The sequence below is a fragment of the Artemia sp. Qi Xiang Cuo genome, chromosome 4, assembly GCF_049724085.1.
Source record: "Artemia sp. Qi Xiang Cuo chromosome 4, ASM4972408v1, whole genome shotgun sequence".
NCBI lineage: Eukaryota > Metazoa > Arthropoda > Branchiopoda > Anostraca > Artemiidae > Artemia > Artemia sp. Qi Xiang Cuo.
In genome coordinates, this window is record NC_142797.1 from 9,445,526 (window position 1) to 9,505,520 (window position 59,995).

A 59,995-nucleotide genomic window follows, 5' to 3' on the forward strand; every position below is an offset into this window, starting at 1 on the left:
GGGGGGGGGGGATTTTCCAGGGTTGGGGGAACTTGATACTTGAGAAAAATTTCCATTGAAGATTTTTTTTTAGGGAGGATTTTTTATGGACAGGGGGGGGGGCAAAATTTGAAAAACGACCATAAATTAAATGAAAATGAAACAAGTTTCCTCAACTGAAAGTAAGAAGCAACATTAAAACTTAAAACAAGAAGAAATTACTCCGAATATGAGGGGTCCTTCTCCTCCTCAATCCCTCGCTCTTTACTCCAAAGTTTTACTTTTTGGCCCAATCCTTTAAGAAAAACTCCTGAAACATACGACCGTTTGGTAGGAATAAGAAGCTTTCTTGAAGTACTACAAACTTCGGTGTGAAGATCGAGGGATTGAGGGGAAACACCCCTCGTAAATGGAATAATTTCTGTTCATTTTAAATTTTAGTGTTTCTCCTTACTTTCAGTTGGAAAAAGTTTTATTTTATTTTATACATTTAAAAGGATAGTTTCTCTATACTTTTCAATAGAACAGATTTAAAAGGAAGAAAACAGTGAGGAAAATAACATCTTACTAAAACGTCTTTCTAGATGTCTAGAAACATCTTTCTAAAATTAATGAATTGCAACAAATATTTTAAGCAGAGAAATGTTGCAACAAATAAGTTTGATGCACCGCCCTCCGATTACCCTAAAAAGCTAGAATATCATTTGCGCTTTACTGTAAACTAAACAAGTAGTTTTAAACTAATAAAACCAATTTGATTGTCGCAAATACACTGGTTTACAAAAAAAAACTGGATGTTTGTCCGTGACTCCGAAAGTTGTCGTCTATTCATCCTAGCCATTTTTGCTTGGGTATTTATTTGAGTTTGTGGCTTCGTAATGAATTATCAGATGTAAAATTAGATACGTATGCATTATTAGACCATCTATCATATGCACGAATCAATTTTAAGAAGGAATGGAGATAGATGGCCGAAGATTGTACTTTTTGGCCATTCTTCTGAGGCCAAATGAAAAGCAGATCGCTTCCAAATGGGCTGTGAAAAGAACAATGATTTAGAGGAAATCGGAACTTCAAGGGAGGGTATATAGTATGAAGCTTTGAAGAGATTGGGGAGAGGAGGGGTGTGCGCAGCTGTGTCGGCCTCAGTTGGCTCGGTTTCCCGAGAAGTTTTTGTCTAATTCTAAAGCCAGCTTAGCGAAATCGTGTCAAGGCAAATTCCAGAACTAGCAATATTAATGGTGGTTCCTTCTGCAGGTGCAGGCCGTTCAGAGGGTTGATGGTGCCCAGGGCAAAATTAATCACAGCGCCCCTCCTCCTGACTCAAATTTAATTAAAAAAAGCCCCAGATGCGCCCCCCCCCTCATCTGGGGCATCCCCATGGCAGCTTGCCCTAGTTACCCCACTTTTGAACGACCCTGCTGCGATGACTTGGTATTAATATTTGCTATTTTGTTTCAGCTACTCGTTATTCTACACTTACGGATATTAAAATTAAATTAAGAACTCCTTTTGCTAAAATTGTCCCAATCGTGGTCGATATTCCTGGAAGGCTTGAGCGAGATTTTATTTAAAAGTGCAAGATATGCGCTTTTTTATATTCGCTATTACAAGTGTAGAATACACTAGACTACAACTAGTTGTAGAATACAACTAGAAATAAAACTAGACTCAGCAAAACGAAACTAGAAATAACTATAACTAAAATCCAAACTAGACTCGGCAAAAAAAAACTGGAAATAACTAGGACTAGAAATAAAAAAAAGACTCCGCAAAACAAAACTAGAAATAACTAGACCTAGAATTAAAACTAGACTCGACGAAACAAAACTAGACACTAAAAACTAGAAACTAAAACCCAAAAGTTCTATTCAACTTTTTCGCTCTCCCCCCAAAAATAATTAACAGAACATACACTTGGCCTTTGATGAAGGTATAATTTATTCTATATTTTTGTTCTTTGATTACATTATGGTTTTATAATTCTGGGGTATCTTCCTTTGTGCCTCTCCTTCTCTATGTTGGCTCCTTTACTCTTTTTCTTGCTAGTTGTTTTCTTTTTTCCTTTAAATGCATGACGAAATGTATTAAATAACAGGTAGTATTTGCTTCTAGCCTTGCTCTTTGCGTCCGTTTCTGCTTTGATTCCGTCTTCATCTGTTTATTTTGTATATGATTGTCCTTTTCGTCCAATAGTCTAGGGCTAAACGGAAAGCCCTCTTTAAACCCCTCCTGGGAGGGGTGTAAAGAGGGAGGCTTTGAATAGATCGAGATGGAGGAGGAACGTTTGTAGCTGTGTTGACCTCAGGGGGCTTGGTGCTTTTGTGATTTGTTAGTAGTAGTAGTAGTAGTAGTAGCATCAAATAAACAAAACCTTATCTTACATACCCCACTTTATCCCTAGAATCTAATGCTGGGTCCTTGAACGTATATGATTTTATTAAGTCAAATACTACATAAGAAACAACACAATTAATACTAAGTACTGAAAAGCTAGAGGCCATAGCTCAAAGTTTATAAAGCCTTATGTTAATATTATATTCATGGGTTTAGAAGCCAACTTGGCGAACTCTACAAACAGTGGAGGAAATTGAAAAAGAAAATTCATTGCTACTTTTTCGTTGAATACGTCAATCATCAAGGGGGGGGGGGGAAGTTTCAATAATATTTTGTATTTACTTAAGCACCTTAATATTAATAATATTTTAGAACGGACTTGGTAAGTACTTTGACACTAAAACCCTGCCCTGCAAATGCAAAAGATTGTCAGACATGTTTTTGAAAGGCTCAAATGTGATGGATTTCAGAAAGTAAGTGGCGTCTGGAATAAAATAATACCAACCGAAGGAATCAATTTTAATGTATACTTCCCCCCGGTACGAGGGGACATTCATGTCTATCCATTTCATTTTATACATATAGGCTACATTTCAAAGCTACACTATTAGACAGCAGCTCAATATAGTTTCTGTCCTAATTGAGAAACTGGTCACAAAGGTAAACTAGCTAATTCTCCTTAGAATAATTAAAAGCCATTAATGCCGTAGCTTAAACAAATTCTCTTCATTTCGTCATCGCTATCTGAATTAAAATATGGTCAATCGATACCATACTGATAGGATTTTGTCGCCTCAGATCTCAAGACCATTGCTTTGGTGTGAAAGTAAGACGTATGCAGGGATATTACCATGTCTTCAGTGTGAGTGCTCTCCCATCCAACAGTAGGCCTATACCTCCATTTTTGGTATTCAGACGTTCGTATTGTCGTTTATAACCAAAGGAAATAAATAGGGCATATCTATGTAGGGAGGTATCCATAATTTTTTTTCAGAGGGGGGGGGGGTACAAAACAGTTTCATCGTGGGGTGGAGGGTCTGTTACTAAAAAAACTTTAAAAAACGGATCGAAGATTCGTTTATATTCATTTTTGATACGTTTTTACGAGTCGAAAAATACATTTTGGAGGGGGATCAAAATACCTACCCCTCTGGATACCTTGCATCTATGCAATGGAGTAACCATTTCTTTCAGAAAACCAAGAACATGCTAGCAAACAAAAAAAAAGTAAGATCCTATCAGCTTTTGGGGTGCAAGGAGGGGTTGCGCTTTACTTTTGGATCTTTACCTAGTGAGAAACACTGAGACGGAAAAAAATATACCAACCCAAGTCACCCGTCTCCCTGTAAATAAGAAATGGCTGGATTGTCCATTGGCAACATTTTAAAAAGAAAGTCCCAATAAGCTGGTGTAGGAGTCATCGGAATTTGTGAATATGCCTTAAAACTGTCGCAGATATGAATAATGAAAATGCTTTTTTCAAAATGCTTGGGTTTTCTTCACTCCGAATCGGACAGTGCTTTCCGAACAGCTCTCTTAAAAAATACAAGGATTCGACATTTGATTTATTACAAGATTAAATAAAAAAAACTATTTTTTTTCAACTGAAAGTAAGAAGCAACATTAAAACTTAAAAAGAACAGAAATTATTACGTCTATAAAGGGGGTTGCCTCCTCCTCAACACCTCACTCTTTACACTAAAGTTTTCAGTGCTTCTAAAAAAGCATCTTATTGTTCGAATTAAATGGTCTTTGTGCTTCAGGAGTCATTATTAAAGAATTGGGACAAAATTTAAACTTTAGCGTAATGATCGAGGTGTTGAGGAGGGGGCAACCCCCTCCTCAAAGGGGTTTATATACGTAATAATTTCTGTTCGTTTTAAGTTTTAATGTTGATTCTTACTTTCAGTTGAAAAAACTTGTTTTTTTTATTTCATTCCTGATCGTTTTTTTTAATAATGTCAGGAATCTCCCCCCCCTCCATGGAAAAACTCCCTCTCCACGGGTATTTCTTCTAGGTAATCCGATCCCCGGCAGAAACTTATCTCGAGAAGATACACTTAGCCTCACCGGGCATAAGAATGAGACGCACAAAACAAAGCAAGACATACAAAAAGAATTCTGGCAAATTCCCCCGGTGTATAATTTCCCCTGACAAGTTCACTCCCTGGAAACTTCCCTCCTCGTGAAAAATACCCCCGTGGAAAAACCCACAGCAGAAAATTCCTCCCCCCCTCCAGTCGAAAATGTATGCATACATCTCAATAGCAAATACTATGCGCAAACAATCGGCAAATTTCATAACCTATAGACCTTTCCCCTGGGGTTGTGGGGAGCATGATATAGCTATAAGTGTGATTGTTGGGCCTTTCAGCTATGATGAGCAAAATGGCTATATCAAAATTTTGATCGGACAAGCTTAGGAAAAAGGGGCGGGGAGGGGGCCTAGTTGCCCTCCAATTTTTTGGTCACTTAAAAGGGGCACTAGAACTTTTAATTTCAGTTCGAATTTGCCCTCTCCCCATATTATAGGACCGCTGGGTCAATACGATCACCCCTGGGGAAAAAACGCACTTTGCTCTTTCTTCTGGCAAAAAAAATACAAAATTCCACATTTTTGAAGATAGGAGCTTGAAACCTGTACAGTAGGGTTCTTTGATACGCTGAATCTGATGGTGTGGTTTTCATTGAGATAACTTGACTTTTAGGGGCTTGTCCCCCCTTTTTGAAAATCACGAAAAATTTCTCAGGTTCGTAACTTTTGATGGGTAAGACTAAACAATGAAATTTATGTATTTGAAATTAGCATAAAAAGCCGATTCTTTTGATATATTTATTAGCATGAAAATTCCGTTTTTAGAATTTCGGTTACTATTGAGCTGGGTCGCTCCTTACTTACAGTTCGTTACCACGAACTGTTTGACAATGGAAAATCGGCACTCATTTAGTGCCCATTTCCATGTTAAAATACATTTTCCGGATTCATGAGAGGAAAAACTTCGGTAATGGAACTGCTCATTATTTATTAAGGGTAAGTCAGTGGAAGCGTAGTCCCATCTAAAATAATTGCAGCAGGCTTTTTTCTGTCTGGGTTTTGCATGATGTCATATCTTCCTCGGGTATTTAAAATCGTTGTTCTGTTCATCTTAAGAATAAACATTGTACTCCTAGAATCCCCCTGCAATTTTCCAAAAATCAAAACTTGCGATAGCTTAGCAGCGCCTGCAATTTATGTCTGTATTGGCTACAGCCTTGGGGTTAGAATAAAGCCCTTGCTCTAGCAGCTAAAAGTAAAACTTTTAGTGCCCATCATTCTATTTCCGGAGTTCGGAAATACGGTTACCGAACATACAAACTGGTCCAAGCGCTGGCTTCTTATTTTAGACCCATTAATATCAGAGAAATGAACTCAAGAACTGCTATTATTTTTACCTCAAAAATGGTGTAGCTGCACCAAGGCTCTGGAGAGAACTAAAGTACAAAGAACAAAATCAGTTTAATATTTTCAAATTTATTTTCTGTTTTAATTAAAAAATTGTATTTAATAAATAAAACAGTTTAATAATACAATCTTTTTTAGATAGTGCATAGACAATGTGACACAAGATCACTAAAAGTGGTGAGTTGGTGATTTCTTCATTAACGAAATTAATTTAGTTACTGAACGAAGTAAACGAAACTGTGCTGCTAGTCAGTAAAATAATTGAGTCAATCGATTTCTAACTCGGAGTGTTCCGATTTTAGACAAATAACGATCTCACTAGGTAAAATGATCAAACAGACAGCTAAAACTCGTTGCTTCAGTGGCTGGAGTCCGTTGAAGTTTGAATCTTATCAACTTGGTGGAAGTGATGAAAGACTTGAGATCCAAGCCATGGCTAATTAGGGTAAAGTCATGATAGATAATCTCTGTGAGAGGCAAAGCTGGCAACTTTTTCAGAGTTCTGTGATTTGTAACTCGGAGCGCTCTGGTTTTACACAAATAACGATCTCAGTAGGTAAAAATGATTAGACAGCTAATATTCGTTGCTCCAGTGGCTGGAGTCCATTGATGTTTGAATCTGATCAACTTGCTGGAAGCGATGAAAGTCTTGACAGCCATGGCTAATTAGGGTAAAGCCATGACAGATAGTCTCTGTGAGAGGCAAAGCTGGCAAGTTTTTCAGAGTTCTGTGATTTGTAACTCGGAGCGCTCTGGTTTTAGACAAATAACGATCTCAGTAGGTAAAAATGGTCAGACAGCTAAAATTCATTGCTCCAGTGGCTGGAGTCCGTTGATGTTTCAATCTGATCAACTTGCTGGAAGTGATGAAAGACTTGAGAGCCAAGCCATGGCTAATTAGGGTAAAGCCATGACAGATAGTCTCTGTGAGAGGCAAAGCTGGCAAGTTTTTCAGAGTTCTGTGATTTGTAACTCGGAGCGCTCTGGTTTTACACAAATAACGATCTCAGTAGGTAAAAATGGTTAGACAGCTAATATTCGTTGCTCCAGTGGCTGGAGTCCATTGATGTTTGAATATGAACAACTTGCTGGAAGTGATGAAAGACTTGAGAGCCAAGCCATGGCTAATTAGGGTAAAGCCATGACAGATAGACTCTGTGAGAGGCAAATCTGGCAAGTTTTTCAGAGTTCTGTTATTTGTAACTCTGAGCGCTCTGGTTTTAGACAAATAATGATCTCAATAGGTAAAAACGATCAGACAGCTAAAATTCGTTGCTCCAGTGGCTGGAGTCCGTTGAAGTTTGAATCTTATCGACTTGGTGGAAGTGATGAAAGACGTTAGAGCAAAGCCATGGCGAATTAGGGTAAAGCCATGACAGATAGTCTCTGTGAGAGGCAAAGCTGGCAATTTTTCAGAGTTCTGTGATTTGTAACTCGGAGCGCTCTGGTTTTAGACAAATAACGATCTCAGTAGGTAAAAATGATCAGACATCTAAAATTTGTTGCTCCAGTGGCTGGATCCCGTTGATGTTTCAATCTGATCAACTTGCTGGAAGTGATGAAAGACTTGAGAGCCAAGCCATGGCTAATTAGGGTAAAGCCATGATAGATAATCTCTGCGAGAGGCAAAGCTGGCGTAACTTTTTCAGAGTTCTGTGATTTGTAACTCGGAGCGCTCTGGTTTTAGACAAATAACGATCTCAGTAGGTAAAAATGGTCAGACAGCTAAAATTCATTGCTCCAGTGGCTGGAGTCCGTTGATGTTTCAATCTGATCAACTTGCTGGAAGTGATGAAAGACTTGAGAGCCAAGCCATGGCTAATTAGGGTAAAGCCATGAAAGATAGTCTCTGTGAGAGGCAAAGCTGGCAAGTTTTTCAGAGTTCTGTGATTTGTAACTCGGAGCGCTCTGGTTTTACACAAATAACGATCTCAGTAGGTAAAAATGATCAGACAGCTAAAACTCGTTGCTTCAGTGGCTGGAGTCCATTGATGTTTCAATCTGAACAACTTGCTGGAAGTGATGAAAGACTTGAGAGCCAAGCCATGGCTAATTAGGGTAAAGCCATGACAGATAGTCTCTGTGAGAGGCAAAGCTGGCAAGTTTTTCAGAGTTCTGTTATTTGTAACTCTGAGCGCTCTGGTTTTAGACAAATAATGATCTCAATAGGTAAAAACGATCAGACAGCTAAAATTCGTTGCTCCAGTGGCTGGAGTCCGTTGAAGTTTGAATCTTGTCAACTTGGTGGAAGTGATGAAAGACTTGAGAGCCAAGCCATGGCTAATTAGGGTAAAGCCATGACAGATAGTTTCTGTGAGAGGCAAAGCTGGCAAGTTTTTCAGAGTTCTGTGATTTGCAACTCGGAGCTTTCTGATTTTAGATAAATAACGATCATAGTGGGTAAAAAATGATCAAACTGACAGCTAAAATTCGTTGCTCACCCTCTCCTACAAATACATATATCTATATGACACCTCTGCACACAGCTGAGGTAAATGTTACGAGGTAATCAATGAGGTAATCAATGGTACGTTTAGGAATTGAAACTTAATTATTCAATTTTATTAAATGAATAGTTAGTTTCGTTCCAATAATTTGCCTCAGGTATGAAAATCAATTCTAAGGGTATTTCAATTGTTCATGAGGGTCAGGAAAAAGGAGCTAATGTGATTTAGTCCGAACTGTCATGCTCAACATTAGCAAAGTCAGGTGAGCGCTTCAGAGACAAATCTGGCAAAGTGCTCTCTTTTAGGTTTTATTGTCAAAGCGCTTAAATAAATCTTAAATTAATACAAAGATATTCTCTATAAATGAGGATTAAAATTAAAAACATACACACACTAAATAATTTTCTCAGAAGACAATTTACTTCATGGACGGGTTTATATCGGCCTCTGGACGGTTCAATTAATGCTTGAAACTATTACAAAGGGTATTTTTGCGCTCAATCACGATATGGTACATTTAAAAGTAAGTAACTTCCTCGCCGTTCCATTCACTACAAGCGGCTGGAGCGTCATCATCGTAACTAACATCTGCCAAACTTTTTACTGCAGCGGTGACAAGCTCTGGTGAAGAAAGCCTTAGCACCTCTCCAGCTGCAGACGGACTACTTGTAATAACCTTAGCGTCTGTGTCTTCGTCAGTAAATCTTACAACTGTTCTATAATTAGGACGCGTTTCAGTCCTTGAAGACTCGCTGCTTGTACTCTTTCCACTGACGTGCCGTATTCTATTTTCTTGGAGATTTCTTAGAACAGAGTTGAGCTCTGTTATTCCAGGTGAGGATGGTCTACCGTCACTCCTGATCAAGGTATGTTTTTGACCAAAGTTCAGGTTTTCTGTACTGGAGGACGAGCTTAGACTCAAGCCACTAAGACGTTTTTCACGTTTGTGCTCGATTTCTCCAATCACATGGCGATATTCTTCACTTCCAGGAGACGCAGGTCCGGAAAGAGACTTCTTATCCTCCTGAAAAAAAAACATAATGGGATTTAACTGTTTTGTTTCAAAAACGAGTGGGGACAGTTCAAAAGCAAGTAGTCAAGGTTTATGCTACCTGTGTAAATTTTTTTGTATGTTAATTTTTCGGCAAATTAGGTTTGGGGAAAATTTTTTCTATCATTTTATAACTGGGATTTTAGCATTATGAATATACAAAATTGTAATTTTGCTTTATATTTTTTAGATTCAATAATACGTCGAAGAAGCACAAAAACATGAAATTTCATTCTTTTATAAGCAAGTTTAGATCATTCTCTTAGGAAAAGGCTAAGCAACAACATAATTCAGGCTTGGTGCATTGATAGGCCTAAAAGTAATGAATCTAATGGTGCAATTATCTTGCCTAATTTAATGGTGTAAGTTTCGGAGAATATATCTAATACCAACCATTTTCTAGTGCTGCCAAAATTCTTCAAGCGAGGAATTGGATGTGCTGATGCCTTAACAGTCGTTGCTAATGTCTTGATAGATGCCAAATCTTCTGGAGAAAGCCTTTCTTTGGCAGGACACGACATTAGACGTGGATTCGACTCTCTAATCCGTGCTGCGATGCCTTTGAAGGCCGGTAAACGTGGGTTGAATCTAGCTGTCATTCGTTCTCTCAGGAATCTGTGATCTAGATTACGGATCCGACTGAAGCTACCTCCTAACAAGGGTTTGACCTCCGTTCCGTGCACCTGACTAGTTCCAGTCAAGAAAGGACCGCGTCAAGGAGCAGTCACCTCTTCCGACCTTTTCAATAATTGTGTCCTTGATGCACAAGATCAATGTCCATCTTCACTGATTCTGTCATCTGCTAACTTGTCTTTGGTATGTTACGCGGACGACATCCTGAATCTTAGCCGAACCCTTTAGCGGGAAATTGATATCTTCGAAATCCTTGAAGCCGAATATCTTAAAGTTGGACTTCAGTTCAACTCCTCAAAATCGGAAATGGTCCTATTCAATTGGAAAACTAATTTTTGTGTTCCTACCATTGCCCTTGGTTTTAGCTCTGTCCAGCCAATGTATCACCTCGTGTATCTAGGTTTACCTATAGGTTCGTCTATCCTGCACACCCGAAAACTTCTCCTCGAACAGCTTAAACGACGAATTTCAGCGTCTTACGCTTCAGTTTTATCGTGCAAACTCCGATTCAACCGGCTGCTTCTAGCAAGCTTGTATAACGCCATCGCTCTTCCTCACATTTTATGTGAGGAATTTTATCAACACGAATGGTCCCACCTGCTCATTCAGTGAATCAGTGAAACGTTTTCTTATACGTTTTCTTGGTTCAGTTTGTTATAGTTTGTGTCTTCTATATTTTTTTTTCTTTTTTCTTTGAAGTGCTCCGTCTTCTTGTATTATTTGACGGGTTTTTCAATAAATAAATAAAGTAAAATTCGAAGTTGGTATAACAGGAAACACAGGCACACAGGAAATTAGGATCAAACCATCAGGTTTAGGAATGGGAGGGCTGAAACAGTCAAAGTAATTAAATAGGCCGAAATAATCTTGGCTAACTAGAAATCAACCTTTTTTTTGAAAATTTATACCTCTTTTTTCCTTTTACAAGAAGGAAAATAAACTCCAGAATTAGAAATAAAGTCGTTAAGTGAACGATTTTAACAAACAGCTGCATCATTCAATCTGGGAAATCCCTAAGTGAATAATCACATTTTGCAAGACCAAAGACTTTTATAATAGAGGCAAGTGTAAGCTGTCGAGTTCGAATTTCTAGCCAGAAATTCTTTGTAGATATCTACGAAAAATTAAGCAAGAAAAACGGGTTTTAATTTTGATAAAGCAGTCTAAGAAATTATTGTAGATATCTAACAATGATAAATTCTTAATAGTAGGCCTAGTTTCATAGTCAACTTTTCAGTTAACTAAGGATCCGTCCGTAAAAAAATCGCTCAAAGTTAACTAAGAATTGCAAAAAAACGACAAAATCTACTTATTAGTTGACTAATAAAGTAAAACGAACAATGCTAAGATTGATTTATAAGACTTTGCAATATAACCAAACGACATCTATTTTTTTGGAATTTTCGATCAGTAAAATATTTGAACCAAAGAGTATGGGTTACTTGTAAGAGTGAGAACTGGCGCCAGTGTCGTTAAAAAAACTATCAAAGCCATCTAGCGTGTGGCAGCACTTGGTATTTTTTCAAGCTCTGTAATCTTTTTTCTGTCACGAACTCAGATAAGATACTTTGATACTTATTACTACCCTAACTTTACTATTTACACTAATTAAATTAAGTATTCTTATCATTACACTGAAAAAAAGAGTGTTGCCAAACGCTAGATGGTACTAGTAGTCTTATTTGTCGACACTAGTATCAGTTCCCACTCTTATAAGTTAACCCAGTACTTGTCCATTACTCAGAACACATTCAAGAATTTTATCTGCAAGATCTGACAAAACAGGTTTAGCTATCTGTATTCGGAGACAATTAAGCTCAGTGGGAAAACTATGTTGTAAGTATATTTAAATTCAATATTTAATATATAAAGTTGGCATTTTTGTTAATTGAATATAATGCATTCTGGGTAGCCTGCTTTCCATAATTTTCTGATGTAGTGCCCATAATTTTGTCAATAAAGTATTATATTTTCATCATATTTTGTTATATTTCAAAATATACCTAACTTCACTTCTTGGGTGTGTTCCGAATAATGGACAAGTACCGTTACCCCTACTCTTTGATTTGAGCTTCATTATAAAATTGGATTATAAAACTTTGAAGGTGGTTTAAGAGCAATTCCATAAATTTTAAATCATTTATGCACACCAAACTTTTGAAACTCCAGTTAAGTGCCATCATGCGGATTATTCCTACTAGCAGGGGCGTCCTGAGGCTCATTTTATTAGGGGGGGGGGGTCTTCGTAAATTTTACAGAATCGCTACCTGATTTATGCCGAATTTTCTGCAGAAATCAAGAATTTTGCTACATTTCGGCCAATTTTGCAAAATTTCTGAATTGCCAAATTCCTGAATTGGATGCCAAAATGTTGGGGGGGGGCACCCCCCCCCCCCTTCAGGACGCCCCTGCCTACTAGTGACCCTTTTTCCCCCAAATACAAGTTTTCTAGATTAACTCGTGTGACTTAAAGACAGACTTCATGCCTAAAACATGGAAAAATAATATTTTTAAAAGAAAAATTAGTTTTATTCTTAGTACTTGATGAAAAGGGTAAAATTTTATAATAAATATTTTTGATTTCCCAACTAAACGAATAAAGTGGGAGGACGCATCAAAACTAGAGTTATAAGAGATAAACAAGTTTATTTCTAAAATGACATACCAATATGTCCATTGTAAGCAATTATCTGTTAAAACATTTTATATTGTTTCATTAATCCTAGATTTAAGGAAATTAGGAGTAATTACAAAAAAAAATTTACGAAATTACAAAAAAAAATTACAAAAAAAAATCTGTTATAAAACCTTTTATATTGTTTGTTACTTTTTCTGGTGTAGTGATGTGAGATATGAAACATCCCCTTATTCTTTAGCAGAATTTGTGTCTTGCAATACCAATTTTGCATCATTTTAGACCAAATTATCACTCGATGTCAGGAAATGGCGGGACATATCAGTTTATTGAGGTCCATTTTTTACTGGCACTGAGACTAAAACTGGCACTAGTACTAAAAATTTCATTGGAATGCATTGATAAAACAGTCTATGAAAGGTCTCACTGAAACAGTCTCACTCCATGCCAGGAAATGGCGGGAGACATCAGTTTATTGAGGTCCATTTTTTACTGGCACGAAGACTAAAACTGGCACTAGGACTAAAAATTTCATTGGAATTCATTGATAAAACAGTCTATGAAAGAAGTATATTCAAAGAATCCTGAATGGGTAGGAATCTGCAATGTAAAACAATAAATCACCAGGTTGTATTTTTCCGCTGTTTAAGGGAAGGGGGCGAGGGCTCTTCGGGGATTATGAAACTGGCTTGATATTTGCTGTCCATGGACAGCACAAAAAGTCTAGTTAATTTCGACAAAAAAAGAATACATTTTTTTTATTTCCCGACTGAAATAATAAAGTGGAGGACGCATCAAAACTAAGCTATAAGAGATAAACAAGTTTATTACTAAAATGACATACCAATATGTACATTGTAAGCAATTATCTGTTATAAAACATTCTATATTGTTTCCTTAATCCTAGATTTAAAGAAATTAGGAGTAATTACAAAAAAAAATCCAGCATGAACAACATAAGTTAACACTTCAAATTATTTCCTAAAGTATAGTTTTGTTATGCATCCTACTAAAATATAACAACCGCGTCATCGCAATAATGAATACATTAGTATTAATTCACACAGAGAGTGACGTTTGCAGGAAGACTGTTTGAGAGACTAAGTCCCCATCCCTGAAATGTGATACGGCATAATATTAAGTCACATTTGGTTTTTAAATGACTTCAAAAACCCCCTTTTCGTTGCTAGAATCTATTTCTGAATAAACCACTCCCTTCCTAAGTTAGATTTTCACTTCAACACTGTTAACAAACCAAGCACACGTTTGTCAGTGGTCCTTTCGTTGTTTTTATACCCTTTTTGAGTAAAAATTAGTTTTTATCCCATTGATTCTTGGTGCTGGAACCCCCCCCCCCCCCCCCAAGGCTGTATCCAGGGAGGAGCTCGGAGCTTGATCCCTCCTTCATCCCAAAATTTTTCTTCACGTAGCAAAAATGCATATAAATATATTTTGTACGTGTTTTAAAGTTTTTGTTGTAAAATCAAAACCGAAAAGAATACCCCCCCGCCCCTTCAAACAAAATCCGGGATACGAACCTGCCCCTCCCCCTGGTTTTCAAAACTATATTTTATTTATCTTCATTTAAGCAAAAGTCGAAGAAAGTCCCCCTTCCCCTTGCTTTTGAAAATACTTTCTTTGTATCTTCATTAAAAAATTGAGAAGAATCGTTACTACTGCAAAATGGTAAAGGTTGGTGCTTCTTTCTTCCTCATTCCTTCCTCAATATTCTTCCTCATTCCAAGTGCAAGTTTGTTGCAGCATCAATAAAAAAAGTAGTTCTTAGCTATTTTAGATTCCTCAAAAACTGTCGTCCTAATCCAGCAATTGAGACAAATGTGCACTTGAACGAGGCTTTCACCTTACCCATCTATACAACTACCTAGGACCAAACAGTATAACCGAACCATCAACCAAATAGAAATGTCCAAATCAATTCAAAGTTTTCATCAATTAATGTAAGTTGTTGTAAATTTACAAGCAAAAGCACCTTCAATCTAGCAAACTATTTCCAAGTAGAACCTTCTATTTAGGGGTCATGAGAAGAAATACCACCTGCCTTCACGGGTTTCGAGGCTTTGCTTTCTTTACCCGGCACAGTGGAGCCTCTACCATAAGATCTATATGGTATCCCTGTGTCAGGTAAAACTTGTGAAATACATGCATACTAGTCAAGCTGTTAAAAATTACATACAAAAGTGTTTCAATGTTTCCTTAGTAAAATCCCAGAGGCCAGTGAGCAGAGACCATTCTGGAACAAATGAAGACTGGTCCAGATGTGTCTTTTATTGGTATCTGGAACCAATTACAAATTTAACGATCCTCAAGCTTGTTTGAAAACCATCTACAAATTCTTATCCGGGATTCTTGCTTGAAGGAGGAGGAGGGGGGTATCCCTTCGGTTTTTTTTACAACAAAAACTTTTAAAACGCTTCAAAAATTTGTTTATACGCATTATTTGCCATATTCGCCATTTTTTGTCATATTGCCATATAAGCCATGGTGGCTTAAAGATTTTGAAGATGTACCTAGACAAATCCTAGGACGATAATTGACACTGCATTATTAAATTATTAGGCACCACACATTCAAAACGGGTACTCTTCTGAAATACAGGACACATGGTCTAACCTAACTCTCAGCTACCCTTTTTGAGAGACATCTGACAGATTATAACTGGCCAAGGAATTCCTGTGTTGTTTTAAAATCACTTTTCTGTGAATAGGTAAATCCTAGCCTGTTTATGGTCGTTAAGATTTGCTGACTATTTTTCTCTAATCCTGAGGATAGTTTTCTAATAAAATTAACATTTTTGTTTACCTTTTGTATATGTTTCAGGCTGTATTTACCCTGTTTTATCTGTCCAACAGCTTCTTCAAATGCATCAAGTTCACGTGTGTCAATGCTTGGGTAGCTAGCTCTTCTGTATTTTTTCTTTTTCTCACTTGGTCGGGTCTTGAATTTGAACAGATGGGCTATGGATAGTAGAGGGTGGCTTGAAACAGATTTTGGTGTAGCTGGTGTATAAGGAGTAGAAGGTGGAGGAGGTGGTGGTGGAGGAGGGATTTTAAAACATCTTAATTCCTCTTCCAATTGCATTACTGTAAGGAAAAATAAAACTATTACTCATTATAATTGTAGTCGATATACTAAGTTTTATGGAGATATGCTAAGGTACATGTAAGAAATGACAGCAAGGAAACGCGCAAAAATTTCTTTCAGTATGTAAGTTTGGGAGGGGGCTGCAACTTGTAATTTTTAAAACTAATTACCTGGGGGGGGGGGGCTGGACATTTTTTTATTTTTCCAATTTCTTCAATTGTCTTTATAGTTTTGGTCCTCTAAGAGAGAAGGGGGGGGGGGGCTTAAAGTCTTGTGTGAGTGCTATTGAAGACTGGCATATTTCAAACTATTGTTAGCTGTTATATTTAAAAGTATTATATTACAATAAATTGAAATACGAATTTATTCACTTTTCATATCAGTTTGTCAATACACCTAATCAGTTTATAATTGGCTAGGTAACATATTTTGTTATTTTACTGCTCATGAAAACAATACGAGTAAACTAATTCATGAGACTAAGAGACTATCCAGCAGAATTGATTTCAACAGATAGTGCCATCTACAAAGCTCATTGTGGCTTTTATTTATAGCAGTTTTGTATTAGTTCAATTTACATCCAATATACATTTGGGTGTCATAAACACATAAATTAGTTATTTAATTAGCACTCCTTTCCTGAAACGAACAGAAAGAGGGCTAATCAAGCCCCCCCCCCCCTAGAAAGAAGGATAATTCAAACAAGTGCAATTTTCCTAATAACCTCACAAATATGCATTATTTTTTTTTAAGAAACCCTGCCCAACCCGAAAATTCTTTTAGACTCTCAATTTCCACTCTTTAGAGACCACTATGTGTGAGTGTTCATTGATCACTTCTACAATTACAATCAGAATGACGAATCATCAGTTCTTCTAAGAAATCCGGTGTATTATGTCCATTTTATTTCTTATTTATTTATTTGATTGCATTATTATTATTATTATTTTTTTTCGATTATATATGTGAGTAAGTTTTTTTTTCAATATATATATGAGTGAGTAAAATAGTGAGTCCTGCCACAAACAAATCTGTATAGATTTTCACGTGGTAGGTCTGTTTGATATGTTTTTTTTTGTGAATATTGGTATTTAATAAAAATGAATTTCTCTCTCTCTATTATGTCCATTCTTAGTTTAACTTTGATAGTGTGGATGTTACCACTTTTAAAACTAATTATTAAAAAAATCGTTATTAATGTGTTATTTTTATGAAGAGCAAATTGCTATATTCGAAATTTCTATATGAGCACCGATCTTATAAAAACAGTAAGATTATCCTAACTTTCTACAAAAGCGGTATTTTGGACCACAGTTATTGTGAATAGAGTCACGAGTATATAGTGTTGAAGACATTATATGGTAAAATATCAAATAAATATAACTCATTGCTGGCCAATAGCTTTCACCCAGCTTCTTAGCCTGGCATTTGAAACAAACTGAAACCATCCTGAATAAAAGATCAGGATACCTTGACTTACTGAAGTTCAATTGGCTTCCAAAAACTTGTGAAACATTTTAATCTCTCTAATATTTGAATAAAAGTATATTGTTGGAAATAAATAGATATTGTTTAGGATAAGATTTTATTTCTGAAAAGTGGCTATCACAAGCCCAGGTGGGCCAAATTCGCACTTTAGAGTCAAAAAGCACATACAAAAAACAATGAGCAAATATAAATAAGAACGAAATTTATCAAAATGTCAAAAAGGTAGTACAAATTCAAAAAACAATTTTGCAGAATTAAAAGCAAATAAACTAAATAAAAAACACAAAGACAGTTTAAGCAAAGCATAGGTTGCACGTTGCAGCTAAGAGTGAAGGAAACTAGGAACCTCAGAAAACTTCACCTGACGAGATGAGGGAGCAGGGACAAAATTGCTAGAGCCTAAATTACAGAGAGACCGGTGCCATATTTTTTTCTAATTTAGGTACATAAGTAATATTTTTTTCTTTAATTATTTAATTCTAATTTTTGTAAATTTGATTTCTAAGTTCAGTCTAGATTATAGAATTAAAAACAGGAAGTAGCGAATTGCTACATTTGAAGAACGAGTTCTAGCCTCAAGAAAACATATGGCGGAGTAAGTAATCCACGATTTCGTGAAAATTGTTTTTCAAATATATATAAAGCCAAATATATGCAATATTATTATTGTTTGTTATATATATTTTGTTATTAACATATATTTATATAATATATAACAAAATATATGAGTATATAAAATATATAAAAAATATATGCAAATATATGCATATTATCGGAATATAGCCATTGTTGAAAATTCCGTATTTGCTATTTCATAAATACAGTTCCATTCTTCCTCTAAATCTGAGGTAGGTTTTGCAAAATTTACCCATTATTTCTTATGTTTTTAATGCAACTTCCCTGTTGTTCTATATATTTCCTTGTTTTTCTATGACTAATTTTCCTACTGAATGGAAATTACGATAAAGTCAAAAGCAAAGGCCGCATAAATTTCTTCCATATTTTCAAAAGCTGTTTGCATAATTACCCTGTTTTTGCTGTCCTGATGAATTTTCCTGCATCCAAAAATATGAATCCCCTCAGGGATAGATATAACAGAACGAGTTAATCTTTAAACTCTTTGGTGTTGTGGATTGATAGGATTGATGCGAAATTTTAATAAGTTATAGGGATAGACCTGTAATGTTTCGAGAGGTTTTTATAGTTTGGGAATGTTTGTAAAGTATTATTCCTGTATTTCATTTAGTGTTTGTTATTTGATTTTTAGCCAAGACACATGGTACTTCCGTTCTATGACTCATCTATGAACCATCCTTAAAAGGTTTGTGAGCACAACTAGGTGCAGTATGATGTACCAGTGGACTTAGTAATTGTGGATCTGCATCGTTAACGCATTTTTTATCATTAACGATAAATGGGCTATAGAAGATGCCTTCTCATACCTCTCACCTTTGTTCAGGTAAGCAAAGGAATGCAGTTTGTCATTTAAAATTCCAAATATTTTAAGAGAGAAGCTCTCAGCATCTCAGCTTTGGTACCATATGCTTAGTCTAAAAATACTCGTCCAAACTAAGGTAGTTTAAAGTTTATCCGCCCTACCCCTCAAATTGGTCTGAAGGACCTCAAATAAAAACCAGAAGGATTCTGATCATAAAATGCATATTTTAATTCTGCAGGAGCTCCCTACCACCCAATAGTAGGTACGCAACTATGTGATGCTTTTGATGATCAATAAAGCTTCAAATAAACCGAATCAGTCGGCTGAAGCTTGAAAATACTATGTCACGAATATCAATTCATTTTTATGGACTACATATATGCTTAACGAGGAACACGCCACGCCGCGTTGCTGCATGAGGTCTGAAACTAAGAGGTTATATGAATAATTTCATATAGTGCTGAAACGACTGGCTTGAAGTTTTTATTCGCAGCCATATCAGCCCTGTTCGGGCCAAAATTGTTCATTTGTGGTACCAATCGCGGGCATTGAAACTTAGTAATGGCGCTATCGCTTTTGTTACTGAAAAATAGGAATGGATATTTCGATTTCCTTTGAAATTATCCCACTCCTAATACTTTCCAACCACTTGTTCTGTACGATGATTAAATAAAAAAAGGTTTTAAAAATTGAAATCAAACAGCGACATTGACACTTGAAACGAACATAACACGGGGGATGCCCCCCTCTATTCCTCAGCCCTCTTGCTCTGTGCGCCAAAGTTTTACTAGTAATTTACTGTAAACACCCTTGAATACAACATATGTAGCCAGTTGGTAGTTGCAAGTACTTTACTTACCTATTACCTTTCATAATTTTTGACCTGACAGTTTTATTGTAAAAAGTAAATGCGCTACAATAAGCCCCTCTATTCTTGAGGCATTGTGAAAAGTTTTGATCCCATTCTCATTGCCATTTTTTGGGAGAAGGAAATCAAGATTAATCCTAAGAAGCGGAAGGCTGGAAAGGGGAGGAGGTAGCCCCGTCAATACAGAAAAATACCTGATTATTTTGAGCTTTAATGTCAGTCTTTGCTTTTATTTGATTTTTCTTCTTTTCGTTTGTAGTACCATATCCAAGGATATCTTAACTATGAGACGGGTGCTACTCCCCCTTCAACACCCACTCTTTACTTTAAAGTTTAACTTTTGTATAACGATGCTTCCCATATTCATCTGACTATTCATCCATATCACCTGAAGCACCTACATGGAAAGTTTGAAAATTTGGGCCTAAAAAAGCTGCTTAGAGGCCTAAGGTACGTTCCCTCCCAATATAATAATCCGCTCAACTCCAAACAAAAAGCTGGTGTTATAACTGTACTACAATTTTGGCCCTGTGCGAGCCAAAATTATTGTTTTTCGTATTTTATAGATAGTTACTTTAGGGTTCTCACAAATTTTCAGTTTCATTGATTAATTTTCATCATGGTTACACTCCTTTACGGGATGCTTAACCCTTTTTTTCTTAAGTTATACCAATTTTGATGTGCTAATAGCTTTTCACGAACAAATTAACATTAATGGAAAAAACACACATAGAATGTAGATTCTGCACAAACAAACACTCCAATCCAAACTTTGTTTATCTGATTTTTGTTTCTTTATTGACAAGAGACATTTTCTAATCCATTAATTTGGTTTAATGTTTTCTTAAATCTAAGGGAGACTGCAACTCCCTGTTGCATTCCCTCAACCCCTATTTTATATATATATATATATATATATATATATATATATATATATATATATATATATATATATATATATATATATATATATATATATATATATATATATATATATATATATATATATATTTTTTTATTCAAGCTTGTTATCATCCAATACTACTTTGTTCGTCACTGAATGATGATCATCCTTGAAAAAGTACACCCCTTAAAATATTTTGAAGAGATTGGGGGGGGGGATTCATATCAATACTAGGTATCTTAAATATCCATACTAGGTTTCTATGAGATCCTGGATTAAATTGTGATTTTTGTCAAGATCAGTTTCCTCACCAGGGATGTTTTCCCCATTAAAATTTCCACATCTAAAATTTGGCCAATTTTCTTAGGCTCGTAACATTTGACGAGTAATTTAAGATTAACAATTTTATATATTTTGAATTACCATCAAAAATAGAAGGTCCTTTTTTTACACTGTAATCTATAACTCTTATTTTAAGGTTTCGGTTACTATTAGCACGAGTTGCTCCATGCTCACACCACGAAAGGTTGGACTAGGACTACTAGTGAAAAGAACAGAAAAAAAATATTGCGCATGACGCATGGCCAATCATCTCGGGAAAAATGCCAAATTACGTATTTTTGCTGGTATTAAGTTTGACTCTGTCTCCCAACTTTATTTTTTTTAAACAGTAAAAACCTTTAGCGTAAAGAGCGAGGTGTTGAGGAGGGGACATCCCTTTTCATATACGGAATAATTTCTGTTCGTTTTAAGTTCTAATGTTTACCTTACTTTCAGTTAAAAAATAAGTAAGGAGTGACCCGGCTCAATAGTAACCGAAACTCTAAAAAACGGAATTTTGATACCAATAGGTACATCAAAAGAATCGATTTTTTATGCCAATTTTAAATATATAAGTTTCATAAACGTGTAGTCTTACCCATCAAAAGTTACGAGCCTGAGAAAATTTACCTTATTTTTGAAAAAGGGGGAAACCCCCTCCTAAAAGTAATAGAATCTTAATGAAGACCTCACCAAAAATGTGGAATTTTGTATTTTTTGCCAAAAGAAAGATCACGGATGCGTGTATATTTGTTTTTTCGTTGTTTTTCCCTAGAATTGATCGTTTCGTTCTAGTGGCCCTAGTATATCGTGAGAGGGCTCATTTCGAACGGAAATTAAAAGTTCAAGTTCCCTTTTTAAGTGATGGATTTTTTTTCTGCTGGGGGTATGGAAGTGTTCGGGGGAAGAGGGTTACGTGGGAAGATATTTCCATGGAGGAATTTTTCATGGGGGAAGAGAATTTTCCATGAAGAGTCCAGGGGCGCCGCTTTTCCCAGCACTATTTTAAAAACGATCAGAAATCAAATAAAAAAAACAACAAATTTTTTCAACTGAAAGTAAGGAGCAACATTCAAACCTAAAAAAAGAAATTATTACGTATATGAGGGGGTTCGGCCGCTCGTCAAAAAAATTCGTTTTAATATTTTCCCTTTTACAACTTTAAGAAATCAAAACTTATACAGATTTTAAGGAATGAATATGAGCATATGTATGTTAAACTGATAATGCACATTCATTTGAATTTTTTTCGGTAAAGTACAAATTACATTCTTGCTTTTAGAAAGCATATGGGTTTTGAACCCTACTCGTATTAATTTCTGCTCGTTTTGAGTTTGACTGTGCTATTTATTTTAATTTTTGTTCGTTTTGGGTTTCATTTATTTATTGATACTGATTTGTGGTAGTTGTAAGCTTGGTTGATTATTTGATTCTTTACTTTTTTTGAAAAACTTATTTTGTGGAAAAAGTTTTTTTTAATTAATATAAGGTAAAGGACAACTTTTTTCAGTCTTGGATTAACTCTGTTGTGGAAAGCATGACGTTTGAAGAATAATCCTAATGTGGACAAGAAGGTTATCAGTTATCACCTGGGAAAATTTGCAACGGTTTTTTAACGGTTTTTTGAAATGCTAAGAATAGAACGGGCAGCTGAAAGACTGTTGAAAAGGGGAAGTACAGGAAAATATATATTGGTCTTAAATGACAATGAAGCATGCATAGGGACTCTTCAGAATGTAAACATCTAGCAAAATAGTGAATTGGAATGTTACGAAGCTTTGAATAACTTGCTAACCAAAGGAAACCACACTACCCCAATGTGGGTCCCACGGCACTCTGGAATAAAGGGTAATGAGATGGCAGATGAAGCAGCTAAGGTTGGGACATTACTGAGAAATTATGGTCCAGAACATTTCATCCCAATGTCCCAGAGTTGTTGGAAGGCGACAGTGAGGGACTGGAGCAATGAGAGAGCGGAACAAAATTGGCATAGGAAGGTGGGGTATAAGGAAACGAAGGAATCACTCCCGAAGTTCAACCATACCCTGACTAAACATTTTCTACGACTGAAAACGTCCGAGATGAGAATGGTTATAGAAGCCATAACAGGAATTGGAAATTTCTAGAAAATATCTTTCCCGAATAGGGAGGGGTGAATCCTCCTCATGCGAAAAATACGATATGGCCACTGTGGACACAAGAAGACATGTGATAAAAGAATGTCAATCTAGGAATACACACCAGCTTGAGATATTTGATAATGTTATTGTTAAGCTGGAGGACAAGTAAGGGACGTAGAAGTCTAACAGCTGGCAAGATATATGGTAAGGGTGGGGAGGCTGAACCCATCATTGGTCCCCCCAACCATAAATGGAGCATAGTTTTTAGGGAGTAGAGCCAATGGACCCTGAAGGCCTGAGCATCGACCCACTGATAGTGGCTCCAACCTCCTCCTCCTCCTAATAATAATAATAATAATAATAATAATAGATGAAGTTTGAAAAAAACCGATGTTCGTGTTTATCAATTCAGTGTATTACAGTAGAAGGGCCTTATTGACTCGTGTCACGCACCCCTGCTGCCATCTACAATTTAGTTTAATGCTGACGGGACATAATTTATTCAAGGATTATCGATCGAGTCTAATGTGTGTGTGTCAAGGTCAATCGATCTGTTGTTGTTTGGCCACGTGCGAATGACAGGAGGGTTGATTTACATAATCGATGTGTGACATAATTTATTCAAGGATTATCGATCGAGTCTAATGGGGGTCAAGGTCAATCGATCTGTTGTTGTTTGGCCACGTGTAATGGCACGAGGGGTGATTTACATAATCGATGGGGGACATTATTTATTAAAGGATTATCGATCGAGTCTACTGTTGGTGTGTCAAGGTCAATCGATCTGTTGTTGTTTGGCCACGTGCGAATGACATGAGGGACGATTTACATAATCGATGGGGGAATTATTGATTCACGAGCATGGGGAATTATGAAACAATATAGTCATAGAGTCCCTAGGGAGAAAGATTACGTAATCGCTCAATAATAACTCCAGGACGAAGGTTGCAAAAGCGCATTGAATTATAACGGGAACAGTGGTATTGATCTAGGACTCGAGGGGGAAGTGAATTTCCGAGAACTTGATTGTGTAATCGATTGGGAATTTTATTGATCCGATAACGGGAAACAGTTAGATCACGTGTTTCCTTCTCAGCCAATCAGAGGGCTTGTTTACATATTAGCGGCGGTGGGAATATAAGGAAGGGGTTTTTGCTAGAGTTTTATTAGTCTGTGAATAGAATTCAAAGGAGTGAGAAGAAGAGTTTTGACTTTACTCATTTGGATATATATTTGTGTTGACGATGGCGATGAGTGGAATGTTTACCCTATTAGAAGTTGATAGTGGAGTTGATGATAAGAATACAAGAGCACCAAACATTGCGGTGGAAATCATGAAAGGATCACGGCTTTGTCTGGAATGGGATGCAGTATATGCAAGATATGTGATATCCTTGAGCAAATTTAAAATGGAGGATCAATTATGTTTCGCCACTAAAGTTGATATAGCACACGTGAATAGACTTCAATGTGCTTTAAGTGCATTGGTGAGACATATTGAAGACAATAAACAGTATCGCTGATTGTACATGCTCTGTATTATTGATGTTGTTGTTGTAATTATTCAATAAAATTGTTTCGAAATTTAAAATGTTCTCTTTCTTTTCTGGTCAGGGTTAACGAATCAGGATCAGTTTAGAGTCAGCAGTTGGAGTGAAAGGACTGAAAAATGAATACATTTGAGAAAGAGAGAATTAGATCAAATCTAGTGTTTATGGAAAAACATTTGATTTTGGATGATGATTTTCTCGAGTTATCTCTTAAACGCAGGATATTCTCTTGTCGGGGAACACTTGACAATATAATGAGGAGTGATTCCCCCCATTGGACTATTGTAAGAAACTTTTAAAATGTGATTCAAATGCATATAGTAAATTTTTTGATATATTAATTGAAACATGGCATAATCATATTGTGGATATACTTTTGAAAATAGTACCAATAGATTCAATGTAGATGGCTCCCCCATCCTTCGAAGGAGGTAACACCACAGAGCGACTCATCTCTCCCCCATTTCCCTCCACAGTGAATTTATCGAGTGAGGAGGATCAGTTTCGTGTTGGCGGTGAGTAAGTTGACATCGGAAAACGAAAAGTGTTCTATATATGTCCATTGTGCATGTACACTCTTGGCAGTTAGAAACAATGTGAGAATTGTATAATGATAGATGGCTATAGTGAAAAGTGTAAATTATGTAATCCTTGTAAATTACATAGAGGCTATGCAGTACAAATTAAAGGATGTAATTCATGTCTTGAGGAGGTGTGTGATTCTCACCCTAGAGGGCACCTGTGCTCTAATTGTCACAATGATAAATGTGACCAGTGGGAGAATACTTACCCCGCTATGATTGGAAAGAATCCTAAACGTGATTTTAGTTTATTTCTACGAGATTGGTATCGTCGAGGATTTAAATTATTCTGGGAAGAGGAATCTGGTCTACGATTCAACTGTTGGGGTAACAAGACAATCTGGTTTTTACATCACCGCTGTGATGACACCACCTACTATGACTATAAACCAAGCGATTTTTATTTGGCTGTGACAGAATGTGATTCACCACTTGAAAAAAATGTATGTGATATCGCTTCAAATAGACAGATTGAAACTCGTGAATTTCATAATATGAATGCAAATAGTATCATTGACTATACAAAGAGATATGACAAGAGTGAAGTTACATTGTACTGTAGAAAATGTGACCCTGACTTTGCAGTCAATCAAGATCAATATACAGTGAATCCAAATGATTTACCAGCATTAGTGATTCACGACAGTTGCCTATACCTCAAAGATGAAGAAATATAAAAGTGAAGATTTAAAGACATTGTTGTATATATACATTTTATTAATAAGCAAATTCACAAACATTTTTTAAGCACCTTACTCTTAGGGCACTGAAATCAATACTGTATAGGTATGAGAGGATATTTTCCACTAGAAAGTCGTTCAGACGGGGATTGTCACTATAAATGTGTAGAAACTGCTTGTAAGTATAGCCACGACATCGGAACACAAAATATAGTAGTGCATGGAAGCCGCAGCTTTTAGTCGTTAGATCCTGCACCCTCTTTCGATTTTGAATAATAGTTTCCCCACTGCTCTCAATATAGTTGCTGATGTGAGGTGTGTGGAATGTATAGGGTAGACCAAGAGGATCAAAAAATTCTATATTCTTCTTTGTTTGAAAGATGCACATCCAATGACCCGTCAGCACAGTCGACGGACTGTTATTAACAATAATCAAGGTCTTGTTCACGCTTTGAATTTTTCCAAGATAGTCTGAGGGTAGACACTAGGATTTGTACTGAGACATGTATGGGTCCATATTAAATACATTGATTATTTGACTGGTGTTCATGGTGCCAAGTCTAGTAGAACACTACCTTCGGGAGTGATTTCCCAATAGGTTTCATATTGATTTAGTGAGATTAGTGCAACACTCTCTGCAAATGGGTTTATAAATGTACACTCTAAACGTAAAGTCCACGTATGTACTATGCTTATATCTTGTGTGCCAGACAAATCAAAAACAATGATACCATGTGTTTTAGCAAACATATCTTCGGTTATACCATGTTCGAATAGGTGCAAATCGGGATCGATTTTTAGCTTTGTCATATCAAACAAGGTGCGCGATAGTTTTACAAAGTATTTAGTTTAGATGGTGATGCAATGTACTTCTAACATAATAGATGAAAGTCCGAACAAATCGACTGAATGTTTGACGTAAGTCCTTGATCAACTTTTACTTTCAATATATTAACCTGCCAACTACAAATTCCAGGGAATTTAACCATTGATAAATGATGAATATGTTAAGGTGCGTGTGACCATGGCACAAAGAAGCTCATTGGTGATTGTATGAGGACTACGTAGTTTAATATTGTTGCCATTGGCTCTCAGTTTTTCCACGGCCAAAGCACCAGAACTCATAACCTGCTGTTTACGCACATGTAGTATTGCAGAGTTGAGGGAGAGACTTGCATCTGGATTGGCAGCCAGTTCCTTTCACAATATGAAATTGGGGGGTGCAAGCGTCAATTTTATATCCACTTTAACCTTGGGTGGCAGCCAGTGGGGTATATTAAATATTTCATGATATATTTTTCCAACTAGATGTAATTCACTAGTTGTAGCATTTTTAAGTGCATCTGTACTATCAGTATTAGTAATATATTCATATCCATTGGAGGCGCCTCTCAAGTCCTTGTATGACTTCGGTGTCATCAGCATGAATTGCATATAGCTTGTATAGTTGGAGAGATTGGTGCTTGTGCTCACCAGCGTGCCATTGATGTACACACTAATTTGACGAAATAAATTATGTAGTATACAATTTTCATATGATATTCAATCGGCCCGAATCGGCATTGCATTATCAGATATCAGGACTTTCATTTGCAAATCTATAAATGTTGAAGACATGTCCATAAAGTAGTCTTCATTGGAATAAATTTTAAAGTGTATATTATCAGAGAGGGGTTGTTGTGGATAAAATTATTCATAGTACCCATGCTTGACACTCACATCGATATTTTCAGCATTGAATAGATTCAATGAGGCGGTGATCGAAGGTTGGGAATCCTTATGTGGTAGGTAGGACATTTTAGGAGAAGAAATCTAGTTTCGATCTGACAATTTTCTTCTTCCTGGGGCTTCTGGTTACACTACGTGTCGGCTTTTTCCTTCTTTTCTTTGACAAGGGGGATGTCTTACGTTTCCGACCTGAGCGGAGACTGATGAGTGATGCATTGTTTCTTGACCGTTTTAAACCTTTACCATTCTGTTTTAATCTCTCGCCAAGGGTTCGCGCACTGGACCTAAGATTGTCCGAAGCACTTTTTTTTAAATCCTTGCCAGAGCCCCAATCGTATAGTGTAGAGGATGCAAAATCTGTCGCAGCCGGTACAAGATATTTTCTAGCCGGTGTTAGCGAAGAGTAAAAGAGCTTAGAAAACCAGCTGCCAAGACCGTAGCCAGACATTGACGAGCGACCCTTGTAATAGTCCATTCCATTGCCCTGTTGTCTTGGGCCAAGAGTATTAACATAGCAGTCAATATCAGGACAAGTGAATACCAATTTTCTATTAGACATCTTGTTGTTGAACGATGGGTTGAAAATGGCATTTAATCACAGCCAAACCTTTTGAAATTGCTATGGGATCACCTAATTCTGTTCTTAGTGTTAACTGACAGAGTTCCAAATAGTAAGTGTTTACGGGAATATACTGAAGATGCTTTATATTGTAGTGATGAATATGCTCTTGATTGGGTGTTCGTTCAAGAACTCGTAGGAGGGGAACATTTGAATTACCAACCCGAGATGTTTCCAGAAAATGAAGCATAGAGAAATATACAGGTGTCCGTGGAGAAGGCAGGCGGGTAGTCAGAGAAAATGAAATTAGAGTTTCCCGCACTTTTACCATTGATTATATTGAGCTTAAAACCAAGAACATCCTTTAGGTTATCATTGAGAATAACCTTTTCGCTGGCAATGGGTGAACTAATATAGATCTTGACCTCCTCCTTTGAATAGTTGAAATGAAAAGCTCATTTTTTACGAGCGGAAATTCTTTTATTGATAGAACGACATAAATCATTCATGGAGGTGAGTTCCTCGTAGGGTAATTCAATATATGGGTAATCCATCCAATTGATTTTTTGAATTTGTTCTTGATCACCTGGTGGTGGCGGCCAATCATAGTGTCTAGTTTTTATTTCATATTTACGATCCTTTCTCAGGATGTCAGAGGTATTTTTGAGAATACAGTCGACAAGAGCTACTTCATACTGTCCTTCGTCGAATTTGATGGTGGGGAATAGTTTCGTCCAAAAATCACTTGTTCTATTCAGATCATTGTAGAGAGGATCAGAAATATTGGACATGAAAGTCAAGTAGAAATCATTAGGCATTGTCAATGTCTTCAGCACTGATCCAAGAATCAAAATCTGAGTTGTATCCTAGCCAGCGAACAAGCAAATGTTTCTTACCAGGGCGTTTACGACTCTTTAATATCTTTTCAATTTGATAAATTTCACTTGTGTTTTTAGCTTTTTGCAATTAATATTCATAAAAACCGCCGATAATCTCATCATCTGTGGTGTCTCGCAGTCGAGAAGTTATTTGTATGGTGTCCAGGATTTTGGACACTTTAAAAAGTTCAGTGCTCCATAAATAATTCCCCAGTTCGAAAATATTGGTGGTTATATTAATTCGAACAGTATCACCACCATTGAATTTCTTTTTCTTCTTTTTCTCTTTTTCACCCTTGGAGTATTGCTTTAGAAAAGCATCAAATGTATTCTCATTGTAGTGAACATCCCGAGGGCTTGAGTTGGACAGAGATCGATGGGGTCGATGATTATAAATAAACACTATTTTATATAAATAATGAATAAAAGTAAATGTATTTTTCAATGTGCAATATATTGAAATTAATATACAAATCGTTCTTATTAATCGTTCATCCCATGCAGCCTTTATAAGGCTGTGACTATGATAAAGTGTTGTATTATATTTCAAAAGAACGCTTTGCACATGTGGATTAACAAATTCACTGCCACGATCCGATTGAATTTTTCTATACGAATCCTGTTCGAGAATACTTTCAATGGCCTGAGCAACTTCGACACCTCTTTTTGATCGTAGTGGAATGGCATAGGCATAGCGACTAACGATACTAATTGCAAGTAGAATATATTTGTAGGGCACATTGTAACGTCGTTGAAGTGCGTCTAGATTCAAAAGATCTATTTGCATTATATGCAGAGGGAAAAAGGCTTTAGTTTGTCGATATTGTTTACTGTGAAGCCTGTGATTCCGATGTAGCGTTTAACTCGGTTCATTTTCTAGATACTCTTTTGCATTTTCAATGTGGTGGTGGTGGTGGTGTCGAAGACAGATTTGGACAGCGTTGTGGGAGACCTTAAACTACCCACCTTGCCAATTTTCATAGACACCTTACAAAACTTCATCCATTTCGAAAGTAGACACTTAGTGTCATTTCCACCCCCTTTGTGCTCTCTGGTGGGTGAATCATTTCGTCTTCTCTGTTGAAGAGCAGCCCCAGGTGGTGTACAATCAGTGAGGATGCTGATAGTATCTTTAAACATTGACTATTCTTCTTTTTTAAATGGTGTTGGTGGAGGAGGAATATAGTCTCTTAGTTTCTTTAGAATTTTCTTATTTCAAATAAGAATATTGGGGAAGTTTATTTCACAAAGACAGGTGTATAGATTATTTTCAAATGATAAGAGTCCTTTACTATTCATCACCATATCACAAATTAAATAAACTATAGTATAACATTTTACCTGTATCATAATTCGTTTACCGGTGCTCTCGACTTGAACCTGATGCTAATCATCAGTTTCCATCATGAGATAAGATAATAATCTTTTACTCTGTTCTCGATAGGTCACTGGCAATAGGTTTCCAATTTTCAATAAACTTGAATTCAAGTCCTTCCTCATCGATACTGCTGCAGAATCTTGAGATGTTTCCTGTTTAGGGGGATCGACGACGGTGGCAGGTCTCTCACGATCTGGTTTATGTTTTTCCACACGTCGCAATGCATCTTGAAGTAAAAGCAGTTTTTGTCGTCGGCAATATTCTCATCGTTAATGAATTTGCTTAGATTGTCTTCAAAATGTTCGATGGGCGAGAGAACAAGTTCAAATGGTGTCAATTTATAGGGTTTTGCCATTCTCTCACTAGAGAAAACTGTTTACAAGTCCTGCAATTATCGGTAGTAAAAGTGTGAAAAAGCTACCGCCCGCCTGAAGGAGCCGTTTTCTTTTAAATTTTTTCCCTTGTTTTTACAAGCCAAGGCGCGTAAAGTGGAACGATCTTGCTTTGTATGTTGTCTAACACCTTCTGATATTTGAACAGTGCTTTCATTTGAATTTAAACATAGTTTTGGTATTAGATTATTGAAATCATTGTCAACCCCCTTATTGAGTGTAGAATTTCTAATCAACAGTTTTTAAATGCTTAAAATAGACAACAGATGCCGGTGTTCATGTAGTTTCTTCAGTGTCATAATGGTGACTAATAGTCTTTTCTACTGTTCACCGGAAGGTATACTGTAATTTCATTGTTGAAAATGTCGGTGACTACACGTAGATCCTCGGGCGTGCTCTGATTAAGATCCAACAAAATGTAACCGTAGGGCTTGCTAGTCACCTGGGTGTACGCTGACACCAGAATTTTAGGGGCGCGGGGGTATATCTGATTTTTGCGAGTTTTGCACGAGATAGAATAACTAACGACTCGATAGATAATATAGACGGTGCAATTCAAAGCAAGGGTTCGCATACATTTGCTCTGATGAAACAGATTGTGTAGAACTCGGGTAACGGAAATGTGTTCATGATGGGAGCGAACAGTGACCAGTTGTAGCATTTCCTGTGAGAACTGTTCAAGGGATTCAGCCAAATCATCAATAATCAACCACGAGTTCGATTCAATACTATTGAAAACATCAAGTCTTCGTATGAATTGTATTGGTATGGCTGTGGCAATAGTTTTTATTTTATCATAGGACTCCTGCCAAATACTATAGCAATAGTAGATTTTTTTCGGCTTTTCCAAAAACATTTTATTGCAATTTTGAATTATTCTAGTTAACAGTGTTGTTTTCCCCTACATTGACGGTCCACACAGACACGATCTGAAGGGTGTTTTAAATTGATACATGCTGCTGCTGCTGTTGGGGGCAAAAGTCTGATTACAACTAACACTAAATCATATGTGCTCAATGAATAAGTAATAATTTTCTACATAGATCTATATATTCAAGAACCAAAAAAAACACTATTTCATGGCAGCATTTATTTCGACACTTCATGAAAACAAATATTTGTTCAGTCAACATGCACAGCAATAAAAATAATAATAATAACACTCGTTCAACAAGAACAGTTGACAAAATTTCTCCGGTGGTCAAAATGAAAACTCTATTTGCAGTAAACATTAAAATCACAGGACAATTAAGAAAATTTATAAATAATAAATTTTTTTATTTAAAAAAACTTTATTTACAATAAAAAAAAACACTTTTTTTTGTCAATCATCAACAACACTTTTCTTCAAAACTTTTTTTTGTAAACTTAAAAACTTTTATGTAAAATAACACTTTTTTTATACAACAATAAAAAATACACCCGGGCACAAGAACGCGCATTGTTTAACTTGATTACGGTTACTATAAAATTAGGGTCCTCCCCCCCGGGGACCACGGGGCCGACGGCCGGCCGACCGCGGGCGGGCTCCCCCCCCCCCGGGGTGGCCGCGGGAAGGGACCCCCTCCCCTCCCCCCGGGGGCCGCGGTGCGAAAAACAATAGGTGTCATCACTGCTACTGCTACAGGTTAGGTTGGGTGTGTGGTTGGGGTAGCGGTGGTTAGTGCGTGGGTGAGATGACCAGTTGAGTTAGGTTAATTTATGTAGAGGTTAGGTTAGGTGATGATGGTTAGTGTCAGATTAGGTTAATTTATCCAGACCAAGTTGATTGCGATAGTCAATGCATTCAACTCGGTCTGAAATACGATAGTGGCCGTGGGGTAGGACACTCACACCATTCTCGAGCACATAGACCTTGTCGGATATACACGACATTGCATTCTTTTCCACTCTCACAGTATAATTTCTATACTGTAGAGAGCGAATTGCAAGCACTTGTGCTCTTGGCACTAGTCTACTTTCTACACAGTCTCTGTACACGCTCATATTGAAATTGCTCTTTACAAAGTTTTTTGGCACCCCTTTAAACGCCTTCTTTTCTTCCCCACTATAAGTTTCCACACAAGAGACTTTGGGACCCGGGACAACCCCCCGGGATAACAAATCACTCCCCGTCTCTAAAGTTAAAATTGATAGTTGGTTGGGGGCTTGACGTTTCACCATCCCGTGGTAGAGGAATGGATTTCAGTTGGTGAAATCCATCCATAAGCTGATGTGGTCCCCCTTGTGCTAATCACTAAACAAATCTTCAGGCCCATTTACCTTTAACCGCAGATAATCTGTATCACCATCGTACACTTGAACATCCCCCGCCGGTGATCCGTATACCTTGCACACAATTTAAAAGAACGACAACAGGATTTATTTTTAAATTTCAATTACTGAACTACCGACTGCGATATTCTTTTTCAGTACTACATTTCGCTTTCATCTGTGTAGAAGAACCATACCGGCCTCTATGCTCGTGAATGATGTAAAATTGGGGTCGGCCATAATTCGTGCACACTCGAGAGGGTCAGTCACGACATCGCAGTGAGATCTAGTACGTATGCTCTCACACCTTTTGCCAAAATCTGAATTTAGAATGAGCTTATAAATTTCCTTCTCCACCTTTGAATTTGCCCTAGAGCGTTTATTGACAAAAGTGTCGATAAACGTTTTCATGTAGGGTCGCTGATTGAACAGTAGGACCCGAGGTATTTTGGTGATTTTGAAGACATTGCTCACCATACAATGCAAAAGCCCATGGCGAACAACAATCTTCTCCTTAGGGTCCAAATCAGCAATCAGTGTATGTTTAGAGGGGGTCCAATGCATACCCATATCCTCAACCACTGAATGAGTGTAGGGGCTCAGAGAGCCCCTGCTCCCGGAACGCGTGATACCGGGACAGACAAAATCTTTGACTGAGTCGTGAAGCGCCAGTGGAATGTGACCATCAACTTCAAAGAACCCTCCTTGTGATCCGGGGTCCTCGACTGTGTTAATGTCGGGGAACTCACCAGGATTCTGACGCCATTGATAGGTCCCACAAGGCAAAGAGTAGTTGGACATTGCCGATGAGCCCAATGACTTCATTTCCAAGAACACTGCAGTTGATTTTGCACCGGTGCTTTGTCCACTTGGATCGGTTGATAAGACGCGGTCCCCATGAAAAACATACCCCCCCCCTCATTGAACGCTCTACAAAAAGGTGTTGGTCTACATCCGTGATTAGGCCTATTTCCTCCCTGCTAATTTTTAAAATTAAATCCATTACTAAATGGGGTGTTGAAAAATAATAACCTATATCTAACCCGAACTCTGAATAGATCTGGTCTGTGTTCTTACAGACTATATCCAGCAAAGTTAGAACGTCACTGGCCAAGTACAGTCTACAATAATCCCACCCATTTTTACAATCCCCCTTGGACCACACCTTCTTGGCAAACTCATACTCCTCGGCTGTGCATTCACTGTTGGTCAGTGAATTGTAAAAGCTTCAATTGGAGGTAGTTTCTCCTCACTTAAGCGTGCGCCAGAACAGTAATAATCGTATGCATATATACCTTTGCAGGTCAACAGGTCATACATTTCACTGTCTGGAAAGTGCTGTTTAAGCAAGGGAAAGATATCAAAATTGTCGCTTATTTGCACTTGAATCAATTGACTCAATTCCTTGGGGAAAAAACTAAAGGAATCTAAAAACCTGATTTTATTACAACACGTACGCCCATTATCCACTGCCTGCCATTTCAGCTCGAGAAGCAATAACGTCTCCGCTGATTTGGGTATTATTTTGTAGGTAAATGAACTATTTACCCATGGACTATCTTCTCCCCCTCCCTCCCTATGCATATGTGCCATTGTCGGTAAAATAAATTTCAAATTATAATTTGAATTATGAATAAAAACAGGGATAAAAAACTGTTGTCTAACATTTAAATTACACGATTGATGCGCAACGCCCCGCCAAGTACGCACCCCCGATGATCGTTCCTGCCCCACCTGGTCATGTTCTCTAACGGTGCCCTGCCCCACCCGTGTCCCGTTTGTCCCCTTCGCCCCCGCCGCTGTAAACTCCCCCTTACACACCCAACATAATTTTTGATTTTTAATAGCGAGACGATCCTCTTCAGACAGCACCCATGGATAATGCGTATTTCTCAAACGAGAAATATCACCATTAGCTGTGCCAATCAGTTTAGTCAATGCCTTGTCCATGCACTCGTCCCGCTCATCCAATGTTTCAACTATTTCTAACAACTGCCTGGTGTTAGAAATGTCTCTGTGCGCGTGGGCGTATGACACTGCAATGGCCTGATGTTCTTTGACCAGGTTTGGAGATTTTGGGTCATTCACTTCCACCAACTTAGCCTCACAGTCTACAGATACTTTGGTGCATTGGAGAAGGGTGTTCTGGAAATTTTTGAAGCTTAGACGGGACCTCTCCCCTGAAACCGTTTCCGCTGTCTTATAGCCGTGCCGGCTACATTGCCTCATATGACCCCATAGTTTCAGAACACTCCGGACTTTAAAGAGGCACGTTGGACAGTAGACACGTACCCCCCGATTCGGACCCTCCCCCCGACCTCTCCTAAGGTCAGTGAGAGGGGGAAACTGACCGATGGCGTTCGGGTGACTCGGTGGCGTGTATAACATCCAAACCCAGTGTTTAACCAAATCAACTGAGGGGCCTCTTACGGGGAAAACCACCCCCTTCTTTTTAGAACGAGTTCCATCTTCAAATTCTGTTTCATATTGTACCACAGTAACGCCAATATTCAAATGGGCATTAACCCTTTCAAAAATATCAATGGCTCGAAGCGTTACTGGGTATGTTCCTTCTCAGCAATAAAAATCTACAACAGGGAAACTAGACCCGTCCCTCCCATGTATACCCCAATTGTCTAAATACGTCTTGGTAGCGTCCCGATCTAGAGGCTCGACTGCTGATATGAGGAAAGCATACTTGAAACACATATGATCTGTTTCAAAACAGATCTTCTGGACACCTTGACAACCCTCTAGATCTGGATTATAATTTAAAACTGTATCCCTTTCAGCCCCACCAGTCCCCCCTCTTAAAATAAAATCTTTCTTAATTTTACATATATTAACACTTAAATTTTCAACAAAAAGAACTAGAGAGCCACTACCATTTTCATTATAGTTCTCGAGATGCGTTATAATTTGATCCACCCAATCCATGAAAACACCCTCAAAATTTTCTAAATTTGAATAAACCAAACGCATCTCGGAATGTATAAAATGATAGTAAACTTCACTTTTTCCCTCATTCAAATAAAAAACTTGTAAAACAATGGAAACCTTAATTGAATCCCTACCCCCCAACAATTGACTTTGGGTCTCCAGAAGTGCACGAATTTTATCTACATAGTTGTGTACAATTTCTACAGGGTCAAAAACAAAATTACCACACAAAAGCGAATTAAAAGGGTCACCAAAAATCGCAGTGAAAACAACTATATGATTTAAAATTCTGTTGGACAGTTGAAAGTCTGGGAGAGTTGTTGCCCCCACCCCCTCGTGGATCTTACCCCCTCCCCCCAGCTGTTAAAAAATAACTGGCGAAAGCTCCACATCAGGTGTTCGAAGTGGAGTAGTTAGGGTAACGGAGGTTGGAGGGTTCCCTGTAAAATAAATTAAAAATTGTAAAGTATTCGGGCTCAAGTCTACCATCTCAACTGTGCTATTATCTAAATTAGTTAAAAAATCATCAAAAAACTCATCAATATTAAAAGGTACATCAATGAAATTAATAATAGCGTGCCAGTCACTGATGGCTGAATTGTCCTGAAGGTCCATTGCCCCTTCCTCCTCTTCGTCACTCGATGGTGAGTAGGGGACCAATGCACCAACCTATAAATGAAAAATAACTTATTTTCAAAGTGTTCAAATCAGCCCTACAGCTTTTAAAATTTGGATTATTATTGCTTAATAACACTTTGTTAATACGACTGAAGATAATCTAAGATATGACATAGAAGGCGACAATTTGGTCGTTTATTTTCAAAGTATTCAAATTTTTTTTTTTTTCGTTGCACATTACCCCCGTCCCCCTCTGTTGCGCGTACCTCGCCCCTGGCGCGGCTCGGAGCCCCCCCATAACCCAGTGGCGCATCTCTGGGCCCGCCTCGCGTCCCGCGATGCTTCTCGAGCCCGTGGCGCGTACCTGCCCCGTGGCACGTCCCCCAACGCGTCCCTGACCCGTGGCGCATCCTCCGACACGTCCCTAACCTTGCCCCCACAGCACCCCCCGGACCCACGACATATCGTATATTAGTATAAGATATTTACAATCTAAAACATGACATAGTAGGTTTTGTTTTTGTTCAAACAATTCATCCCAATAAAAATTATTATTAATAAACTTTATCTTCTATGTGGAAAAAAAAACATGATTTGAAAATAGTAGCCAACCCCACTCATGGTAAACAACTCCTTCAGATAAATAGTTTTTTTTATAATATTAGAATAGTTATGGTGTACCATTAGTTTATATAGCAATAGAAACTACCAAACCCTATTATGACCATAATATAGTGCATTTTTTTTTTTGCTTCACAAATATAATTTAGCAAAAGGGTGAAAACATGACATAGTAGGTTTTTATTTTTTTCAAACAAATACTCCAAAAAAAATTTAAAATTAATACTCTTTATATGCTATGGGAAAAAACATGATTTGAAAAGGATAGCCATCTCCTCTCATGATACACAACTCATTCAGATATAAAGTTTTTTTTTTTGTAATATTTGTAGAGGCAAGGTGAACCATTCGTTTATCTCCCAATAGAAATTACCAAACCCTACAATTACCATAATATAGTGCCTTTTTTTTTTGTCGTAACTAATCAAATTTATCCAAATGGCGAATTCGAGCACTTGACGTGATTAAAAGGGGGGAACATTATATGTACTTTTGGGAGAAAAAATCTTTAAATAGCACCATTGAGATATACTTTTACGCAGTGTTCGAAAATGTTGCATGTGGAACCAGGCCTATAAAAGTTGGATGAAATTGATAGATATTTCTATAACTAGAGGTAAAAATGCTTACATTTTTATATCTCGGCTGCACTTGGGTGCCAGAAGGCCTGGATAGCGAGTGTTGGAGGGTGTACGGAACGGCATCGCTATGTTTCTGTGCGATTGGGTCGGCTATTTCACGATCTTGCATAGATGAGTCGGCAGGGTTCTCCATATTATAAGAAGCCATCCATTCTCTTTTCGGTTTTCGACCGGACTGTATGGTGGCTGCCTCGTCCACTTTTGCTTTCTTGGGTGGAGGGGGTATGCATTCTTCACAATTGTCCTTAAAAAGAAGAGAAAAAGTTAGTATCTAAATAATTTGCCCCCCTTTTTTACAGAAAGAAAGTTAGCACCCTCATCCTTTCAATTTTGTTTAGTTTATCACTAAAAAAGCAAAAAGTAAAAATAAGTCATGAAATTTACTACGTTAATCCTTTTTTGAATATGATACTTACGGATCACTAAGCAGTTAACAGTCCTTACTATGGATTATCTTTATCACACCCCCCAGAAAAAAAAATAAACCCCAACAACAACCAACGGAAAATAAAACTGAGACACGACATGGAAAAATACCTCCTCACCAGCACCTAAAGATATCGCTTGATTTTTAATCTGAGAATTAGGGCTCATTGACCCTTTCAACATCCGGCCTATTGTGTATATTATAACACCCCACCAAAAACAGTCAACTGACAATATCCAACACTGACATAATCACGGAGTAACAAGAAAAGGGAAAAAAACCACTCCCCCCCCCCCCACATTGAAGTTAAAAAATAATTTAAAATTACACAAAAAAGATAAAAAAATTTAGTGAAATATTATAAATTCATACTTTTTTGACTCGGAGACAGAATAATTACGGCTCACTGATCCGTTCAAAGGCCGGCCTAGTTTGTATATTTATCACACCCCCCCAGAAAAACAGACCACGGAAAATAACCCCATGGAAAATATCCCTGAGAAAAGACATTGAAAAATATCCCCTCCCCCCACCGAAATATATGGTAAAAATGCTATTCAATTTACGCATAATAGTGCATTGTATCTTTTTCTTAAACCCAATCCCCCTTACTTTTCACGAGATGAAAAATTTTGTTTTCACCTTACAATGGAGGTGTTAGACTTGACATTCTCTTTTCACGCGAAACTGATTTTAATTTAACTGGAAAAAGTATCATTTTTTTCAGCGGAAGCTTTTGCTATCCAAATTCATAAGGATTTAGCAAAGCCGGATGTCCTTTAAAGGGGTGTCAGTAATTATCATATGATTAAATCATTGAGAGAAATCTGTAAGTCAAAGCCATAGCGGTGAAAACACTATATTAAGGATTGACAGACAGTTGACAGTTTCTTTTATATAAGACCCGGAATATATATACAACATAATTCTGTTCGTAAACTGTTGGGGAAAGACCGATATGTTTGACATAACGAAAAAGAGCGTATTTTCTTCATTGTATCGAGTATGAACATATTCTCGGGCGGTTGGGATCGGGGTGGGGGGGGCATTAACAGAAGAGGGGAGAGGGTGACCACGGAAAAAAAAATAATTTTGAAAATAAAAATGAAAACAGAACTTACAGGGCTAATTGTAGTTGCAAAGACGTCAACTTCATCAATAGTATCCATTCTAGTTGTTTGAAATGTGTTCTTGAACTTTCTGATAATTTAATCACATTGCATACCCGTTATATACGAAATCTAAAGGGCGAATTGTTATGTAACGGGAAAATCATATGTAAGCACGTCTCTGATTGGCTGAGAAGGAGGATGTATCCGACTCGATGATTGGTTGAGAAGGACACATGTGATCTAACTGTTTCATGTTCCAGGACACCTTGACATTCACCCCTAGCATGCACTTGTCCAAAACAACAATAATAAATAAATACCTCAGGGCTAAAGATTAAAGAAATCTTAATGTTTCGTAATTCCCCCCTTTATGAATCAACAATTACCACTAGCGATTATGTAAATCAAGTTCTCTGGATAGGCTAGCCAAACAAAAATTAAGAACTGTTTGTTTAATAATTACACCATCTTGAAACAATAATTTCACATAACGATTATGTAAATCAAGTTCTCAGGCCAGGCTAGCCAAACAACAATGAAGCCATGTTTGTTTCTTAATTTCCCCTTCGTGAATCAATAATTTCCCCTAGCGATTATGTAAATCAAGTTCTCAGGGCAGGCTAGCCGAGAAAAACATCAAATAAATCGACCTTGAAAAAAGAGGTCATTGAGCGATTACGTAATCTTTCTCCCTAGGGACTCTATGACCATATTGTTTCATAATTCCCCACGCTCGTGAATCAATAATTCCCCCATCGATTATGTAAATCGTCCCTCATGCCATTCGCACGTGGCCAAACAGCATCAGATCGATTGAACTTTACACACACACATTAGACTATAGCGATAATCCTTTAATCAATAATGTCCCCAAACTAGAATTAATCTCACCCCTAGGTCCCGAAGTCTTTTAACAAACCCCCCCGAAAGCTTGACATTGACAACAATTAGAATAGTTAGATACTCAATTTATAAATTTTGTCCCAGATCGATTAAGTAAATAACTCCTCATGTCATTCGCACGTGGCCAAACAACAACAGATCGATTGACCTTGACACACCCACATTAGACTCGATCGATAATCCTTGAATAAATTATGTCCCGTCAGCATTAAACTAAATTGTAGATGGCAGCAGGGGTGCGTGACACGAGTCAATAAGGCCCTTCTACTTATTACCGTGTTTTTAGTTTTTTGGACTCGATTCGCCAACGAAGGGGAATTGTCGAGCAGGAATTTCCTTGGGATGGGGATTTTCCACGGAGGAAGAGTTTCTCACTGATGGGAACTTTCGGATTTTTCCGCAAGGGAGAATTTACCACGTGAGGGGGATTTACAAGGGGAGAATTGTCCATGCGGAGAATTTTCCGAGGGGATATTTCCTTGAATTTTCTGTCTTTTATGATTGCAGCAAATCGCGACAGGTAAGCTAGTACAATATATATTGTTTATTCCTTAATTTTGTCGTTGGGGGGAGGGGGGGGGGTAAATCACCTTTCTTTCGCAATGCCTCATTTTCCTTTTCCAATAGTAAAGATTTCCTCTTCTGATTGTCCAGTTCGAAAGTAAGAGCATTTGGTTGTAGCTTATTTCTAACATTTCTCTCAATAATAGACTCAAGCAAATTTTTATGACCCTGCTGAGTCAACTGAGCCTGTGGGATCTTTACTGATATGTCCCTGGGGTCTATTTGTAGCTGTCGAGACGTGTTGACCTCCTAAAAATAGAAAAACATAGTTGGTTACGCTTGGGGACTAAACAGAATGTTCTTTCTTTTGGTTCAAAATGTAAAACAAATGGTTCTAGCAGAACTTATTGACACTAAATTCAAAAATCCCAAGTTTTCCATGGCTTGTAGTTATTGTACAATTTTTTCCGTCTGTTTTGTTTAAATTTGGGTGCTCTGGATTTATTTTTCTTTCAAATGTTTATAATTTAGAATAGCTTTCTTAAAGCAGCTGCAAAGTCTCAATTTCCAAACACTGTCGAATTTTATAGTCATCTATTGTTACTTTGTCATTAAATTTTGTCATATTTTTTTCGAATTCTTACAGTGTAGTTTTTCAAAGCAACTGGTAGCTGAGTATTTCAAACTCAACTCCTAAATATAGCTTCATTTGTCGTCACATTTTATCATTTTTTTCTTCTCCAAATTTCGACGGTTAAAGAAAGTTTTCTAAAGCAGAAAACTTTTTTTTTTTTTTTGATAGTTTAAGAGTTTTCTAAAGCAGCTTTGAAGGCTTGATTCTGAAATATAGTCATATTTTGTTGTCTTCTATTGTTAATTTGACAATTTTTGCCGTCACATTTTGTCATTTTTTTAAATATCCATATTTGCATGCAATAATCTTTTGAATTTTTTTATTGCCTGAAATGTCAAATGTTCAAAAGTTATCAGGTAAAATATATTGATTCAAGACAAACTTTACTCACATTTTCGATTTTATCATTCAAATATACATCAGAAAATCTTCCCAAAAGTTCCGATTATTTTTTTTTTTAAATACAGGTTTTGTTTACTTGTCAATACACTAGGAAACGAAATTAAAATTCTTTAACACAAAAATTAAAATAGCTAATTCTAACCGAACTTTGTACGTCAGACTAAAAAATTTAATTGGAGCTTCTAATTTAGCCAGAACTGTCAAACTGACGGTTATTTTATTGTCTTATCAGATCTTGCTTTGTTGTCACTTAACGGTAAGAGAGAATCAGAATTTTTTTTTCACTAATTAAACGCTAATGCAGGACTCCCAAAGCAGAATCAAAGAGATAAATTTGATCAAATTAGGCAACCCCCAGCCACGCCCCCCTTCCCGGAGAGAATCAGAACATTTCTTCACAATCTAAACTCTAATGCAGAGGTCCCATGTTGTCATTAATTCAATCAGTTGTTCCTTGGTAAACGTTAATTAAACCACCCCACCCTCGCGACTCAAATATAAGCAAAAAATCTGAATCAAAGGGATAAATTTGGTCAAAGTAGGCAACCCCCAGCCACGCCCCCCCCCCTTTCAGAGAGAATCAGGACATTTCTTCACAACCCAAAACTCTAATGCAGGGCTCCCAGGTCATTAAGTCAATCAGTTGTTCCTGGGTAAACATTAATTACACCACCCCACCCTCCCCACTCAAATATAAGCAAAACAGCAGAATCAAAGAGATAAATTTGATTATACTGGGCAACCCCCAGCCACGGCACACAGGGCAGTTGTCGTGTTTGCCCCCTCCCCCTTTTTGTTTAACGGGGGTGTTTAACGGGGGTGTTTTCTGCGAGGGGGTATTTTCCACAGAGGGGTATTTTCTGCAGGGGGGTATTTTTAGGAGGGTATTTTCCGGGGGGTAATCGCCGGGGGGGGGGGGGGGTAAACGCCTAGAAGCGAATTCGGCCCATCTGCGCCGAATTCATGCTGGTTAACGTAACAGACTTTCTTGAAAAACTTAAACAAAATTTCTTTCTTTCTTCAGTTTGCAAAGTGGACTAAGGAAAACGGTTTGTTAAGATAAGTTTTATTCTTCATTAGATACACATACAATATTACATGTTATTACTCCCACAAAGGCTCATTGGCCTGTACAAAGGGGGAAGACAAATGAGTTGCTTACTCAGAGATGAAAAACAAAAGAAAATTTAAAATGATCACTTACTCACATATGAAGGAGAAGAAAAGAAATATATATAAAATGAAAACTATTGAAAAAATAGAATAAATAAACTAAATTAATTAATAAGATTAAATCGATTCAAAAAAAAAACATCTACGAAGCCAAAGAATGTTTAAATATTTTTTTAAACGAGCCGAATGAGCGGCACCGTTGAGCAGATTGAAACAAGGTAAGCCAAGCGGCATGGCACGCTATTAGGGGCTGAAATTCTTATCTTATACAAGTAATAAATACGATTTGAACAAGATTTTTCATATGGCAAAGATAATAATAATATTGATCCGAGATAAAAGATAGCGGAAAACCTACAGGCTGTGAGATGTCACCATGAAGCTGAGAAGAAGTAAAACATGCACATGACAAAATGTATAGTTACTCAAGATTAAGTAATGGTATAACTAATGAACGATTAGTCTCCTGAATGGGGTTTCTAGCTTTATTGTAAACCTTAGAAAGTGGTTTTAGCAGTGAAGGAAAAGTTGACATCCACACAATTGGACAGTAAGAAACTTAAGATTGGATCAAGCAGTGAAAAGGGATTTTCAAAATCGATCCTGGAAAAGTATGTCTAAGTTTCCTTAAAATACCGAGACTCCTGCATATCTTCATTTTAATAAAATCAATATGACGTTTGAAAGATAGGTTTTCGTCAAAAAAAGTGCCAAAAAACGAACATATTGGTCATTAGATCTATGAATTATTCCATTTGGCTGGTGAATTTCTGATAACTGGAGATAAACCTGAGAAACACGCGAAAAAATAAAAAAACTGGACTCAGAAAAATTCAGAGTAGGATAATTAGCACCAAGCCACAAAATCACCCTCTCAAACAAATTTTCCAAATTCAATCGAGGCTTGGATTCGCAGTTTCCCAAAGTGCCAAGTGTGCTATCATCAGCAAAACAAACAAGGACATCAGAAGAAGGCGAACTATAGTTGCCATTATGGGCAAGGGAAGGCTTAGGATGACAAAGTCTACAGCAATTAATAAGTTTCTGCTTTTTTACAACATAATAAAAATCATGTACATAAACCAAAAATAGCACTGGCCCTAAAATTGATCCCTGGGGGACACCAAAATTGACTTGCGAGGGTGACCGGAAAAGTGGATCAACAGAAATTAACCTATCCTTCAAATAAGACTGGAACCATAAAAATACACTTCCCCTTATGCCAAAATGAGACATCTGTGATAGAAGAATTTCATGGGTCAAGGAATCTAAAGCCTTACGAATATCCAAGAATACAGCAGCCGGAATCAATCCCGAATCTAACGCAGAATGAATAAAATTCAAAAGGAACATGCAGGCATGTTCAGTGGAGTGCTTCGTTTGGAAACCAAATTGAAAATCATAAAGAAAATTTTTGGATTTAAGAAAATTAAGAAGATGAAAAAGCATAGCCTTTTCAAATATTTTACTAAATACTGATAAAACTGGAATTAGTTGATAATTTGCCGGATCATTCCTTGGTCCACCTTCATACAAAACAATAATCCGAGCACTTTGAGAGCATCAGGAAAAACACCACATTCAAATGAAAGATTAACAAGTTTTGTTAGAGGCAATACTATTGAAGGAAAAATAGATTTAACTACCTTAGTAGGGATAGAATCTGGCCCAGATGAAGACGAGTTTTTCAAACCATTAACAATTTTAGTAATTTCACTTACTGTTACTGGCTCTAGAAACATAGACTTAAGACAAGATGGGCCGAGGTAAGATCTAAAGTCGAGATCTAAAAATCTAAGATCTAAAGCCGAGACAAAGTAACTGTAGAAGTAATATTCCTACCAATATTAGCAAAGACGAAGATTAATGCCTCTTGGACATTAAGCTCACCCTCCACAGCCCTATCACTAATGACCAGACTCACAGGTAAAGAGCTAGTTTGAGACCTAGGTTTAAGTAGAAAATGCATTACCTTCCAAGTTTTACGAATATCACTGCCACAAGCACCAAAGTTATTTAGATAATACAGAGACTTGGCTTTCCTACACAAGGAATTAAATATATTCCGGTAGATCTTGAATTGACAAAGACGAATAGCACCTGCTGAAAGTGTAGCGCATTTATAAGCTCTCCAGAGATTATTTTTCCTTCTCCAGCTCTTGAGAAGTCCGGATGTCATCCATGGGTTTAGAGGAGCAATCCTTTTAGACCTCTGATTAGAAGGTGGTGCTTTACAAATGCTAAGAATAGCCTCTTTTATAGTTCCGTAAAAGGACTCAAATAAACGAGAAAAATCCTTATCATTATCAACCAAGCTCCACGAATTTTCCGCTAATTTGGACCCAAGAAGAGATAACTCTTTCTCGCCAAACCTAACAGAATAGGAATCAAACACCTGAGCCCGGTTACTCTTCCACTGTTTAAAGCTGAATCGAGAATATATTGGAAAATGATCGGAGATATCACTAACTAAAATTGAGTTTTCCTTCAAACTAAGTGTAGAGAAGATATTGTCAATCAAAGAAGCTGTGACATTAGTTACTCGCGTGGGGATGGATGTAGATGGTAGAGTACCTGCGGCAAGCATGGTTGAAAGAAAATCAACTGAAGCTGAAGAGTTTGAATCCATCAAATTTATATTAAAGTCACCCACTATGATTAACTGACACGGACGTTTCAGTATTATGTCAAGTATTTCCTCAAGGTTCCGAAGAAACAAGGGAAAAGCCCCACTAGGAGAACGATAAATATTGCCTATGATTAGATCAATATCATTAGATCTAATTTCTATAAATTGTGACTCGAAAATACCTTCAAAATTCCTTGATAAGTCATCACGCAAGCAATAATGCAAATTGCAAGATATATACATGGTAAGACCTCCTTTAGCCATCTTGCAGCGGTTTATACGTTCCATTTTATAGCCATGGATATCCAATAGCATTTCATTGCCAGACTCCAAAAATGTCTCACATAAACCGACATCATCAGGCTGTCCATCCAAAACAATTTGTCTCAAATTATCTATTGACGAGGAGAGACCCTGAATATTAAGCTGAAGTGCTGTCAAAAAAATTATTTCCTTTGGTAACCTCCTCCCCCCCACCAAATCCGAAACATATTTACTATTACAAATAGGGTTTATATTAATCGGATTTTGATTAGCCTGACCCACAGAACTATTTACTATACTAATTACACCAAAAGGATTATTTTCAAGCTCGCAAAGGCGACTCTCATGGCTTAAAATATTCAAAAAAGCAGATTTTACATGGAGTCCATTCAAGTCACCAGAGGGACCAAAAAGAAATCATTACTTAAATTAATTACAAAAGAAAAATCTGTTAAAGGATTACAAACACATAAATAACTAATAGCACAGCAGTTATTATTGGAAGGAACCATTAGCACGGAAGGAGAAACAAAAATGAAAAAAATAAACAAATAAAAATAAAGTAAAAAAATGAAAATTAATGACCTGAAGAAGGCATTTACAAGTTAAGAAAAATACTAACATCAAAAACGACACAACCGAAGTAATAAAAAGAGAAAAAATACCGAAAAATGTACCCAAAATAAATAAAAACAAACAATATTTTTGAGAAAAATAATACAAAAAAGTTTAAAAAAAAAAACGAAAACAATAAGAATTCCAAATAGGGATAGGTCCTTTTATTATACAGTGAAACGAAAATATAAAACAAAGACTCTAAATATTTCGATGACACAGTCGGTCATCATCATCAGTAGAGTTACTAACTTATCAAAATTAAAACAAACTACTTTTATAAGTCAATGGACCGGTAACCTGCTTTGACCTGCAATTTCGAAGAAAATTGTACCACCTTTACTCAACGCAGTATAAAAAATTCAAGAACAGATAGTGAACTTTTTAAGTCAATGGACCGGTAACTTGCTTTGACCCGGAAGTGATTATTTTGTTTAGTATAAAAGCAGTTTGTTTTAATTTTGATAAGTTAGTAACTCTACTGATGATGATGACCGACTGTGTCATCGAAATATTTAGAGTCTTTGTTTTATCTTTTCGTTTCACTTTCTAATAAAAGGACCTATCCCTATTTGGAATTCTTATTGTTTTCGTCACAGAAAAGGCAGTGTGGTCATGGAGAATAATAATAAACAGAGAGGAAAAAATGAACCGAAAACTATCGACTCTTTTAGTAGAGAAGAAAAAACAAGAAAAGGGAAAATAAACAAATAATCCATGAGAAAGTAAAAAAAAAAAAAAAAAAAAAAAAAAAAAACTATACACAGAAAGAAAAAAAACTAGATACAGTCAGCGAGAGACCTTATCTTTTTTTATTGGAGTTAAGTCTATGAATAACTATTGACACCGCAGGAGTCCCACATAGCGAGCCATATTTTAAGCTTTGCTGTACTTACACTCCACTTTCAGCTTTCCTAGACTTTCGTGCATATTAATCTCGAACTACTATCCCACACTACTAGATATTGACAATAGTTTTCAGATAACATACATGCCGCAATTACTGACTCTTAATATTACTTTATAACTACCAAACATTTACTATCATATCGGTAAGCTGGTTAACATAAATAATACTTTTTGTAAAACTTGGAAACCCCAAGCATGAATTGAACTTCTTGGCAAAACTTCAGTTTCCATGGAAAACCATCGTTTCAGGTAAGGCACTCCATTGTGATTCAAAACTTTAATAGATGTAATGAGTGGTAAAAACGGCAACTGTTATTAACAATTCATTGCATAATCAAGCCGCCTTAGACCAACGAGGCGCACTTCGGCTACGCTTGACACGAGCCACCTAATGTAAGGCATTCCCTAACATGGGTACCCCTCACTTTACCCCCTCCTATTGAGTTGCAATTTATTTCAAATCTGTTCTTGTGACCTCTTCCCACTCCATTCGGGGAGAACCTGGTTTTCGCTTGGCTCAAGATGGATGGCCAAAAAGATCAATCTTTGGCAATCTGTCATCCTTCATCCGTAAGATGTGTCCTATCCATCTTAGTGTTTCTTTCATCATAGCCCTAGATAGTGGGATTGAACTATATTATTCCTACGGATTACAATGGTTAACAAGAATAATCTATACAAGAGAATATATATTTCCCGAGATGAATCTTACAAAACTTACTTAATTTCGGTATATCAATTACGAGAAAAATCTTGCCTTTATTTAGTTGTGTGACGTCTACTACGAATAGCACTAACAACTCATTGTGGCATCAAGTCACTTGAGGCCAACACAGCTGCACAAGCTCCTCATCACCCAGCTCTGTTAGAGTTTCACTCATTAACCCCTCTCATGAAGTCCAACTCCCTTTAAATCTGTTCTTATGACGTTTTCCCATCAGATTCGAGAGAATCCAGCTCCAGACAGATGGCTAAAAAGCACAATCTTTGGCAATTTGTGGGCCATCACGTGTATCCTTAACCTTTCTTTCATCATAAACCTGGAGAGTAAGATTGAGCCATGTTCTCATACAGCTTATTGTCTGATGTGCGGGAGTCAAATGAGTACCTAGAATTATCCTTAGACAATTCATCTGGCCCTATATAAATGCCAGTATCCAAAATACGGCCTATAAAGTCCTATATACGGCCCACAGTGTATATCACATCAACACTAATAACGAGTCATTTATGTGGAACTATACTGAAGAAAAGGGTGAATAAAGATGGCTCTTTAAGATACAAATCCAAAAAGAATAAATAAAAATTAAAAAGTTAACCATAACAATATTGGCTATTGTGGTTAAAATATACTGGCAATAATATATTGACAAAAATTTCGTTATGGGATTACCAATATTATTGGAGGCTACGTAGCTACCCCTAGGAGAGAGGGTATGGAAGGGGGCTGGTTGGCTTTAATTTTCCTTTGGTCCTCGAAAGTGGCACTATAATTTTGAATTTCCGACTGAAGAATCCCCCTTCCAAGCTCTTAGGATTATTTCTTTGATATGAAGTGGCCAAGAAAACAAAATTAATTTATGAGAAACTCATCACTCTTTATTAAGCCTGCAATCCGTCATAAGCCAAGGAATGCTCCGCACTTGACAATCATGATTCATGATAATTCTTTCTAGAAATTCCGATATGAAGTAAATGTAAAAAATAATTGAGCAAACTTATTGAAAAAGATTGTTAACGTTAGAAGAGCCAATTCTTGTTTCTTTTTGGCCCAACTTAGAATTTAAACACTTACACATACTTCTACATCCATAGGAGTGAGGTTCACACTGGTCATTTTTAGACTGAATAGTCCAGAGAATCGTTCATATACAAGATTTGATTATATAAGCATAACAGAAATACATTATTAACCGTTTCATAATATATTAAACAACCTGGATTGAAAATATACATAGGATTAGCTCAAAGCAGACTACATAAAAAAAACACACACATGACAATAGTAGGTTTGATCCTATTTCTAGGGTGTTAAGTATTGTTATGCTACCCATTTTTTCGTAAACTTGCGTAATTACGGACACCAGATATATTCTTGCAATTAATTTAGGCTTCTATAACAAAAACTACCACTGGGTTACACCCTATTACCGTTTCACAATATATGAAAAATAACCTGCATTAAAGACGGATCCAGGATTTTTTGAGGGGGGGGGGGCACAAAATAGGGTGATCTGATAAACTTGCGTTAGGAGCAAGTTTATTTAACGCGAACTTGCGTTAATTAAGCAAATTACACTACTTTAGACTACGTTAGGGTGGGGGACACCCCCCTAGCCCCCTGGATCCGCCACTGGGTTGTAGATGTATCTACTTTTTCGTAATAGTTCCTACTTCTGCTGTCTTCGCCACTATCGAAGTACTAGTAGCCCTGATATGGAGAAAAACACGCCATAAATCGTTCAGGTGCAAGGTGTGCCGTATTTGAGTTTTGTTTCAACTCTAATCCAATGCTTTATTCTATTCCTTGGAATGAGTAGAATGTCATGCCATCTCTCCTCCCAGAAGCATCACTGGCCAAATCTTTAGTGTGGGTGATTCAATGAATTTTACCGACAGGTTTGCCATTTTTAATTACCATTTTGTCGACCAGGGTCGATTTTAGTGCAATCATGGTAAAATTGAGGTGCAACTTGCTTCAATTTTATAGTCTTAACTCTGTTCATTGATTAGCCAAACACACTGGGAAAGGATATCTGGGTTGCAAGAGCAGAGCAGTAAAGCAAACCTTGCGGTCAGAATTGCTGCATTTATTAAGCAGTTCTTTTCCCAAGTATTTTTTATCCCGTTCTTGAAACGAGGGAGATACTATTATCTCTATTTTCCAGAAAAAAAAAAGTATTCTGTGTTTCCATTGTCGGTAAAGGGTGTAAGTGCTAACAAACCTTATCTTCACGAGTTGTCTCTCTTTCACATAGTAATTTTGCAAATTCTTTTTAATCATTCCTTGCAAATATAAAAGAGTCATAATCTAAATCGTCCGGGAAAGAACATCCGGTACTTATCTGTTACAGCAACCCCACTCAAGAAGTACGCTGTATAAAACTCGAGAGCAAACCGTTTCATCTATCTGTATTAAGAGATAATTACCTTACGCTCAGCGGAAAACAAGTGGCGAGTGACAGAATACATTAGACTTATATGATTTGAGCTTTATATTTGCACATTAAGGGAGAGGGGGTAAAGTATTTGGACAGTGTGAAGCTAGAAAACAATTCTTACTTCATAATATGCAGATTAATTGTAGCCAGCACATTTTGTATGCAGACCCGCTTTACTTTACCCCCCCCCCCTCCCCTAATGTGCAAATATATAGCATAACTTTGTTTCTAAAGTATGATATTTTCATCATGTGTTGGTATATTTCATTAGGATTAACCTAACTTCCTCTCTTGAGTGGGGTCGCTATGACAGACAAATACCAAACATCCCCGTCGTTTTGCTAACCAAACTGCTAAGTTTCCGCTTCCCAATTATACAGTTCTGCTCAGAGTTCCATTTTTTGCTCACTCAAAGTGCTATAGATCTTAGGGTTCAGTAGAAGGGATAGAGTGTATTCTAATCAGGCTAAGGCATGATCGTAGGCAGCCTCTTGTGTAGAGGGGGGCAGCCGCTTCTGTGATGGAGGGGGGAGAGGTCTTACTAATACTTACCGAGGTCCTTTGAATATTGGTTTTTAGAAACTAGTCATTCTATATTTCGCTAAAACTCGGCCTTTAACATTTTCCAGGCTCTACTTTTCCTGCAACAGTATAATATAAGAGACCCACTTTCCTACTTCCAATATCCAGAAAACATAAACACCACAAAAGCGATTTGACACAAATCAATATCAAAATTGGTATAGGGGACAACGGCCCACGTTTAACCAAAGCAAACAGTTTCAATATAAAAACCTATGGGGCTTCTGGTGGATAATAAAAGCTCTGACTGATGGCAGTGTATGTTTTCAAAATGTCTGACCTTAAATAATACTTTTACCAAGAATATCAGATTGAATCAGGTTTTATGGTGATTAACTCTGGAATTTCGTTCAATTTTGTCTGAAAGCCTACTCCTAATTACGAATACTAGAAAACTCGCGTTGTAAAATCACATTGTATTCTCTTATTATTTGCCTGTTTTTGGCAGCTTCCGAGACGTGCCATCTTCACGAGTTTGCTTTTAGTATTTTTTTCATCCTGCGGGATAGCGAACTCCCATGTTCGGCAACAATACACGGGGTAAATTCGACATGCCGTACCAAGGTGTCCAAACGTGGGCTATGCTTGTAAAAGCTGTGTAAACAGCATATTTAAAGGTTGAAGGCAAGCTTAAAACCCAAACTTGTTTTAATTCTGGCATTGTCTAATCCTGTCAGAACAGTAGGTAAACTGAAGTTCTATTCTTTCCTGTTAAATTTCATTCAAGATAAAATGCTTAAAAGTAAAACAGAAGAGAAAAGAAAGGAAGGTGACTGGGATCCAGAAGAAAATAAAACAGCAGTTTTTTCTGTTTTATTCTACAAGAAGTCAGTTGGATTCTCTGGAAGTGCCATGGGTGTCCCGAGAGGACCACTGCAACACTACAAAAAAAAAGTTGAGAAGCTAAATATCCCTGTAATAAGTCTGGACCGGTGTTTCTTTATACCCTGTTACAACACATGATAAATATTCAGAGAGGAACAAGAAAAAGGGCTAAAAACTTACTTGAAAACAATAGCTGATATACTTTCGACTGTATTCCCCTAGAAGCGTGTAAATTTGCATACACTTATGCCATTATTAAGAGTACAAAAGTACCGGATAACGGAACTGCAAAGACAGCGGAGGAAGTACAGGTAAAGATTAGTACAGTAGTTTTATGGATTGCCTTAAAATCTATCAGTAAGAACGCAAGAAAGTACAAGCCTATGACGGACAATTGCTTTCAACCGTCACAGTGTAGGAGCTTTCTTTAGCAACCTGGCGCGAGGCCTATATAAACACATGTTCAGACCACAAGACATTTGAAATTTTGACGAATCAGGTCTGAAAACATCCACAAGCCTGGTAAAATCATTGTACAGCGAGGCCAGAAGTAAGTAGGGAAGGTCACGTCAGCAGAAAGAGGTCAGTTGACCACGATCTGTGCTGGTGTTAATGCGTTGGGAACACAGTCCCTCCTCTACTTACTTACCCACAAAAACAGTATCCGGAAGTTTTACTCAGGGGAGCTTTATCAGGAACCGTCACGATCAGCTCAGAAAATACTTCTGGCTGGATGACTGCCTCTCATTCTTTGCTTTACTTGCAGCATTTTATCAATAAAATCAAACCCTCCAAACAGTCACCTGTACTTCTAAAATTAGAACACTGGATCAGCCGATATACCATTGAATTGCTTGATCTAGCTAAAAAATAGTAGTGTTGTCCTTTTAACTGTCCTTCCTCACACTAATCACAAACTACAGCCTCTAGAAAGGATAGCCGTGGGGCGCCTTACGGCCTACTACAACCAGGAAGCCGCAAGTTTTATAACTGCCCAAAAATGTGAAACAATATCAGTGTATAATATTGCTGAGTTGCTTGGGAAAGCATATCTAAAGCCTTTCACTCCTGAGAATATAATCAGTGGAATCAGGGCAAGTGGTGTCTACCCCACAATAAGAGATGTTTTCAAGGATTACCAGTTCTTCTTGTCATATGTCTCAGACAGAATGCCTACCACATCTAGTGAAGCACTTGCCAGAGAAGTTTTTATGCTCAATGCAACTCATGTACGACATTGAGACTCCTTTAACACAAACCCTGAAACACACACAGTATAGGTTCTGTCTCTAAATGAGAAGCAAAGTCCAACAGATGATTTGTTACAGAGATCCTCCATTCCTTTCCAAAAGGCTCATCACAAAATATCAACAGAAAAAAATATGAAAAAGTCAGAAGTGCTCCCTGACACCCCCATGAAAGAATGCATTACTGCTAGGATAAAAGCTGTATCTGCCAAAAAGCTCTAGTCCTGGAACGGAAGAAAGTCAGACAAGTGAAAAGACTAAAAAGCGAAAGCGTGTCTCTCGCAACAAGAGTTACAGTTAGAGTGACGATTCTGACGTAGATTGTCCTGTATACATTAACTCTTCAGACCCCAGCATAGACATTGAAGACGAGCCCCCAACCAGCAACTTCTAATTTGACGCTTAGAAAGTTAAGGCATGTGATTATTTTCTGATTGAGCTGAAGAGCAAGAAAGGGAGCTCTGTTAACAATATTATCATTATCAAAAAGTAGCAACTGAAGAACTTAAGGTCCGCTTTTGGAAGGAGACTAGAGCAAGAGACTTTGCGCTAACTGACAAGATGGATAGTGTCTTAAAGACAGAAGTTGAAATAAAACTGCCACCACTGACAGGTAGAACACCAAGATTAGCGTAGCGGCTTACTTTTGGTGTTGATCAGTCAATGTATAATATGAAATTAATACTCTTTAGTTTTTTTTTTAAACCTTAATGAAATTTATTTTGTAGTTTTTTATCCTGACTATATTCTTTCTTAATTTTATAGCCGAAAAACAAGCTTTAATGTTCCCCTGGTCACTTTCCTTTTACTTTTGTCCGGTGGCCAAACGTAAGCCAGAGACAGCCGAACCAGTGCCGGGGTGGTTCAGGTTTGGCACTCTTGAACACTTGGATAGAGAGGCATCCAGGTGAAAAAATGGCGGCGTATTTCTAATTGTCTTTTTCAAGGATGGTATTGAATGAGTTACTTTTGCTTTGGCGTGCTCAGCAACTTCTTATCGCTTGAATCAATTCATGGAGAATTAAAGAAGTCAAAATCAGCCCATCGTGGGCCAGTCTCCTATCTATATATCGGACCGAAAATCAGTATTGAAGATCAAAACATAAATGTTGATATCGCAAACGATATTGGGAAATTTCTGTTTATTTCCAGCTTTTTTAACCATCTACCAGGTAACATCCAACAAAAAATTCCAGCATACGAAAAGTTCTTGTTAATATCTAGCGTAAATTTGAAGTTCACGGGGGGGGGCAGCTGCCCTCCCCTGCCCTCCTTCCCTACGCCCATGGGCTAAGGTTTATTATAGGGTATTAATCAGGTAGAAAAAATATATCATCAGAACTTTTGTTTAATACCCTGACGGAATATAACAGTCGCTGCCTTCGCAATGGTGTCCCGTCACCTCTAATGGAGCCAGATAAAGCACTAGGCTGTATACATAATTTCAAGGCCGTATCCAGGGGGGGGGGGGGTTACCCGGTTTGAACCGCCCCCCCACGAAATTTTTGACCGAGTCGAAAATAAGTCGAAAATTAGTAAAACCTAGGTAAAAATCAGTAGAATTAGTCGAAAACTGAGTAAAAAATTGGTAACCCCCCCCCCGAAGAAGTCAAAAATTTGTAAACCCCCCCCCCCCCCGAAAAAAAATTCTGGATCTGCCCTTGCATAATTTTGCTTATTTTGTGGTTTGTCAGTGTCTTTTGTGCTTATATCTTCAAAAGTTGGTTCATATTGCCAAATAAATCCAATTTGAAAAAAAAGAATCAACAAAATTTTGCATATAGGCTAATCTAAAGGCACCCTCTGTCCCCATTGAGGTGAGGAGGTGGGACTGGAACGCATTTAGGAAGAGTATTCAAGCATGGGCGTACGTAGCATCTTCTCTAGGGGGGGGGGGACAGCCGATTCTGTGATGAAGGAGGGGGGCTGAAGTTATATTGGCAGTTCACAAAACCTTACATTGCCAGCAAGTTCTATCACACCTATGAAATCTTTATTAATAAATAATCACCCAAAATCATCAATAAGCTTCAGCATTAATCAGTTTTCTTGGATTGGAGCTAACATTTTTATAGTCACTTTAATAATATAATTTCAGCCAGCTTAACTAGGACATAACTACCAGTAAAAAACGCAAACGTTGGAAAATAGTTTATACCGTTTTCTGTCCATAATGTGTTGTAATCCTTATTTTATTTCCTTCTTCGTTTTTCATTACTGAAAATAAAAACTAACTTCACAAGGTTTACCTGCTTGAAAGCACATTGGTAAACATTATTGCGGCATCGAATTGCGCGAAACTTCCTGAGGGTGAGTAATTAATTCAACCCTTTTTGACAGGTGATCAATTGAATTCTGCCACAAAAATCCTTCTGGAAGGTGTTTGCGCATTGAAGTATATCAACGTATAAAAACAATGATTAAAGAAAATTTGTGATGTTTTATAAAAGTGCAATTGATCATAAAAAAAACACATGTGCCAAAAAAAAAAGAAAAAATGGCAACGATGGCTTAAGGGTTATTTATTAACTAGCTATGTTAACAACAAAATTCTAACTTCATTCTTATTGGGGTAGCTATTGTAAATTGTATTTATGTTCTTTTTCAGCTAAATTATACCCCCCCCCCCCTCCCTTTAATGCCCAGATATAGTCCCTCGGTTACATCATCAACTGTCGGTTCAATACCAAAGCCTGCTAAATAAAAAAAAGAAAACAACAAACAAAGAAACAAAAATCAGCAAAATCCTGAATAAAGCCTAAGACTAAACCCGAGCTACAGTATTTACTGTGGAAGAGGGAATAAACCGTCCAACAGGGTAAGGTTTAATATAGGGCAAACATCAAATAGGAAAAAAGAAAGGTACTCCAATGTTAAACGTACTCTTTTATATAGTGCTAGTTTGGTTAATGCTAATGAAATGGAATAAAATAGGATGAATATATAATTGTTTAGAAATTTATTTGAGCTATATATTTGCACATTAGGGGGGGGGGGGTAAACATAGCATATAATATTACGTAACCTAACCGAACCTAGGTACCTTCCCCTCCCTAAACCCCAAAAAACAACAGTTTAAATATCGTATACCCAATGAAAACCACGCTATATATTGTATTACTCTATAGCGGTGTCTGGAGTTATCCCGTCAAAAACGGGTTTTTCGTGACTGCTTTCCATTGCAGTATATAAAAGAGTGCGTTTAACAAAGTAGTACCAACAGAAACTATAGCGTGTTTTTAATTGCGTATACGATATTTAAGGTGTTTTTTTGGGGGGAGGGGGGAGGTACCTAGGTTAGGTAACGAAACTAGCAGTATATAAAAGAGTGGGTATTATGCACAAGTACCGTATATATCTGCCTTTATGGTAATATATGACCCATTTTTCAGTTTTCACTGTATTTTTCACTTGATTTGGGAAAATTGGCTGCAACTTTGACCCCTCCCCCAGAATTTTGACGAAATTACGCTATTGGTCGCAATTGCACCTTCAACCCTCTAACGGGCCAGATACTGCGCTAGGCTATATGCAAAACTTTGCTGATATTGTGTACTCGCCATTGTAGTTTGTTCTTGTTTCTCATCAACAGCTGGTTTTTAATGCAAAGTAAACCCAATTCGAAAAACAAATCAGGAAACTTTTAAATAGGCTTGGGCTATATCTAGCCCGGTAAGAAGGGCGAAGGACTGGGGTGCAATTGCTGCGCTAATTTTTCCAATCATATTTTTTTATTTGTTATACTTTTTCCTTTTCTGTCTGATTTATGCCCTTCGTTAACCTCTTATCGCAACTAAAGGTAAAATACAGGGGCTTTGTTTGGGGGGACGGGGCAATTGCCCCCATCCCCAATAATTTGGAAAAAATATTATACCTTGACTCTTCGGATATGAACCCATTTAGCCATCCCCCTAATTTCTATGAATTGAAGTCACTTAAGATAACAATTAAAATAACTAAGTTATTTTTAAATGATCATCATTAAAAAGTGGTGACTAATCAAATCAATAATAGTTTAGAATGGTCATTTTAATAATAAAGTGATTTCAGCCAACCTAACTAGGACTAGGACATAAATATAAGTACAAAAAACAGAAGTTCCAAGAAATGTGCTTTCAATAAAATTCTAGTTTAAAGGATTCTTTCTATCATGGAAAGTAGTTGAGTTAGGTGAATGAAACTTTCAAGAATAAATCCCGGGCTAAAATTACACTCTGTAAAGGTATAGCCAAGCAACTATGCCCAACCTTTTCTCATTTCTTGGGCTTAGAAGACTGCATACATGATAGGTCTATATTAATCTGAATTCTGAAAAAGATGTTTTACCTTACGTTTAAGCTTTTAATTTGGCTTTAGTTTTTGAAAATACAGTTCCTGTTATTACAGTAGAATTTTAAGCCACATAAATGATTTTTTCCTAAATCTTAGAAATAATTTTATAGATCGTTAAAACCTTGTAAATTACGATTGAGAAAAGGAATAAGGGTAAGTTCCGACGCAAATAAATGTTATATTTGGATTCAGGATGAAATTCTGACTCTTAAAGATATGTCCATTTCTTAGCTATCTCATAAGTGAGTTCATGGGCGTACGTAGCCATGGGCGTAGGCAGCATATTGGCTAGGGGGGGGCGGCCGACTATAGTGGGATGAAGGGCCTTTTATCAACAGCTTTTCCAACCATTTGCTTTTTCAGCCATATCTAATGTAAATTTGAAGGTCTAGGGGGGCAGCTGCCCCCCCTGCCTCCCCCTCCCTACGCCCATGTACGTAGCTTCTTGTCTAGGGGGGGCGGAGCCTATTCTGTGATGAAGGGCGGGGGGGGAGGAATCTGAATATTGTCAGTTCACAGAATCTTACATTGCCAGCAAGTTCAATCATACCTATGAAATCTTTATTAATAAGTAATCACCAAAAATCATCAATAAGCTTCAGCATTAATGTTCTTAGATTCGACCTAAATCTTTCCAATACACTATGGATAATTGCTTCTTGTTTGACTTTTTTCGTGTCATTTTGGCTGTTTTTTCCAAATTTTTCAACCATCTACCTTTTATCAACGGCTTTTTTAACCATCTACCTTTTTTCAACTGCTTTTTCAGCCATATCTAGTGTAAATTTGAAGTTCTAGGGGGGCAGCGGCCCCCTGCCCCCCCCCCCCCTCTCCCCTTCGTACGCCCATGAGTGAGTTAATCCAAAAAGCTACCGGAATGAGGCTCAAATCACTTTTGGTGTGCCTTATTTGAGCAAAGGATTTAGTTTCGCAAGGTTTCACTTTAATGACATAGTCTGTTAAAGGTCACCTAAGGTGAGTGCCCTCTAGAGCGAGAAAAGGGGAAGTTAGGTGCTTTAAAATATCTTTCCATGAGTCTCTTGACGCATTCCTGAGAGATCCTGAGAGTTTCATCCACCTAACTCCACAACTTCGCAAGATAGGAAAGTCCCCCAAAATAGAATTTTAAAGTTTTTTTTTTTTTACCTTTTTTGGTTCATAATGTGTTGTAATCCTTATTTTATTCCCTTCCTCTTTTATCATTGCGCAAAAATAAAACTAACTTAGCAGGGTTAACTTCACCTATCTAAAAGCAAAATCGTAAACATTATTGCGGAATCGAATTTCTTCAAATTTCCCGAGGGTAATTAATTAATCCAACCCTTTAGACAAGTGATCAATTGAATTTACCCATAATAATCTGTCTGGGAAGGTTTGCACACTAAGGTATATTTATGCATGAAAAAGTTATGGTATTTTATTAAAGGACAATAAATGGTAAAAAAAACACATGGGATAGAAAAAATTGTGGGAAGTAAGATACTCCTTTGAAACTAGCTACAATAACAACATAATTCTTACTTAATTGTTGCTAGTGAAGCTATGTTTAATTTTACTTATTGGCAGGAAGGACCTTGTATCCGAAGACTGCCCCCCCCCCTAGATTTCAAACACCACCTTCTTTTGGTATTCTCATTAAAAAAAAAATTTTGAATTTCCACTAGAAAAATGAAAAACTTAAAATTTGTCACCCCCCCCCCCTGGCCTAATCTTTGAGGTTCGTGAATGAAAATTTCAGAGATACGTCTACAGCCTAAACTATACAGTGAAACTTGCTTCTGGAGATTCCTCATTGCCTCTCTCATTTCAAAGGATGCTGAACCACCTTCTATGAGCGTCCCTGACAAATTTATTTAGGTTAATTTACTTATACTAATTTAACCTAATTTATTAGGTTAATTTAATAGATCTTCTCACCCAAAAAAGTAAAACCACTTTGACAGCACAGATTAGAAAAATACTACAGGAAACAGGCTTTTCAGACGCGTGGAATGGAGGACAGGGACCACTGGACCAAGAAAACTTCATAAAGGAATTCCAAGCAAGATTGCACGACCAGGAAATTCAACTTTGGTGGACAGTTTTAGATAAGTCGACTAGTCTTACTTTGTATAGAGATATAAAGCAGATTTATGGACAGGAGGCATATTTGAAGCTGGGGTTACCTAGTAAGTATATGAAAACATGGATTCAGCTTCGAGCCAATTGTCTACTAATACAAGGAAAATAAGTTTGGAAAAATAGAGAAGGTCCGGAAACGCAGCGTACTTGTCTAAAATGTGGTGAGATTGGTTTTGGGCTGGGTCATTCTCTCCTGCGATGCCGGCGGCTTTCTCACATAAGGGGAGAAATTTTGAAAGAGGGTAATGATTGGCTACTTCGGAGGATTTTAAGTTCAGATTCACCCCAGACAGTAGTAAGTGTGGTAAATTTTGCATTGAAAGTTATGAATGTTGATTAAGAGGATAGTGATTTTAGTATGTCTTCATTTTATTTATCCTTTTTCTTTTCTTTTTTGTTTTGTATATGGCTGTAAAAAAGCTTTAATAATACATTATTATCATTATTATTATTATACTAGGTTAATTTATCTTTAATTGTGATCGTCTCGGATTTATAATCAGTAAGTTCATAAATCCGTAAAAAAAACAATTTCAGTGGATGTCAAATACCATTTGTGAAATATGTCCTT

General features: G+C 37.2%; 1 protein-coding gene across 2 annotated transcripts; it reads right to left on the bottom strand.

Moving 5' to 3' along the window:
- Nucleotides 1–8,499: 8,499 nt before the first annotated feature.
- LOC148952763 (uncharacterized) lies at nt 8,500–58,541 on the bottom strand. Of its 2 annotated transcripts, none has more exons than XM_089088072.1 (4): nt 58,450–58,541; nt 40,617–40,839; nt 15,345–15,625; nt 8,500–9,229 (listed from the first exon to the last, which is right to left on the bottom strand). In XM_089088072.1, the coding sequence occupies exons 1-4, from the start codon at nt 58,504–58,506 to the stop codon at nt 8,723–8,725; spliced, it is 1,068 nt and encodes a 355-aa protein (XP_088944198.1). In that variant the 5' UTR covers nt 58,507–58,541; the 3' UTR covers nt 8,500–8,722. The 2 variants fall into 2 exon arrangements, with proteins under 2 accessions (XP_088944198.1, XP_088944197.1); XM_089088071.1 differs by lacking the exon at nt 58,450–58,541 and adding an exon at nt 55,130–55,212.
- Nucleotides 58,542–59,995: the final 1,454 nt, after the last annotated feature.

What these genes read in the sequence shown, in the direction of transcription:
- LOC148952763 (XM_089088072.1), bottom strand. Translation starts at nt 58,506, where the DNA reads ATGATAAAAGAGGAAGGGAATAAAATAAGGATTACAACACATTATGAA. An exon ending in CACATTATGAACCAAAAAAG is followed by an intron (nt 40,840 to 58,449) that starts GTAAAAAAAAAA and finishes TTCTATTTTTAG; the next exon opens with GAGGTCAACACGTCTCGACA. An exon ending in TGAGGCATTGCGAAAGAAAG is followed by an intron (nt 15,626 to 40,616) that starts GTGATTTACCCC and finishes TTTTCCTTACAG; the next exon opens with TAATGCAATTGGAAGAGGAA.